General features: G+C 43.0%; 1 pseudogene; it reads right to left on the reverse strand.

Annotated features, from left to right (window-relative positions):
• Nucleotides 1-41957: 41957 nt before the first annotated feature.
• Nucleotides 41958-54606, reverse strand: LOC121529824 (annotated as a pseudogene).
• Between the last annotated feature and the right edge of the window lie 12827 nt (nucleotides 54607-67433).

Here is a 67433-nt window from a genome sequence, read left to right on the forward strand (position 1 = left end):
ATCAATCAATGAATGCAATGGGAATATAACTTACCTTCACTAATATTGAAAGGGTCCAAGTCTTTTGCAACTAAGGCTAGCTGCTTTCTAGCTAAAAAATCCGGAAACAACTTTTTTAGGCAACATGTCCAATTTGGGCTGTGACCGTCTTGTTGAGACATATACTTATGACAGCTGAGGGTGCCCAGCACATGCTTACAGCTCCAGCTGCATACAAAATCGGCATTATTGCCATTATAATTAACGCAATCGAACAGCTCTAAACATTCACTTTTTTAATTCACAGCGTCCTGAATGGTGTGTCGCGACATATTTTATATTTAAAATCGATCTATTTATCAATTTCACAAAAGGACGCCAATTTTGAATGAGTGGTGTGCAAGCAAGTAAAATATTGTATTATATAAGCAAATCGATAATAGTATCGATAATCAATTAAAATACGAAAATTGACGGTTCTAATTCGAGAATAAAAAAATATCGCGATCAAATCAAAAATGTGTTCAGGCCTATTTCGGGCTTTTACGGGCCCGCTCCGGACCTGTAAAAGCCAGCGGGCCACGAAAAAAAGCCCGGCTCACTTCTGGTCCTCGTAGAAATGGTGGACCGCTTAGCCACTGGGAACCAATGTTCAGGTCCACGGCCGAGCGCGGTCTCATTGCATCACCTGCCACGTTTTCGGCAGACGGAATCCTTTTCCATTGGGCCCGCGCGAAGGCCACATCTTATTTTCCGTTCGATATTGACGAGTCTCTTGAGTGCCATACTGTAGCTCTCTGACAGTTTCACTTCGTCGTCTTTTCATAGCAGCCCAGTCTCGTATGTTCGGCCAACTCGCTTTGTCGTCTCCTTCTGGATACGCAGGGCCCCTGCGACGCCGTCATCTGCGGCTGACGGCGCCGGCTTCACTCCGCCAGCTGCGACTGACTACCGACTTTACTCCGCAATTCTAGATCTCGAAGTTATCACTGACCATCTTCTGTAGAAGATTATCCTGTGGTACGGCTAGGAGGCACGATCTCTGAAGCAGTGAGCTCGTCATTCGACTCACCGGTCCATACACCACCCATCCAATTGCGGTGGCTGCTGCATATGGTCCTCCAGATCCGTAGCTTATGGTTCTGATGGGAATTCCTAGATGCGCATGATCATAGGCAGGCGCGCATTCGCCTTCCCTACCTTCACATTCTCTCGACGCAAGCTCTGCATCGGAAGGCCTAATTGACCACTCCGTACACATTCTTCAGCTTGAGGCGCTTCGGCTTGCCCGCTGCTCTAATCTGCAGGCTAACCATTCTCGTGCGCTCTTTGGCAGATTTTCAGCCAAACCACTGCACATTCAGTTGTCGACTCTCACCTTTCAGGTTCAGGCTGCGGATGATTTCGTCGTCGATGAGCAGGACAGACCATCCTTCATCCAGCGATGTGTAGGTGTCGACCTGCGAATTCTCTCCGTACAGCGTCACAGGAAGAATCCGCAATAGCAGGTGCGATAATTCCCGCGTCTATAACTGCGGCTTACGTAGGCAGGCTCTTCTTGCTGGAATCCACTGACTGTGACGTTCGTATTCATCGGCTGCTGTCTCTGTATGGTGCCGGTCTTGACTGCGACTGGCGGCCGTCTGGGATGTCCATCTGGTTCATGCAGTAGGTAAGGATGCCTCATTCTCGTTGCATCCGCGGCCCTTCTTGCAGACCCGTACCTTATGTGCATACTCCAAACATAAAAAACATAACCTCAACTTCCGGGCTGACTCGATCAGCGTCGTTGTAGATTCGTAATTGAATTCCTTGCAGTCCTTGATTTCATGCTGTTCCTCACATATAGGACAACATCTGGGTTGGTGTGCAAATTATTTAATTGGCAGAGCCAGCTGGCTTCGCGTCCGTGGCAGGGGTAGAGCCGGCTGTTTGGATATCCGTGGCGGGGGGTCGGCGGAATGTTGCTGCCGCTGGTGGCCCTCGTCGCAGTAGATCCCAAAGGGTGGTCGTATTGCTCCTATGTTGAGATAGGAAGATTACGGCGGAAGGATAACTGTCCTTCGATACCGCTGGTCTAGTGATTCAGTCAGTATAATAATTAATAAGAGATTTAACGGCTAAGTGCCGATGTTTCATGTATAGGAGCTGGTTCTCTTGATTTATTAAACATCAAAATATAACTAAACTTAAGAACTAACAAAAGCTCATACATGCCCGTATGCCTTTGGCCGACCTTTAACCAAGCACATTTCGCAGAAGTCATACGATCGCTATCAGTCAATGAGACAAGCCACGGCCCAGAACGGTACAATAAGCTGGCTCAGCTCTAGGGCCCCTTAGGGTGGAAAAAATTTAAGGTGGACCATACATGATAGGTATAAAAAGTGTAATGATAATAATAATAAAAATTATGAATAAAAAATGATTAATATTAATAAACGACTAATATTAACAACGGGAATAAGAATTGGCCTGCTCAGCCTAAACTGGGAGTAAGTTGTTAACTACTCCCCCCTTAAATTGGATGCCGTCCACGGTGACAGCCAATTCGTCGATGGACTTTTGTAACTGGGATGCCTCTCGTTTGCGCCTGCAGTGTAGTTGGAGCAGGGCCAAGCCGCCTAGTGTGGGGCTGACGGCGACTCCCGCGGCGAACCAAATCCTCTGGGAACCTCCAGCCAACACGTCATCTCAGATCTCCGCAATACCCGGGCTCTTATTCACAGAGTAGTTTAGGTTCAAATACACGGAGTCGTTGATCACCGCCTTCCTCTCGAAAGTGATAAGGTTGTTGTGGGACCGTCATCGATGGTAATCCTCGTTAGTTCTTCGTTAACGATTTTTACTTCGTCGTCCACAATTGTAAGGGGTTCCAGATTGCTGGGCCGCGTCCGGCATGTGGCCGCTTCGCCTGCATGTAATTGCCTGGCGCTAGTGTCGTGAGACGCCTTATGGCAAAATGTGGCCAAGTTGGTAGAAGCGCAATCGGAGACTGCTAGGATTTCGTCACGATGGTGTCATCTATTTGTAGCATAGTATGGTAGTGTGCGACGGGGAAGAGCAGGACCTTTTTACAAATAAACTTAACTCTAGGATACTGAACTATGACAAAAATGTTAATCTAAGACACATCAATAAGGCTAACTATGGGTACCTCCGTGAGCTGTTTGTCAAAAATAGCCTTTAGGTCATTATGGTTGAAAATAGTAGGAATCATTACTTTGTTTTTAGCGAGTGCAACAGTGAGCATACAATTTTTGATTTCGGATATTAGCACTCTATTTCTGGCGAGGAGTGTTACGAACAAATGCCCTGAGTCAACGAGCCCGTCCCTTCTCTCCTTGAGGGTCTAATTCACTGTGTCTGTGAGAAAATTAATGTGTTTCTGTGTTTCTGTGTTAATAACAACCTGTCTATTGTTAGCCTTGATGATGATTGGTTAACTCTACTAAGATCATCCGAGTCGGGTGTACCCGCCACGACCTTAAGGACTGAGCCCAAAAAATCGAGGCACCTAACCATTCTCTGGTGTATCTGAAGCTCATCCAAAGTGTTCTGGGCATGTTCGATGTCAACTTCTAGCAGCTTCCTCATGTAGGATTGTGGGAACAGTTCCAGCATTCTGACCATGGAGACGATTATGCTAGCAACCTCGGACAGATTTGTCGAGTGCATGACCAGGCCGTACTTTTCCTATAGTAAAACATTCCCGTCTAACACCGGGATGTATTTTGCATGCAAGAAGTCGGTGGTTCGCGCACTTGCGGTGGACAGCAGTATGATGGACATTATGGCAAGCCCGTAGGAATTATAGCAAATATTGAGTTTTAGTACAAGGGCGAATGTGGCAGATGAAATGCCTAACTGATTTTGTGCTTATGGACCACCCTCCCCCTAATGAGAACAGATGTTCCCAGATCTGCTTTTACACGCTCTTCTGAGTAAAGCGGTGTTAATTTGTTCCCTAAACTTTTGTTGTTGCGTAGGTGTACTCTTTTACCGACTTCGAAGACCCGGTTCTGCCTTGAAGGATTAATCCTGTCTAGGCTAGACTGTTGTGCCTTGTCAATTTTGGCTTTAATTGCCAGCTTCATCTCGTCGCTGCTGGCGTGGATGACCTCCACTGGCCTAAGCTTTGTGACGGAATGTAGTGACCTATTGTATTCTATCGTAGACCGCAATATTAGTTCCACAGTATTCTCGATTTTTTTTATTAATTTTGAGGCATCTGGCAATTTTCGCCAGGGTACTGTGAAATCTCTCGACTTGGCCATTAGCGCTACTGTGTAGCGGTGGCGCATTGACAACATCGATGCTGTACTGGTTTTTCAGCAGTGATGTGATTGTTTTGGAGTTAAAGGAGGCTTCGTTATCGCAATATATGATCTTGGTGTTAGGGTAGAAATTTACCAATTGGAGGATAGGAGCTCGTACATCTATTATTGCCCTAGAAACCAAGGACTGTCCGATAGCGAATTTGGAAAATTTATCAATGCACGTTAATAAGACTCTCTTATCGGTCGAAAAAATATCGATATGCAACATATGAAGGGATAGGCGTAGTTCCTAATTCCTGCTTTTTGGGATGGCGGTCGTACTTGGCTTTATTGCAGACCTTGCAATTTGCGACCACTTCGCTAGCTAATTTGGACATGTTCGGGAAGTAATAATCCCGGAGGATTTGTTTTACGTTCTCCTGGGTAGCCCTATGGCGCGACTGCACTCGGTGTTAGCGATTTCAAGCTGTTCATTAGCTTTGGCTATGTCACTGACGAAGGTTTTACAATGCCAAGTTTTGTCGCAGAAAATTCCTGTCTAAGGGCATGTTGGATACGAGTCAGGGTAGGGAAATCACAGTGAATCGCGTTCACAGCGTTGGCGTTGATGATTTCCTTAACAGATTCAACAAGCGAGTCCTTGGCCCGCTTCTCCCAAAATGATTTGGTTTCTAAAGCAGTTAAAAGGTTTGTCTATGGTTTCTATGGTGTATGTGGCCACATCGGCCTCGATAGCGCGTCAGCTGCCAGGTTTTGCTTGCCGGGTGTGTAAAACACTTTCCCATTGTTCTCATCAAGAAACGCTTTCCAGCGTTGGTATTTTTGTCGGATACCGCATATGTGAGAGGCTGGTGGTCTGTGAAGATCCGTACCTTCTTGTCACCGTATATGTAGTTTTTGAGTTTGCTTATTGCCCAGACTATCGCCAACAACTCTCTTTCGTTGGTGGCGTAGTTCAGTTCGCAGTTTTTTAGCGTGCGTGAAATCATTGTAATAGGTCTTTTATTCTGGGACAGTACCGCGCCTGTTCCACTCACTGAAGCGTCGGTGGTTAAGTGAAACGGTAGTTTAAAATCAGGGTATGTGAATATGACATCTTCCGATGCCAAAACGTTTCGAAGGTGATCGAATGCATTTCGCTGGGTTTCATCAAACCTGAAAGCTACTTTTTTCGACATATTCTTGCTGGCCGTCCCGTTTTCCACTTTAAGGATGGCAGTAAGAGGTCTAGCAATAGAGGAAACATTTTTACAAAGCTCCTGTAATAGCTCGCCAAGCCGAGGAAAGACCTGAGGCTAAACAGATTTCTTGGCTCTGGGAATTCGTTTATTGCCCTGACTTTTTCTGTGTCCGTTCTTGTTTCCTTGACAATAAATCCTAAAAATTCAACGCTCTCTTTAAAGAACTTTGTTTTTCCCGTGCCACCCACATGTTGGCATCGAGTAAGCGCTGAAGCACTGTGTCAATGTGCTTGACATGTTCATTTTCGGAAAAGATGATAACGTCGTCAACGTAGACGTAGCATATTCGCCGATGGCTCTTTGTAAAATACTCCCTGCGTTCTTTAGGCCGAAGGGTAGTCGGCAAAATTCGTATTTCCCACCAATAACTGAGAACGAGGTCTTCCCCCGGTCCTTTTCAGCCAGGTATATTTGATGGTACCCTGACCTTAAGTATAGGGTGGTGAAGAATTTAGCTTTCCCCAAGTTCGGTAGAATCATGGGTATGCTTGGCATGGGGTAGCGATTGGCGATTGTTAGCTCGTTTAACTTCCTGAAGTCGATTACTAATCTCTTCTTCTTGATGCCATTATCGTCAGTCCCTTTTATGACGTCAGTCCCTTTATTTACCACCCAGGTAGGACTGTTGTATGGGGATCTGGACGGCCTAATTATGCCATTCTGCAGCAGCTCCTTGATTTCTCGCCTCGTTAGGGGTCGAAAACACTTTTTCAGAACGATATTCTTGAATTTGGTTTTAGCCGAACTTGGCACCACTATATCATCGATTTTTGTGAAATTGACGTTCTGACTGTCAAAAAATTTGAGCTTTTCGGTGACGTTCGCGTAGCTTATTACGCTGTTGCCTAGGTCCAATGCTACTCCTGCTCGCGTTAGCGAATCGATGCCTATTATAGCTTCGAACGTGCTCAATGTATCCAAGAGAAAAATGGGACGTCTAGTCCAAAAACGCGCATTATGCACTTGTTTTTAAAGTCACTGGAGCCGTGAATAGAGCTCACAGTGAAAGGGGTCTCGACCGGCATTAGGTTTCTTAGCCCTTTTACGGGGTTCACGTAATTTTTTGCCACCCCCGTGTCGATGAGAATTTTTACTGTTCTGCCAGCTGTTCTGCCAACTGTTGCTCGACGAACGGCAGTCGGGAGCTCTTCCTAAAAATTGGAGCAGGTCGTTAAGCTCGGCGGTGTCGCTATCTTCCTCAATGGTGGCAACTTCAGCCTCAGCTGTGGCGGCATAATCTGTTAGTTCCTGTTGGGGCTGGGCTATATTATAGAGACGTTGGCGTCTTTGGCCCGATTCCCGCTGGGAAGAGTTCTGCCTTTTGTAATTGTTATTACTTTGTGGCTTTCCCCAGCTTGTTCCTTGTCTAAATTTATACGTTAAGGGGTCTATCTCCATGCGCTTCGGCCAGGGATTGTCCTCATGAGGCCTGCCTTGGTTCTGCTTAGGAATGAAGTGCCGATTTTCATCCTCCACTCTCTATTGCTTTCCCTGACCTTTATTGTTGCGCCTGTTGCCCTCATTGAAAGGGGCCTTGTCTTCTATAGCTTTCGCGTAAGATGCCGCGAACGCATTTCTTTCGATGCTGTTCTCGGCTTCTTGCGCTAACGCTAGTGCAGACGGAAGGTCTTTGGGTTGTGCTGGTAGCACGAGGGACTTGAGTGGTCTTTTAAGCCCTGCAATGAATGCATGAAGGGCGTCATCCCTAACCTCCTTATTTAGGACGGTTGCTGTGTCCGACGACCGTGAGTTTCCTCTCGACCTCGTCATAGTATGCTATGATGTCGGCATCTCCTTGCCGAACCATTCCCAAATTTTGCGTTAGCACTCTTAGGGACGTTTTGTCCGCATATGTCCAGTCCAGTCTGGCTAGAATTGCATCGAAATTCAGCACGCTGTGGACGTGAGGAGTGACCGAGCGGGATACTCAGGACCCGTGCAACGCCGTCATCTGCGGCTGACGGCGCCGGCTTCACTCCGCCAGCTGCAACTGACTACCGACTTCACTCCGAAGTTTTAGATCTCGAAGTTATCACTGACCATCTTCTGTAGAAGATTATCCTATGGTACGGCTAGGAGGCACGATCTCTGAAGCGGTGAGCTCGTCATTCCACTCACCGGTTCTTACACCACCCATCCAATTGCGGTGGCTGCTGCATAAGGTCCTCCAGATCCATAGCTTATGGTTCTGATGGGAATTCCTAAATGCGCATGATCCAGTCCAATTGGGATACTTGGCGTCGCGTCGTTGTACGGCTTTAGAGGCAGGCGCGCATTCGCCTTCCCTACCTTCACATTCTCTCGACGCAAGCTCTGCATCGGAAGGCTTAATTGACCACTCCGTACACATTCTTCGCTTTGGCTTGCCCGCTGCTCAAATCTGCAGGCTAACCATTCTCGTGCGCTCTTTGGCAGATTTTCAGCCAAACCACTGCACATTCAGTTGTCGACTCTCACCTTTCAGGTTCAGGCTGCGGATGATTTCGTCGTTGATGAGCGGGACAGACCATCCTTCATCCAGCGATGTGTAGGTGTCGACCTGCGAATTCTCTCCGTACAGCGTCACAGGAAGAATCCGCAATAGCAGGTGCGATAATTCCCGCGTCTATAACTGCGGCTTACGTAGGCAGGCTCTTCTTGCTGGAATCCACTGACTGTGACGTTCGTATTCATCGGCTGCTGTCTCTGTATGGTGCCGGTCTTGACTGCGACTGGCGGCCGTCTGGGATGTCCATCTGGTTCATGCAGTAGGTAAGGATGCCTCATTCTCGTTGCATCCGCGGCCCTTCTTGCAGACCCGTACCTTATGTGCATACTGCAAACATAAAAAACATAACCTCAACTTCCTGGCTGACTCGATCAGCGTCGTTGTAGATTCGTAATTGAATTCCTTGCAGTCCTTGATTTCATGCTGTTCCTCACATATAGGACAACATCTGGGTTGGTGTGCAAATTATTTAATTGGCAGAGCCAGCTGGCTTCGCGTCCGTGGCAGGGGTAGAGCCGGCTGTTTGGATATCCGTGGCGGGGGGTCGGCGGAAGGTTGCTGCCGCTGGTGGCCCTCGTCGCAGTAGATCCCAAAGGGTGGTCGTATTGCTCCTATGTGGAGATAGGAAGATTACGGCGGAAGGATAGCTGTCCTTCGATACCGCTGGTCTAGTGATTCAGTCAGTATAATAATTAATAAATGATTTTACGGCTAAGTGCCGATGTTTCATGTATAGGAGCTGGTTCTCTTGATTTATTAAACATCAAAATATAACTAAACTTAAGAACTAACAAAAGCTCATACATGCCCGTATGCCTTTGGCCGACCTTTAACCAAGCACATTTCGCAGAAGTCATACGATCGCTATCAGTCAATGAGACAAGCCACGGCCCAGAACGGCACAATAAGCTGGCTCAGCTCTAGGGCCCCTTAGGGTGGAAAAAATTTAAGGTGGACCATACATGAGAGGTATAAAAAGTGTAATGATAATAATAATAAAAATTATGACTAAAAACTGATTAATATTAATAAACGACTAATATTAACAAAGGGAATAAGAATTGGCCTGCTCAGCCTAAACTGGGAGTAAGTTGTTAACTACTCCCCCCTTAAATTGGACGCCGTCCACGATGACAGCCAATTCGTCGATGGACTTTTGTAACTGGGATGCGACTCGTTTGCGCCTGCAGTGTTGTTGGAGCAGGGCCAAGCCGCATAGTATTGGGCTGACGGCGAACCTCCAGCCGACACGTCATCTCAGATCTCCTGCATTAGACGCAGGTTATGCTCGTTCATCCGCTGTAGTAGTTGCGGACTTAGTACGTGATCGTGTCCCGTGATGTTAAATAAGGGGGAGGCCGCAATACCCGGGCTCTTATTCACAGAGTAGTTTAGGTTCAAATACACGGAGTCGTTGATCACCGCCTTCCTCTCGAAAGTGATAAGGTTGTTGTGGGACCGTCATCGATGGTAATCCTCGTTAGTTCTTCGTTAACGATTTTTACTTCGTCGTCCACAATTGTAAGGGGTTCCAGATTGCTGGGCCGCGTCCGGCATGTGGCCGCTTCGCCTGCATGTAATTGCCTGGCGCTAGTGTCGTGAGACGCCTTTTTGCAAAATGTGGCCAAGTTGGTAGAAGCGCAATCGGAGACTGCTAGGATTTCGTCACGATGGTGTCATCTATTTGTAGCATAGTATGGTAGTGTGCGACGGGGAAGAGCAGGATCTTTTTACAAATAAACTTAACTCTAGGATACTGAACTATGACAAAAATGTTAATCTAAGACACATCAATAAGGCTAACTATGGGTACCTCCGTGAGCTGTTTGTCAAAAATAGCCTTTAGGTCATTATGGTTGAAAATAGTTGAAATCATTACTTTGTTTTTAGCGAGTGCAACAGTGAGCATACAATTTTGGATTTCGGATATTAGGACTCTATTTCTGGCGAGGAGTGTTACGAACAAATGCCCTGAGTCAACGAGCCCGTCCCTTCTCTCCTTGAGGGTCTAATTCACTGTGTCTGTGAGAAAATTAATGTGTTTCTGTGTTTCTGTGTTAATGACAACCTGTCTATTGTTAGCCTTGATGATGATTGGTTAACTCTACTAAGATCATCCGAGTCGGGTGTACCCGCCACGACCTTAAAGGACTGAGCCCAAAAAATCGAGGCTCCTAACCATTCTATGGTGTATCTGAAGCTCATCCAAAGTGTTCTGGGCATGTTCGATGTCAACTTCTAGCAGCTTCCTCATGTAGGATTGTGGGAACAGTTCTAGGGTTGAAATTTACCAATTGGAGTATTGGAGCTCGTACGTCTATTATTGCCCTAGACTGCCCAAGGACTGTTTTAATGCACCAATATGCAACAATATGAAGGGATAGGCGTAGTTCCTTATTCCTGCTTTTTGGGATGGCGGTCGTACTTGGCTTTATTGCAGACCTTGCAATTTGCGACCACTTCGCTAGCTAATTTGGACATGTTCGGGAAGTAATAATCCCGGAGGATTTGTTCTACGTTCTCCTGGGTAGCCCTATGGCGCGACTGCGCTCGGTGTTGGCGATTTCAAGCTGTTCATTAGCGTTGGTTATGTCGCTGACGAAGGTTTTACAATGCCAAGTCTAAGGGCATGTTGGATACGAGCCACGGAAGGGGAAATCACAGTGAATCGCGTTCACAGCGTTGGCGTTGATGATTTCTTTAACAGATTCAACAAGCGAGTCTTAGTTATTAAAACTAATGATGTGGCGGGTTTTATTTCCGAAGATTATGAATCCCGCCGAAGCGGTTGTCCCGCTTCTTCCAAAATGATTTAGTTTCTAAAGCAGTTAAGAGGTTTGTCTGTGGTTTCTATGGTGTATGTGGCCACATCGGGCCAGGGGTTGCCTCGATAGCGCGTCAGCTGCCAGGTTTTGCTTCCCGGGTGTGTAAAACACTTTCCCATTGTTCTCATCAAGAAACGCTTTCCATCGCTTAATCTTAGCGTTGGTATTTTTGTCGGATACCGCATAGGTGAGAGGCTGGTGGTCTGCAAAGATCCATACCTCCTTGTCACCGTATATGTAGATTATGAGTTTGCTTATTGCCCAGACTATCGCCAACAACTCTCTTTCGTTGGTGGCGTAGCTCAGTTCGCAGTCTTTTAGCGTGCGTGAAATCATTGTAATAGGTCTTTTATTCTTGGACAGTACTGCGCCTGTTCCACTCACTGAAGCGTCGGTGGTTAAGTGAAACGGTAGTTTAAAACCAGGGTATGTCAATATGACATCTTCCGATGCCAAAATGTTTCGAAGGTGATCGAATACATTTCGCTGGGTTTCATCAAACCTGAAAGCTACTTTTTTCGACATATTCTTGCTGGCCGTCCCGTTTTCCCCTTTAAGGATGGCAGTAAGAGGTCTAGCAATAGAGGAAACATTTTTACAAAGCTCCTGTAATAGCTCGCCAAGCCGAGGAAAGACCTGAGGCTAAACAGATTTCTTGGCTCTGGGAATTCTTTTATTGCCCTGACTTTTTCTGTGTCCGTTCTTGTTTCCTTGACAATAAATCCTAAATCCTTTCAATTTTCGGAAAAGATGATAACGTCGTCAACGTAGACGTAGCATATTCGCCGATGGCTCTTTGTAAAATACTCCCTGCGTTCTTTAGGCCGAAGGGTAGTCGGCAAAATTCGTATTTCCCACCAATAACTGAGAACGAGGTCTTCTCCCGGTCCTTTTCAGCCAGGTATATTTGATGGTACCCTGACCTTATGTATAGGGTGGTGAAGAATTTAGCTTTCCCCAAGTTCGGTAGAATCATGGGTATGCTTGGCATGGGGTAGCGATTGGCGATTGTTAGCTCGTTCAACTTCCTGAAGTCGATTACTAATCTCTTCTTCTTGATGCCATTATCGTCAGTCCCTTTTATGTCAACCACCCAGGTAGGACTGTTGTATGGGGATCTGGACGGCCTAATTATGCCATTCTGCAGCAGCTCCTTGATTTCTCGCCTCGTTAGGGGTCGAAAACACTTTTTCAGAACGATTTTCTTGAATTTGGTTTTAGCCGAACTTGGCACTACTATATCATCGATTTTTGTGAAATTGACGTTCTGACTGTCAAAAAATTTGAGCTTTTCGGTGACGTTCGCGTAGCGTGTTGCCTAGGTCCAATGCTACTCCTGCTCGCGTTAGCGAATCGATGCCTATTATAGCATCGAACGTGCTCAATGTATCCAAGAGAAAAATGGGACGTCTAGTCCAAAAACGCGCATTATGCACTTGTTTTTAAAGTCACTGGAGCCGTGAATAGAGCTCACAGTGAAAGGGGTCTCGACCGGCATTACGTTTCTTAGCCCTTTTACGGGGTTCACGTAATTTTTTGCCACCCCCGTGTCGATGAGAATTTTTACTGTTGTGCCAGCCAACTGTTGCTCGACGAACGGCAGTCGGGAGCTCTTCCTAAAAATTGGAGCAGGTCGTTAAGCTCGGCGGTGTCGCTATCTTCCTCAATGGTGGCAACTTCAGCCTCAGCTGTGGCGGCATAATCTTTTAGTTCCTGTTGGGGCTGGGCTATATTATTGAGACGTTGGCGTCTTTGGCCCGATCCCCGCTGGGAAGAGTTCTGCCTTTTGTAATTGTTATTACTTTGTGGCTTTCCCCAGCTTGTTCCTTGTCTAAATTTATACGTTAAGGCGTCTATCTCCATGCGCTTCGGCCAGGGATTGTCCTCATGAGGCCTGCCTTGGTTCTGCTTAGGAATGAAGTGCCGATTTTCATCCTCCCCTCTCTATTGCTTTCCCTGACCTTTATTGTTGCGCCTGTTGCCCTCATTGAAAGGGGCCTTGTCTACTATAGCTTTCGCGTAAGATGCCGCGAACGCATTTCTTTCGATGCTGTTCTCGGCTTCCCGCGCTAACGCTAGTGCAGACGGAAGGTCTTTGGGTTGTGCTGGTAGCACGAGGGACTTGAGTGGTCTTTTAAGCCCTGCAATGAATGCATGAAGGGCGTCGTCCCTAACCGCCTTATTTAGGACGGTTGCTGTGTCCGTGTTGTGCGACATGACTATTTTGTTGGTGACGAGCGTGAGTTTCCTCTCGACCTCGTCATAGTATGCTATGATGTCGGCATCTCCTTGCCGAACCATTCCCAAATTTTGCGTTAGCACTCTTAGGGACGTTTTGTCCGCATATGTCCAGTCCAGTCTGGCTAGAATTGCATCGAAATTCAGCACGCTGTGGACGTGAGGAGTGACCGAGCGGGACCGCAAATCTTGTTTTTAATGATGACAACGGCCTCGTAGTGGGCTTCGCTGCGGTTAGAACACAGGTTAGCGCGCTGACAGTACAAGCGCCGCAAGTAGAGGTCTATACTGCTGCTGGTTCTACGTCTTCCGATTGTTCGGCTCTTGTGCCGAAAACTGACACTCGATCGTAGCAGGAACCTTAACTCGTCGCCTTTAAGATCCGCTATTCTTAGCATTATTCCCTGTTCTCGAATTTACTTTTAGCTCAATTGGCAGTTCTCTTGTGCGAACGTGTCAATAATAACCACCTCGTGAGCGAGACAAGTATACATATGTACCTCGCGAGGCTTGCATGTGCTTGTGAAATTCACCAACACACACAACTCGCTTCGTTGCCTCCTTCAGGATACTCAGGACCCGTGCAACGCCGTCATCTGCGGCTGACGGCGCCGGCTTCACTCCGCCAGCTGCGACTGACTACCGACTTCACTCCGAAATTTTAGATCTCGAAGTTATCACTGACCATCTTCTGTAGAAGATTATCCTATGGTACGGCTAGGAGGCACGATCTCTGAAGCGGTGAGCTCGTCATTCCACTCACCGGTTCATACACCACCCATCCAATTGCGGTGGCTGCTGCATATGGTCCTCCAGATCCATAGCTTATGGTTCTGATGGGAATTCCTAGATGCGCATGATCCAGTCCAATTGGGATACTTGGCGTCGCGTAGTTGTACGGCTTTATAGGCAGGCGCGCATTCGCCTTCCCTACCTTCACATTCTCTCGACGCAAGCTCTGCATCGGAAGGCTTAATTGACCACTCCGTACACATTCTTCGCTTTGGCTTGCCCGCTGCTCAAATCTGCAGGCTAACCATTCTCGTGCGCTCTTTGGCAGGTTTTCAGCCAAACCACTGCACATTCAGTTGTCGACTCTCACCTTTCAGGTTCAGGCTACGGATGATTTCGTCGTCGATGAGCGGGACAGACCATCCTTCATCCAGCGATGTGTAGGTGTCGACCTGCGAATTCTCTCCGTACAGCGTCACAGGAAGAATCCGCAATAGCAGGTGACCTCCAGTCGAATCAACACAACTCAGTTTCGATGCGATAATTCCCGCGTCTATAACTGCGGCTTACGGAGGCAGGCTCTTCTTGCTGGAATCCACTGACTGTGACGTTCGTATCCATCGGCTGCTATCTCTGTATGGTGCCGGTCTTGACTGCGACTGGCGGCCGTCAGGGATGTCCATCTAGTTCATGCAGTAGGTAGTGATGCCTCATTCTCGTTGCATCCGCGGCCCTTCTTGCAGACCCGTACCTTATGTGCATACTGCAAACATAAAAAACATAACCTCAACTTCCTGGCTGACTCGATCAGCGTCGTTGTAGATTCGTAATTGAATTCCTTGCAGTCCTTGATTTCATGCTGTTCCTCACATATAGGACAACATCTGGGTTGGTGTGCAAATTATTTAATTGGCAGAGCCAGCTGGCTTCGCGTCCGTGGCAGGGGTAGAGCCGGCTGTTTGGATATCCGTGGCGGGGGGTCGGCGGAAGGTTGCTGCCGCTGGTGGCTCTCGTCGCAGTAGATCCCAAAGGGTGGTCGTATTGCTCCTATGTGGAGATAGGAAGATTACGGCGGAAGGATAACTGTCCTTCGATACCGCTGGTCTAGTGATTCAGTCAGTATAATAATTAATAAGAGATTTAACGGCTAAGTGCCGGAGTTTCATGAATAGGAGCTGGTTCTCTTGATTTATTAGACATCAAAATATAACTAAACTTAAGAACTAACAAAAGCTCATACATGCCCGTATGCCTTTGGCCGACCTTTAACCAAGCACATTTCGCAGAAGTTATACGATCCCTATCAGTCAATGAGACAAGCCACGGCCCAGAACGGTACAATAAGCTGGCTCAGCTCTAGGGCCCCTTAGGGTGGAAAAAATTTAAGGTGGACCATACATGAGAGGTATAAAAAGTGTAATGATAATAATAATAAAAATTATGACTAAAAACTGATTAATATTAATAAACGACTAATATTAACAAAGGGAATAAGAATTGGCCTGCTCAGCCTAAACTGGGAGTAAGTTGTTAACTACTCCCCCCTTAAATTGGACGCCGTCCACGATGACAGCCAATTCGTCGATGGACTTTTGTAACTGGGACGCCTCTCGTTTGCGCCTGCAGTGTAGTTGGAGCAGGGCCAAGCCGCCTAGTGTGGGGCTGACGGCGACTCCCGCGGCGAACCAAATCCTCTGGGAACCTCCAGCCAACACGTCATCTCAGATCTCCTGCATTAGACGCAGGTTTTGCTCGTTTATCCGCTGTAGTAGTGGCGGACTTAGTGTGTGATCGTGTCCCGTGATGTTAAATAAGGGGGAGGCCGCAATACCCGGGCTCTTATTCACAGAGTAGTTTAGGTCCAAATACACGGAGTCGTTGATCACCGCCTTCCTCTCGAAAGTAATAAGGTTGTTGTGGGACCGTCATCGATGGTAATCCTCGTTAGTTCTTTGTTAACGATTTTTACTTCGTCGTCCACAATTTTAAGGGGTTCCAGATTGCTGGGCCGCGTCCGGCATGTGGCCGCTTCGCCTGCATGTAATTGCCTGGCGCTAGTGTCGTGAGACGCCTTTTTGCAAAATGTGGCCAAGTTGGTAGAAGCGCAATCGGAGACTGCTAGGATTTCGTCACGATGGTGTCATCTATTTGTAGCATAGTATGGTAGTGTGCGACGGGGAAGAGCAGGATCTTTTTACAAATAAACTTAACTCTAGGATACTGAACTATGACAAAAATGTTAATCTAAGACACATCAATAAGGCTAACTATGGGTACCTCCGTGAGCTGTTTGTCAAAAATAGCCTTTAGGTCATTATGGTTGAAAATAGTTGAAATCATTACTTTGTTTTTAGCGAGTGCAACAGTGAGCATACAATTTTGGATTTCGGATATTAGGACTCTATTTCTGGCGAGGAGTGTTACGAACAAATGCCCTGAGTCAACGAGCCCGTCCCTTCTCTCCTTGAGGGTCTAATTCACTGTGTCTGTGAGAAAATTAATGTGTTTCTGTGTTTCTGTGTTAATGACAACCTGTCTATTGTTAGCCTTGATGATGATTGGTTAACTCTACTAAGATCATCCGAGTCGGGTGTACCCGCCACGACCTTAAGGACTGAGCCCAAAAAATCGAGGCTCCTAACCATTCTATGGTGTATCTGAAGCTCATCCAAAGTGTTCTGGGCATGTTCGATGTCAACTTCTAGCAGCTTCCTCATGTAGGATTGTGGGAACAGTTCCAGCATTCTGACCATGGAGACGATTATGCTAGCAACCTCGGACAGATTTGTCGAGTGCCTGACCAGGCCGTACTTTTCCTATAGTAAAACATTCCCGTCTAACACCGGGATGTATTTTGCATGCGAGAAGTCGGTGGTTCGCGCACTTGCGGTGGACAGCAGTATGATGGACATTATGGCAAGCCCGTAGGAATTATAGCAAATATTGAGTTTTAGTACAAGGGCGAATGTGGCAGATGAAATGCCTAACTGATTTTGTGCTTATGGACCACCCTCCCCCTAATGAGAACAGATGTTCCCAGATCTGCTTTTACACGCTCTTCTGAATAAAACGGTGTTAATTTGTTCCCTAATCTTCTATTGTTGCGTAGGTGTACTCTTTCACCGACTTCGAAGACCCGGTTCTGCCTTGAAGGATTACTCCTGTCTAGGCTAGACTGTTGTGCCTTGTCAATTTTGGCTTTAATTGCCAGCTTCATCTAGTCGCTGCTGGCGTGGATGACCTCCACCGGCCTAAACTCTGTGACGGAATGTGACGGAAATTCTATCGTAGACCGCCATATTAGTTCCACAGTATTCTCGATTTTTTTTATTAATTTTGAGGCGTCTGGCAATTTCCGCCAGGGTACTGTGAAATCTCTCTACTTGGCCATTGGAGCTACTGTGTAGCGGTGGCGCATTGACAACATCGATGCTGTACTGGTTTTTCAGCAGTGATGTGATTGTTTTGGAGTTAAAGGAGGCTTCGTTATCGCAATATATGATCTTGGTGTTAGGGTAGAAATTTACCAATTGGAGGATAGGAGCTCGTACATCTATTATTGCCTTAGAAACCAAGGACTGTCCGATAGCGAATTTGGAAAATTTATCAATGCACGTTAATAAGACTCTCTTATCGGTCGAAAAAATGTCGATATGCAACATATGAAGGGATAGGCGTAGTTCCTAATTCCTGCTTTTTGGGATGGCGGTCGTACTTGGCTTTATTGCAGACCTTGCAATTTGCGACCACTTCGCTAGCTAATTTGGACATGTTCGGGAAGTAATAATCCCGGAGGATTTGTTTTACGTTCTCCTGGGTAGCCCTATGGCGCGACTGCACTCGGTGTTAGCGATTTCAAGCTGTTCATTAGCTTTGGCTATGTCACTGACGAAGGTTTTACAATGCCAAGTTTTGTCGCAGAAAATTCCTGTCTAAGGGCATGTTGGATACGAGTCAGGGGTAGGGAAATCACAGTGAATCGCGTTCACAGCGTTGGCGTTGATGATTTCCTTAACAGATTCAACAAGCGAGTCCTTGGCCCGCTTCTCCCAAAATGATGCAAGTGGTTTCTAAAGCAGTTAAAAGGTTTGTCTATGGTTTCTATGGTGTATGTGGCCACATCGGCCTCGATAGCGCGTCAGCTGCCAGGTTTTGCTTGCCGGGTGTGTAAAACACTTTCCCATTGTTCTCATCAAGAAACGCTTTCCAGCGTTGGTATTTTTGTCGGATACCGCATATGTGAGAGGCTGGTGGTCTGTGAAGATCCGTACCTTCTTGTCACCGTATATGTAGTTTTTGAGTTGGCTTATTGCCCAGACTATCGCCAACAACTCTCTTTCGTTGGTGGCGTAGTTCAGTTCGCAGTCTTTTAGCGTGCGTGAAATCATTGTAATAGGTCTTTTATTCTTGGACAGTACCGCGCCTGTTCCACTCACTGAAGCGTCGGTGGTTAAGTGAAACGGTAGTTTAAAATCAGGGTATGTGAATATGACATCTTCCGATGCCAAAAACGTTTCGAAGGTGATCGAATGCATTTCGCTGGGTTTCATCAAACCTGAAAGCTACTTTTTCGACATATTCTTGCTGGCCGTCCCGTTTTCCACTTTAAGGATGGCAGTAAGAGGTCTAGCAATAGAGGAAACATTTTTACAAAGCTCCTGTAATAGCTCGCCAAGCCGAGGAAAGACCTGAGGCTAAACAGATTTCTTGGCTCTGGGAATTCGTTTATTGCCCTGACTTTTTCTGTGTCCGTTCTTGTTTCCTTGACAATAAATCCTAAAAATTCAACGCTCTCTTTAAAGAACTTTGTTTTTCCCGTGCCACCCACATGTTGGCATCGAGTAAGCGCTGAAGCACTGTGTCAATGTGCTTGACATGTTGACATGTTCATTTTCGGAAAAGATGATAACGTCGTCAACGTAGACGATGGCTCTTTGTGAAATACTCCCTGCGTTCTTTAGGCCGAAGGGTAGTCGGCAAAATTCGTATTTCCCACCAATAACTGAGAACGAGGTCTTCTCCCGGTCCTTTTCAGCCAGGTATATTTGATGGTACCCTGACCTTAAGTATAGGGTGGTGAAGAATTTAGCTTTCCCAAGTTCGGTAGAATCATGGGTATGCTTGGCATGGGGTAGCGATTGGCGATTGTTAGCTCGTTCAACTTCCTGAAGTCGATTACTATTCTATTCTTCTTGATGCCATTATCGTCAGTCCCTTTTATGTCAACCACCCAGGTAGGACTGTTGTATGAGATCTGGACGGCCTAATAATGCCATTCTGCAGCAGCTCCTTGATTTCTCGCCTCGTTAGGGGTCGAAAACACTTTTTCAGAACGATTTTCTTGAATTTGGTTTTAGCCGAACTTGGCACCACTATATCATCGATTTTTGTGAAATTGACGTTCTGACTGTCAAAAAATTTGAGCTTTTCGGTGACGTTCGCGTAGTTTATTAGTTATTATCCTAGATGCGCATGATCCCAATTGGGATACTTGGCGTCGCGTCGTTGTACGGCTTTATAGGCAGGGCGCGCATTCGCCTTCCCTCTACCTTCACATTCCTCTCGACGCAAGCTCTGCATCGGAAGGCTTAATTGACCCTCCGTACACATTCTTCGCTTTGGCTTGCCCGCTGCTCAAATCTGCAGGCTAACCATTCTCGTGCGCTCTTTGGCAGGTTTTCAGCCAAACCACTGCACATTCAGTTGTCGACTCTCACCTTTCAGGTTCAGGCTACGGATGATTTCGTCGTCGATGAGCGGGACAGACCATCCTTCATCCAGCGATGTGTAGTGGTGTCGACCTGCTGAATTCTCTCCGTACAGCGTCACAGAAAGAATCCGCAACAGCAGGGTGACCTCCAGTCGAATCAACACAACTCAGTTTCTGATGCGATAATTCCGCGTCTATAACTGCGGCTTACGGAGGCAGGCTCTTCTTGCTGGAATCCACTGACTGTGACGTTCGTATCCATCGACTGCTGTCTCTGTATGGTGCCGGTCTTGACTGCGACTGGCGGCCGTCAGGGATGTCCATCTGGTTCATGCAGTAGGTAGTGATGCCTCATTCTCGTTGCATCCGGGGCCCTTCTTGCAGACCCGTACCTTATGTGCATACTGCAAACATAAAAAACATAACCTCAACTTCCTGGCTGACTCGATCAGCGTCGTTGTAGATTCGTAATTGAATTCCTTGCAGTCCTTGATTTCATGCTGTTCCTCACATATAGGGACAACATGGGTTGGTGTGCAAATTATTTAATTGGCAGAGCCAGCTGGCTTCGCGTCCGTGGCAGGGGTAGAGCCGGCTGTTTGATATCCGTGGCGGGGGGTCGGCGGAAGGTTGCTGCCGCTGGTGGCTCTCGTCGCAGTAGATCCCAAAGGGTGGTCATCTCAGATCTCCTGCATTAGACGCAGGTTTTGCTCGTTTATCCGCTGTAGTAGTGGCGGACTTGAGTGTGATCGTGTCCCGTGATGTTAAATAAGGGGGAGGCCGCAATACCCGAGCTCTTATTCACAGAGTAGTTTAGGTTCAAATACACGGAGTCGTTGATCACCGCCTTCCTCTCGAAAGTAATAAGGTTGTTACCTGTTGTAATCCTCGTTAGTTCTTCGTTAACGATTTTTACTTCGTCGTCCACAATTTTAAGGGGTTCCAGATTGCTGGGCCGCGTCCGGCATGTGGCCGCTTTGCCTGCACGAAATTGCCTGGCGCAAGTGTCGTGAGACGCCTTTTTGCAAAATGTGGCCAAGTTGGTAGAAGCGCAATCGGAGACTGCTAGGATTTCGTCACGATGGTGTCTTCTATTTGTAGCATAGTATGGTAGTGTGCAGCGGGGAAGAGCAGGATCTTTTACAAATAAACTTAACTCTAGGATACTGAACTATGACAGGCATAAAAACATTGGTTTGAAAAATGTTAATCATAGACACATCAATAAGGCTAACTATGGGTACCTCCGTGAGCTGTTCGTCAAAAATAGCCTTTAGGTCATTATGGTTGAAAATAGTAGGAATCATTACTTTGTTTTTAGCGAGTGCAACAGTGAGCATACAATTTTGGATTTCGGATATTAGGACTCTGTCTGGCGAGGAGTGTTACGAACAAATGCCCTGAGCCAACGAGCCCGTCCCTTCTCTCCTTGAGGGTGTAATTCACTGTGTCTGTGAGAAAATTAATGCGTTTCTGTGTTTCTGTGTTAATGACAACCTGTCTATTGTTAGCCGTGATGATGATTGGTTAACTCCACTAAGATCCGAGTCGGGTGTACCTGCCACGACCTTAAGGACTGAGCCCAAAAAAATCGAGGCACCTAACCATTCTCTGGTGTATCTGAAGCTCATCCAAAGTGTTCTGGGCATGTTCGATGTCAACTTCTAGCAGCTTCCTCATGTAGGATTGTGGGAACAGTTCCAGCATTCTGACCATGGAGACGATTATGCTAGCAACCTCGGACAGATTTGTCGAGTGCATGACCAGGCCGTACTTTTCCTATAGTAAAACATTCCCGTCTAACACCGGGATGTATTTTGCATGCAAGAAGTCGGTGGTTCGCGCACTTGCGGTGGACAGCAGTATGATGGACATTATGGCAAGCCCGTAGGAATTATAGCAAATATTGAGTTTTAGTACAAGGGCGAATGTGGCAGATGAAATGCCTAACTGATTTTGTGCTTATGGACCACCCTCCCCCTAATGAGAACAGATGTTCCCAGATCTGCTTTTACACGCTCTTCTGAGTAAAGCGGTGTTAATTTGTTCCCTAAACTTTTGTTGTTGCGTAGGTGTACTCTTTCACCGACTTCGAAGACCCGGTTCTGCCTTGAAGGATTACTCCTGTCTAGGCTAGACTGTTGTGCCTTGTCAATTTTGGCTTTAATTGCCAGCTTCATCTCGTCGCTGCTGGCGTGGATGACCTCCACCGGCCTAAACTCTGTGACGGAATGTGACGGAATGTGACGGAAATTCTATCGTAGACCGCCATATTAGTTCCACAGTATTCTCGATTTTTTTTATTAATTTTGAGGCGTCTGGCAATTTCCGCCAGGGTACTGTGAAATCTCTCTACTTGGCCATTGGAGCTACTGTGTAGCGGTGGCGCATTGACAACATCGATGCTGTACTGGCTTTTCAGCAGTGATGTGATTGTTTTGGAGTTAAAGGAGGCTTCGTTATCGCAATATATGGTCCTGGTGTTAGGGTAGAAATTTACCAATTGGAGGATAGGAGCTCGTACATCTATTATTGCCCTAGACTGCCCAAGGACTGTCCGATAGCGAATTTGGAAAATTTATCAATGCACGTTAATAAGACTCTCTTATCGGTCGAAAAAATGTCGATATGCAACATAGGAAGGGATAGGCGTAGTTCCTAATTCCTGCTTTTTGGGATGGCGGTCGTACTTGGCTTTATTGCAGACCTTGCAATTTGCGACCACTTCGCTAGCTAATTTGGACATGTTCGGGAAGTAATAATCCCGGAGGATTTGTTCTACGTTCTCCTGGGTAGCCCTATGGCGCGACTGCGCTTGGTGTTGGCGATTTCAAGCTGTTCATTAGCGTTGGTTATGTCGCTGACGAAGGTTTTACAATGCCAAGTTTTGTCGCAGAAAATTCCTGTCTAAGGGCATGTTGGATACGAGTCAGGGTAGGGAAATCACAGTGAATCGCGTTCACTGCGTTGGCGTTGATGATTTCCTTAACAGATTCAACAAGCGAGTCCTTGTTATTAAAACTAATGATATGGCGGGTTTTATTTCCGAAGATTATGAATCCCGCCGAAGCGGTTGTCCTGCTTCTTCCAAAATGATTTAGTTTCTAAAGCAGTTAAGAGGTTTGTCTGTGGTTTCTATGGTGTATGTGGCCACATCGGCCAGGGGGTTGCCTCGATAGCGCGTCAGCTGCCAGGTTTTGCTTCCCGGGTGTAAAACACTTTCCCATTGTTCTCATCAAGAAACGCTTTCCATCGCTTAATCTTAGCGTTGGTATTTTTGTCGGATACCGCATATGTGAGAGGCTGGTGGTCTGCAAAGATCCATACCTCCTTGTCACCGTATATGTAGTTTTTGAGTTTGCTTATTGCCCAGGCTATCGCCAACAACTCTCTTCGTTGGTGGCGTAGTTCAGTTCGCAGTCTTTTAGCGTGCGTGAAATCATTGTAATAGGTCTTTTATTCTGGGACAGTACCGCGCCTGTTCCACTCACTGAAGCGTCGGTGGTTAAGTCAAACTGTAGTTTAAAATCAGGGTATGTCAATATGACATTTTCCGATGCCAAAATGTTTTCGAAGGTGATCGAATGCATTTCGCTGGGTTTCATCAAACCTGAAAGCTACCTTTTTCGACATATTCTTGCTGGCCGTCCCGTTTTCCCTTTAAGGATGGCAGTAAGAGGTCTAGCAATAGAGGAAACATTTTTACAAAAGCTCCTGTAATAGCTCGCCAAGCCGAGGAAAGACCTGAGGGCTAAACAGATTTCTTGGCTCTGGGAATTCTTTTATTGCCCTGACTTTTCTGTGTCCGTTCTTGTTTCCTTTGACAATAAATCCTAAAAAATTCAACGCTCTCTTTAAAAGAACTTTGTTTTTCCCGTGCCACCCACATGTTGGCATCGAGTAAGCGCTGAAGCACTGTGTCAATGTGCTTGACATGTTGACATGTTCATTTTCGGAAAAAGATGATAACGTCGTCAACGTAGACGTAGCATATTCGCCGATGGCTCTTTGTGAAATACTCCCTGCGTTCTTTAGGCCGAAGGGTAGTCGGCAAAATTCGTATTTCCCACCAATAACTGAGAACGAGGTCTTCTCCCGGTCCTTTTCAACCAGGTATATTTGATGGTACCCTGACCTTAAGTATAGGGTGGTGAAGAATTTAGCTTTCCCCAAGTTCGGTAGAATCATGGGTATGCTTGGCATGGGGTAGCGATTGGCGATTGTTAGCTCGTTCAACTTCCTGAAGTCGATTACTATTCTCTTCTTCTTGATGCCATTATCGTCAGTCCCTTTTATGTCAACCACCCAGGTAGGACTGTTGTATGGGATCTGGACGGCCTAATAATGCCATTCTGCAGCAGCTCCTTGATTTCTCGCCTCGTTAGGGGTCGAAAACACTTTTTCAGAACGATTTTCTTGAATTTGGTTTTAGCCGAACTTGGCACCACTATATCATCGATTTTTGTGAAATTGACGTTCTGACTGTCAAAAAATTTGAGCTTTTCGGTGACGTTCGCGTAGTTTATTAGTTATTATCCTAGATGCGCATGATCCAGTCCAATTGGGATACTTGGCGTCGCGTCGTTGTACGGCTTTATAGGCAGGCGCGCATTCGCCTTCCCTACCTTCACATTCTCTCGACGCAAGCTCTGCATCGGAAGGCTTAATTGACCACTCCGTACACATTCTTCGATTTGGCTTGCCCGCTGCTCAAATCTGCAGGCTAACCATTCTCGTGCGCTCTTTGGCAGGTTTTCAGCCAAACCACTGCACATTCAGTTGTCGACTCTCACCTTTCAGGTTCAGGCTACGGATGATTTCGTCGTCGTCGATGATTTAGTTTCTAAAGCAGTTAAGAGGTTTGTCTGTGGTTTCTATGGTGTACGAGGTGTGTTCAAAAAGTAAGGTGACTCTTCAAATTTCGCGAATTTCAAATTTTTCGATTATCGATTTTTTTGTTTTGTTATATTGGTACACTCTTCCCTAACATCTGTACCAAGTTTCAATGGAACATCCTCTTTTGTTTGGTTGTGAGAGGCGTAAAGTTACAAGTTGTTTTGCGAGCTCGGCGATTTTTTGCTATCGAAAAATATGGATCAAAGGATTTGGATTTTTTGGCCAAAAACAACACCACAATAATGCCTCAGCCACCATATTCACCGGATTTGGCCCCATGTGACTTTTTCTTGTTCCCAAAACTGAAGATAATCGAAAAATTTGAAAAATTTGAAATTTGAAAAGTCACCTTACTTTTTGAACACACCTCGTATAACTTCTAAAAAGTTTCGATAATCGAAAAATTTGAAATTCGCGAAATTTGAAGAGTCACCTTACTTTTTGAACACACCTCGTATGTGGCCACATCGGCCAGGGGTTGCCTCGATAGCGCGTCAGCTGCCAGGTTTTGCTTCCCGGGTGTGTAAAACACTTTCCCATTGTTCTCATCAAGAAACGCTTTCCATCGCTTAATCTTAGCGTTGGTATTTTTGTCGGATACCGCATATGTGAGAGGCTGGTGGTCTGCAAAGATCCATACCTCCTTGTCACCGTATATGTAGTTTTTGAGTTTGCTTATTGCCCAGACTATCGCCAACAACTCTCTTTCGTTGGTGGCGTAGTTCAGTTCGCAGTCTTTTAGCGTGCGTGAAATCATTGTAATAGGTCTTTTATTCTGGGACAGTACCGCGCCTGTTCCACTCACTGAAGCGTCGGTGGTTAAGTCAAACTGTAGCTTAAAATCAGGGTATGTCAATATGACATCTTCCGATGCCAAAATGTTTCGAAGGTGATCGGATGCATTTCGCTGGGTTTCATCAAACCTGAAAGCTACTTTTTTCGACATATTCTTGCTGGCCGTCCCGTTTTCCCCTTTAAGGATGGCAGTAAGAGGTCTAGCAATAGAGGAAACATTTTTACAAAGCTCCTGTAATAGCTCGCCAAGCCGAGGAAAGACCTGAGGCTAAACAGATTTCTTGGCTCTGGGAATTCTTTTATTGCCCTGACTTTTTCTGTGTCCGTTCTTGTTTCCTTGACAATAAATCCTAAAAATTCAACGCTCTCTTTAAAGAACTTTGTTTTTCCCGTGCCACCCACATGTTGGCATCGAGTAAGCGCTGAAGCACTGTGTCAATGTGCTTGACATGTTGACATGTTCATTTTCGGAAAAGATGATAACGTCGTCAACGTAGACGTAGCATATTCGCCGATGGCTCTTTGTAAAATACTCCCTGCGTTCTTTAGGCCGAAGGGTAGTCGGCAAAATTCGTATTTCCCACCAATAACTGAGAACGAGATCTTCTCCCGGTCCTTTTCAGCCAGGTATATTTGATGGTACCCTGACCTTAAGTATAGGGTGGTGAAGAATTTAGCTTTCCCCAAGTTCGGTAGAATCATGGGTATGCTTGGCATGGGGTAGCGATTGGCGATTGTTAGCTCGTTCAACTTCCTGAAGTCGATTACTAATCTCTTCTTCTTGATGCCATTATCGTCAGTCCCTTTTATGTCAACCACCCAGGTAGGACTGTTGTATGGGATCTGGACGGCCTAATTATGCCATTCTGCAGCAGCTCCTTGATTTCTCGCCTCGTTAGGGGTCGAAAACACTTTTTCAGAACGATTTTCTTGAATTTGGTTTTAGCCGAACTTGGCACTACTATATCATCGATTTTTGTGAAATTGACGTTCTGACTGTCAAAAATTTGAGCTTTTCGGTGACGTTCGCGTAGTTTATTACGCTGTTGCCTAGGTCCAATGCTACTCCTGCTCGCGTTAGCGAATCGATGCCTATTATAGCATCGAACGTGCTCAATGTATCCAAGAGAAAAATGGGACGTCTAGTCCAAAAACGCGCATTATGCACTTGTTTTTAAAGTCACTGGAGCCGTGAATAGAGCTCACAGTGAAAGGGGTCTCGACCGGCATTACGTTTCTTAGCCCTTTTACGGGGTTCACGTAATTTTTTGCCACCCCCGTGTCGATGAGAATTTTTACTGTTCTGCCAGCCAACTGTTGCTCGACGAACGGCAGTCGGGAGCTCTTCCTAAAAATTGGAGCAGGTCGTTAAGCTCGGCGGTGTCGCTATCTTCCTCAATGGTGGCAACTTCAGCCTCAGCTGTGGCGGCATAATCTTTTAGTTCCTGTTGGGGCTGGGCTATATTATTGAGACGTTGGCGTCTTTGGCCCGATCCCCGCTGGGAAGAGTTCTGCCTTTTGTAATTGTTATTACTTTGTGGCTTTCCCCAGCTTGTTCTTTGTCTAAATTTATACGTTAAGGCGTCTATCTCCATGCGCTTCGGCCAGGGATTGTCCTCATGAGGCCTGCCTTGGTTCTGCTTAGGAATGAAGTGCCGATTTTCATCCTCCCCTCTCTATTGCTTTCCCTGACCTTTATTGTTGCGCCTGTTGCCCTCATTGAAAGGGGCCTTGTCTTCTATAGCTTTCGCGTAAGATGCCGCGAACGCACTTCTTTCGATGCTGTTCTCGGCTTCCCGCGCTAACGCTAGTGCAGACGGAAGGTCTTTGGGTTGTGCTGGTAGCACGAGGGACTTGAGTGGTCTTTTAAGCCCTGCAATGAATGCATGAAGGGCGTCATCCCTAACCTCCTTATTTAGGACGGTTGCTGTGTCCGTGTTGTGCGACATGACTATTTTGTTGGTGACGAGCGTGAGTTTCCTCTCGACCTCGTCATAGTATGCTATGATGTCGGCATCTCCTTGCCGAACCATTCCCAAATTTTGCGTTAGCACTCTTAGGGACGTTTTGTCCGCATATGTCCAGTACAGTCTGGCTAGAATTGCATCGAAATTCAGCACGCTGTTGTGGGACGTGAGGAGTGACCGAGCGGGACCGCAAATCTTGTTTTTAATGATGACAACGGCCTCGTAGTGGGCTTCGCTGCTGTCGTATTTTTTGAATACTTTGTATGCATCTGATGCAGCCTGCCTCCACGAAACGTACTCATCGTGGCTTCCATTGAACGTCGGCAGAGATTTTACTATGTCTACTTTGACATCGCATCTTATTTCAGGGTTCGGCACTGCTTTCGCCGCTCAGGAAAAACGTTTGAAAAGCCTATTCGCCACATAATTAGAAGCGGTTAGAACACAGGTTAGCGCGCTGACAGTACAAGCGCCGCAAGTAGAGGTCTATACTGCTGCTGGTTCTTGGTCTTCCGATTGTTCGGCTCTTGTGCCGAAAACTGACACTCGATCGTAGCAGGAACCTTAACTCGTTCTTAACCTGTTCTCGAATTTACTTTTAGCTCAATTGGCAGTTCTCTTGTGCGAACGTGTCAATAATAACCACCTCGTGAGCGAGACAACTATACATATGTACCTCGCGAGGCTTGCATGTGCTTGTGAAATTCACCAACACACACAACTCATGTGTATGTGCTCTGGCTCTGTGCTCGGCCAACTCGCTTCGTTGTCTCCTTCAGGATACTCAGGGCCCATGCAACGCCGTCATCTGCGGCTGACGGCGCCGGCTTCACTCCGCCAGCTGCGACTGACTACCGACTTCACTCCGAAATTTTAGACCTCGAAGTTATCACTGACCATCTTCTGTAGAAGATTATCCTATGGTACGGCTAGGAGGCACGATCTCTGAAGCGGTGAGCTCGTCATTCCACTCACCGGTTCATACACCACCCATCCAATTGCGGTGGCTGCTGCATATGGTCCTCCAGATCCATAGCTTATGGTTCTGATGGGAATTCCTAGATGCGCATGATCCAGTCCAATTGGGATACTTGGCGTCGCGTAGTTGTACGGCTTTATAGGCAGGCGCGCATTCGCCTTCCCTACCTTCACATTCTCTCGACGCAAGCTCTGCATCGGAAGGCTTAATTGACCACTCCGTACACATTCTTCGCTTTGGCTTGCCCACTGCTCAAATCTGCAGGCTAACCATTCTCGTGCGCTCTTTGGCAGGTTTTCAGCCAAACCACTGCACATTCAGTTGTCGACTCTCACCTTTCAGGTTCAGGCTACGGATGATTTCGTCGTCGATGAGCGGGACAGACCATCCTTCATCCAGCGATGTGTAGGTGTCGACCTGCGAATTCTCTCCGTACAGCGTCACAGGAAGAATCCGCAATAGCAGGTGACCTCCAGTCGAATCAACACAACTCAGTTTCGATGCGATAATTCCCGCGTCTATAACTGCGGCTTACGGAGGCAGGCTCTTCTTGCTGGAATCCACTGACTGTGACGTTCGTATCCATCGGCTGCTATCTCTGTATGGTGCCGGTCTTGACTGCGACTGGCGGCCGTCAGGGATGTCCATCTAGTTCATGCAGTAGGTAGTGATGCCTCATTCTCGTTGCATCCGCGGCCCTTCTTGCAGACCCGTACCTTATGTGCATACTGCAAACATAAAAAACATAACCTCAACTTCCTGGCTGACTCGATCAGCGTCGTTGTAGATTCGTAATTGAATTCCTTGCAGTCCTTGATTTCATGCTGTTCCTCACATATAGGACAACATCTGGGTTGGTGTGCAAATTATTTAATTGGCAGAGCCAGCTGGCTTCGCGTCCGTGGCAGGGGTAGAGCCGGCTGTTTGGATATCCGTGGCGGGGGGTCGGCGGAAGGTTGCTGCCGCTGGTGGCTCTCGTCGCAGTAGATCCCAAAGGGTGGTCGTATTGCTCCTATGTGGAGATAGGAAGATTACGGCGGAAGGATAACTGTCCTTCGATACCGCTGGTCTAGTGATTCAGTCAGTATAATAATTAATAAGAGATTTAACGGCTAAGTGCCGGAGTTTCATGAATAGGAGCTGGTTCTCTTGATTTATTAGACATCAAAATATAACTAAACTTAAGAACTAACAAACGCTCATACATGCCCGTATGCCTTTGGCCGACCTTTAACCAAGCACATTTCGCAGAAGTTATACGATCGCTATCAGTCAATGAGACAAGCCACGGCCCAGAACGGTACAATAAGCTGGCTCAGCTCTAGGGCCCCTTAGGGTGGAACAAATTTAAGGTGGACCATACATGAGAGGTATAAAAAGTGTAATGATAATAATAATAAAAATTATGACTAAAAACTGATTAATATTAATAAACGACTAATATTAACAAAGGGAATAAGAATTGGCCTGCTCAGCCTAAACTGGGAGTAAGTTGTTAACTACTCCCCCCTTAAATTGGACGCCGTCCACGATGACAGCCAATTCGTCGATGGACTTTTGTAACTGGGATGCCTCTCGTTTGCGCCTGCAGTGTAGTTGGAGCAGGGCCAAGCCGCCTAGTGTGGGGCTGACGGCGACTCCCGCGGCGAACCAAATCCTCTGGGAACCTCCAGCCAACACGTCATCTCAGATCTCCTGCATTAGACGCAGGTTTTGCTCGTTTATCCGCTGTAGTAGTGGCGGACTTAGTGTGTGATCGTGTCCCGTGATGTTAAATAAGGGGGAGGCCGCAATACCCGGGCTCTTATTCACAGAGTAGTTTAGGTTCAAATACACGGAGTCGTTGATCACCGCCTTCCTCTCGAAAGTGATAAGGTTGTTGTGGGACCGTCATCGATGGTAATCCTCGTTAGTTCTTTGTAAACGATTTTTACTTCGTCGTCCACAATTTTAAGGGGTTCCAGATTGCTGGGCCGCGTCCGGCATGTGGCCGCTTCGCCTGAACGTAATTGCCTGGCGCAAGTGTCATGAGACGCCTTTTTGCAAAATGTGGCCAAGTTGGTAGAAGCGCAATCGGAGACTGCTAGGATTTCGTCACGATGGTGTCTTCTATTTGTAGCATAGTATGGTAGTGTGCAGCGGGGAAGAGCAGGATCTTTTTACAAATAAACTTAACTCTAGGATACTGAACTATGACAGACGCCTTTTTGCAAAATGTGGCCAAGTTGGTAGAAGCGCAATCGGAGACTGCTAGGATTTCGTCACGATGGTGTCTTCTATTTGTAGCATAGTATGGTAGTGTGCAGCGGGGAAGAGCAGGATCTTTTTACAAATAAACTTAACTCTAGGATACTGAACTATGACAGGCATAAAAACATTGGTTTGAAAAATGTTAATCATAGACACATCAATAAGGCTAACTATGGGGACCTTCGTGAGCTGTTCGTCAAAAATAGCCTTTAGGTCATTATGGTTGTAAATAGTAGGAATCATTACTTTGTTTTTAGCGAGTGCAACAGTGAGCATACAATTTTGGATTTCGGATATTAGCACTCTATTTCTGGCGAGGAGTGTTACGAACAAATGCCCTGAGCCAACGAGCCCGTCCCTTCTCTCCTTGAGGGTCTAATTCACTGTGTCTGTGAGAAAATTAATGTGTTTCTGTGTTTCTGTGTTAATGACAACCTGTCTATTGTTAGCCTTGATGATGATTGGTTAACTCTACTAAGATCATCCGAGTCGGGTGTACCCGCCACGACCTTAAGGACTGAGCCCAAAAAATCGAGGCTCCTAACCATTCTATGGTGTATCTGAAGCTCATCCAAAGTGTTCTGGGCATGTTCGATGTCAACTTCTAGCAGCTTCCTCATGTAGGATTGTGGGAACAGTTCCAGCATTCTGACCATGGAGACGATTATGCTAGCAACCTCGGACAGATTTGTCGAGTGCCTGACCAGGCCGTACTTTTCCTATAGTAAAACATTCCCGTCTAACACCGGGATGTATTTTGCATGCGAGAAGTCGGTGGTTCGCGCACTTGCGGTGGACAGCAGTATGATGGACATTATGGCAAGCCCGTAGGAATTATAGCAAATATTGAGTTTTAGTACAAGGGCGAATGTGGCAGATGAAATGCCTAACTGATTTTGTGCTTATGGACCACCCTCCCCCTAATGAGAACAGATGTTCCCAGATCTGCTTTTACACGCTCTTCTGAGTAAAGCGGTGTTAATTTGTTCCGTAATCTTTTGTTGTTGCGTAGGTGTACTCTTTCACCGACTTCGAAGACCCGGTTCTGCCTTGAAGGATTACTCCTGTCTAGGCTAGACTATTGTGCCTTGTCAATTTTGGCTTTAATTGCCAGCTTCATCTCGTCGCTGCTGGCGTGGATGACCTCCACCGGCCTAAACTCTGTGACGGAATGTGACGGAAATTCTATCGTAGACCGCCATATTAGTTCCACAGTATTCTCGATTTTTTTTATTAATTTTGAGGCGTCTGGCAATTTCCGCCAGGGTACTGTGAAATCTCTCTACTTGGCCATTGGAGCTACTGTGTAGCGGTGGCGCATTGACAACATCGATGCTGTACTGGTTTTTCAGCAGTGATGTGATTGTTTTGGAGTTAAAGGAGGCTTCGTTATCGCAATATATGGTCCTGGTGTTAGGGTAGAAATTTACCAATTGGAGGATAGGAGCTCGTACATCTATTATTGCCCTAGACTGCCCAAGGACTGTCCGATAGCGAATTTGGAAAATTTATCAATGCACGTTAATAAGACTCTCTTATCGGTCGAAAAAATGTCGATATGCAACATAGGAAGGGATAGGGGTAGTTCCTAATTCCTGCTTTTTGGGATGGCGGTCGTACTTGGCTTTATTGCAGACCTTGCAATTTGCGACCACTTCGCTAGCTAATTTGGACATGTTCGGGAAGTAATAATCACGGAGGATTTGTTCTACGTTCTCCTGGGTAGCCCTATGGCGCGACTGCGCTCGGTGTTGGCGATTTCAAGCTGTTCATTAGCGTTGGTTATGTCGCTGACGAAGGTTTTACAATGCCAAGTTTTGTCGCAGAAAATTCCTGTCTAAGGGCATGTTGGATACGAGCCACGGTAGGGAAATCACAGTGAATCGCGTTCACAGCGTTGGCGTTGATGATTTCCTTAACAGATACAACAAGCGAGTCCTAGTTATTAAAACTAATGATATGGCGGGTTTTATTTCCGAAGATTATGAATCCCGCCGAAGCGGTTGTCCTGCTTCTTCCAAAATGATTTAGTTTCTAAAGCAGTTAAGAGGTTTGTCTGTGGTTTCTATGGTGTATGTGGCCACATCGGCCAGGGGTTGCCTCGATAGCGCGTCAGCTGCCAGGTTTTGCTTCCCGGGTGTGTAAAACACTTTCCCATTGTTCTCATCAAGAAACGCTTTCCATCGCTTAATCTTAGCGTTGGTATTTTTGTCGGATACCGCATATGTGAGAGGCTGGTGGTCTGCAAAGATCCATACCTCCTTGTCACCGTATATGTAGTTTTTGAGTTTGCTTATTGCCCAGACTATCGCCAACAACTCTCTTTCGTTGGTGGCGTAGTTCAGTTCGCAGTCTTTTAGCGTGCGTGAAATCATTGTAATAGGTCTTTTATTCTGGGACAGTACCGCGCCTGTTCCACTCACTGAAGCGTCGGTGGTTAAGTCAAACGGTAGTTTAAAATCAGGGTATGTCAATATGACATCTTCCGATGCCAAAATGTTTCGAAGGTGATCGAATGCATTTCGCTGGGTTTCATCAAACCTGAAAGCTACTTTTTTCGACATATTCTTGCTGGCCGTCCCGTTTTCCCCTTTAAGGATGGCAGTAAGAGGTCTAGCAATAGAGGAAACATTTTTACAAAGCTCCTGTAATAGCTCGCCAAGCCGAGGAAAGACCTGAGGCTAAACAGATTTCTTGGCTCTGGGAATTCTTTTATTGCCCTGACTTTTTCTGTGTCCGTTCTTGTTTCCTTGACAATAAATCCTAAAAATTCAACGCTCTCTTTAAAGAACTTTGTTTTTCCCGTGCCACCCACATGTTGGCATCGAGTAAGCGCTGAAGCACTGTGTCAATGTGCTTGACATGTTGACATGTTCATTTTCGGAAAAGATGATAACGTCGTCAACGTAGACGTAGCATATTCGCCGATGGCTCTTTGTAAAATACTCCCTGCGTTCTTTAGGCCGAAGGGTAGTCGGCAAAATTCGTATTTCCCACCAATAACTGAGAACGAGATCTTCTCCCGGTCCTTTTCAGCCAGGTATATTTGATGGTACCCTGACCTTAAGTATAGGGTGGTGACGAATTTAGCTTTCCCCAAGTTCGGTAGAATCATGGGTATGCTTGGCATGGGGTAGCGATTGGCGATTGTTAGCTCGTTCAACTTCCTGAAGTCGATTACTAATCTCTTCTTCTTGATGCCATTATCGTCAGTCCCTTTTATGTCAACCACCCAGGTAGGACTGTTGTATGTGGATCTGGACGGCCTAATTATGCCATTCTGCAGTACCTCCTTGATTTCTCGCCTCGTTAGGGGTCGAAAACACTTTTTCAGAACGATATTCTTGAATTTGGTTTTAGCCGAACTTGGCACCACTATATCATCGATTTTTGTGAAATTGACGTTCTGACTGTCAAAAAATTTGAGCTTTTCGGTGACGTTCGCGTAGTTTATTACGCTGTTGCCTAGGTCCAATGCTACTCCTGCTCGCGTTAGCGAATCGATGCCTATTATAGCATCGAACGTGCTCAATGTATCCAAGAGAAAAATGGGACGTCTAGTCCAAAAACGCGCATTATGCACTTGTTTTTAAAGTCACTGGAGCCGTGAATAGAGCTCACAGTGAAAGGGGTCTCGACCGGCATTACGTTTCTTAGCTCTTTTACGGGGTTCACGTAATTTTTTGCCACCCCGTGTCGATGAGAATTTTTACTGTTCTGCCAGCCAACTGTTGCTCGACGAACGGCAGTCGGGAGCTCTTCCTAAAAATTGGAGCAGGTCGTTAAGCTCGGCGGTGTCGCTATCTTCCTCAATGGTGGCAACTTCAGCCTCAGCTGTGGCGGCATAATCTGTTAGTTCCTGTTGGGGCTGGGCTATATTATTGAGACGTTGGCGTCTTTGGCCCGATTCCCGCTGGGAAGAGTTCTGCTTTTTGTAATTGTTATTACTTTGTGGCTTTCCCCAGCTTGTTCCTTGTCTAAATTTATACGTTAAGGGGTCTATCTCCATGCGCTTCGGCCAGGGATTGTCCTCATGAGGCCTGCCTTGGTTCTGCTTAGGAATGTAGTGCCGATTTTCGTCCTCCCCGCTCTATTGCTTTCCCTGACCTTTATTGTTGCGCCTTATGCCCTCATTGAAAGGGGCCTTGTCTTCTATAGCTTTCGCGTAAGATGCCGCGAAAGCACTTCTTTCGATGCTGTTCTCGGCTTCCCGCGCTAACGCTAGTGCAGACTGAAGGTCTTTGGGTTGTGGTGGTAGCACGAGGGACTTGAGTGGTCTTTTAAGCCCTGCAATGAATGCATGAAGGGCGTCATCCCTAACCTCCTTATTTAGGACGGTTGCTGTGTCCGTGTTGTGCGACATGACTATTTTGTTGGTGACGAGCGTGAGTTTCCTCTCGACCTCGTCATAGTATGCTATGATGTCGGCATCTCCTTGCCGAACCATTCCCAAATTTTGCGTTAGCACTCTTAGGGACGTTTTGTCCGCATATATCCAGTCCAGTCTGGCTAGAATTGCATCGAAATTCAGCACGCTGTGGACGTGAGGAGTGACCGAGCGGGACCGCAAATCTTGTTTTTAATGATGACAACGGCCTCGTAGTGGGCTTCGCTGCTGTCGTATTTTTTGAATACTTTGTATGCATCTGATGCAGCCTGCCTCCACGAAACGTACTCATCGTGGCTTCCATTGAACGTCGCATCTTATTTCAGGGTTCGGCACTGCTTTCGCCGCTCAGGAAGAACGTTTGAAAAGCTTATTCGCCACAGGATTAGAAGCGATTAGAACACAGGTTAGCGCGCTGACAGTGCAAGCGCCGCAAGTAGAGATCTATACTGCTGCTGGTTCTACGTCTTCCGATTGTTCAAAATCTATAAGCCTTTGAACCAGTTCGGCTCTTTTGCCGAAAACTGACACTCGATCGTAGCAGGAACCTTAACTCGTCGCCTTTAAGATCCGCTATTCTTAGCATTATTCACTGTTCTCGAGTTTACTTTTAGCTAAATTGGCAGTTCTTTTGTGCGAACGTGTCAATAATAACCACCTCGTGAGCGAGACAACTATACATATGTACCTCGCGAGGCTTGCATGTGCTTGTGAAATTCACCAACACACACAACTCATGTGTATGTGCTCTGGCTTCCTCTGCTTTGCTTCCACGGTCCCACTAAGATTCCCGATCCTTCTGCTTGGTTCCAAGAGTTCATATAGATTCCCGATCCTTTTGCCTTGAATCCGTCTGCCACGTAGAAATGGAACACATCCGTTTTTTGCAATTTCCTTGGTCACATAGACCTTTGGGAACACATCCCATGGCAAACATTCCACGCCGATGATTCTTGCTGCTTTTCCTGGAATTCTAGCACAACTTTTCCGATCCACGCATATCCAACCTCAACTATCCCACTTCTGAACCGTAAAGGCCGCGTGCCCCGATTCCAACGGGATCCCTGGCGACATCTGCTTGTCCTTCACTTGCGCTTGAATTCACCAGCTCCTATTGTAAATGTGCAATCCTTTCCATTAGGGCCTACACTTCTACAGTCGTGGAGTCCGTAATCTGCCCCGATGGATCGGGCTACAGGTTACTTGCCGCTTTCCTGGCGGCTGTTCCACTTTCCTTTGGAGTATGAGGCCGCTGCCGATCACAAGCCACCCTTTCAGAGCTGGCCTGGTTGCCAGTTTCTGTGGCTGAGGTGGTCGCAGTGGCGGGAACACCCGCGACATCCAGTCTGGGGCACCGCCGGGGCGATTGCTTTGTGGGCATCATCTCGCAGAGTGCGAATAATGTAATGACGCCGCTCGGCCAATCACGGGGAAATGCCTTCAGAACACAAGTTGAAGTCGCCGTTAGATTAGCGATAACAAGAAAAACAAGAGTGTGTGTTGGAAATAGTGGTTAGTGTGTTATTCTGAAATATGTACATCAGTTAACTTAACCTGAAATACAATTCATTAGCTTACATAGCGCAATTTCTCTTCCCTCTCTCTGTGATGGCGCAAATCAGTGGCAAATCGGCCAATATTAAGCTCGTCATCGCCCGATTTAGTGTGACCGAATAAAATAACCCTTGAAATCCTCACACAAATAATACTGACTTCAAGCGGCACTAAATTCAAAATATCGATAGCCCTAATCCGTTCCGCGACACTTGCTATGACGTTACTGCCCATATTAAGCTCAAAATGTCATACAAAGTCAAACGAAGAAATACATTTTAATACCATGGACACCACAGCTTTCCGCGGCTTGTGGGCGATAGAGTTTTCGAGGCTGCATTAATATATAACTTCAAGCTGCGGGATATATATGTCTAATCCGAACTCCCTATATCTTAGAACTTCGGAGATTTAAGTGTTTTTGGTTCTCCGCTTTTTGTTGGTATTAGAGTGGGAGTTGCCCGATAGTACAAAAATAATACGCTTAATCCATGCTTAATCTCAACCTTCTATCACTTACAGTTACCGAGATATCAGCATTTCTACAAGAAGTAAAAATCGTCTTTCGATCTTGATGGGCGTAAAACTTTAAAACTTTATTGGCCATCAGATCGGATCGTGACCAAGACTTTGATGTGGTGGTCATCGATGAATCAGAGGATTCCTTGGATCGAAACCTAAGGGAAGTATTCGATGACTTCGACAAAAACATTTCACCGGAGCTGGAATCATTAATCTCGGAAAATTTCCACTTTAAGTCGACTTTATGAATGTTTTAGAAAGAGTATTGTGTGTTTTATTGCTTAAAGATTTGAATTGAAGATCTAAATCGTGGTTTTCCCCACCCCGAAACCCATTATCCGCCGTTCCCTGTCATTAGGATTTCCCCTCACCACCCGCAGGTCCTTTTAATCAGTATGGATTCTGGCACAGAAATCATCAACCCATAGAATATAGTTTTTAAAATGAGTGCACGTGTTCAAAGAAGTAAAAAAATGAACACTTATACACTTGCAATTTAGATTTTATTTCACATTTGGCGGGGCAGTTAAATGAGTGATGAATTCGTTAGCAAAAAAAATAGTTTTTTTCTTAAAATAAAAAAAAACTGTTTTAAATGATTTATGTAACCACATTTAAAAGTCAAGTTGGTCTGCATGGTTGGACTTTGACTTAAGGGCAAATAAGTAACTAATTATAAGGAGTCATGACAATCATGACATGTGGGTATTCCAGGCCAACTTCTAAAATATATCTTACAATAAATACATTACAATATATATTTTAATTTCTTCTGCAGTCATAAATAAAAAACCCTGAAAGTGATAAATGTTAAATTATAGCCCATCCCTATGAATTAATTACATCAATGTAACTTAAGAAGTTATTTAGTTCACTGGGACCTTAAGTATTTCATATTTACTAAGAAAATTTATATATACAAAAATTTATATACATGTAACCATTTCTGAAGACATATTTCTAGGTAAAGCTTTTAGGAATCCCTAATAGTCTGTAATCTTCAGACCTACAATTTTCTTCGCTAAGAGAATTATAAAAACTATCAATGCTTCGAAACTGGGTATCATTAAACTTATCAAAACTGTTAAGTAGTCAATCCGAAAGATACCCTCGTACGCATTTGTCCGCAATTTTTTCCAGAAATTTTGTAGAAAGAATTTTAAAATCTCAATCTTGTATGTATCTTGATCAATTTTCCAAACTAAAATTCAGAAGCCGAACTGAATCTATATCTAATAATTGTAATTTGTGTGTGCTCGGAAAACTTTGTCCTTACTTCATATATATATATGTCATATTTTCCAGAAAATTGGTCGAAGTGGTTCTGCAAGTCGCCATCGTTGATTGCCTTTAGTATTAGTATTAGTAAATGCTCAAGTTTAAACACCCTGGTTTAGAGGCTCTTTATTCTGTCATACCACGTTCTATGATTTCATGTAAATTTGGTTGACAAAACTGATAATAATCTTTTAGGTCAATTACATCATTGGTCGATTATTTTACAGGAAAATGAGAATATTTATAATATAATAAAAAATTATAAATATTAAATTCAATATTCTTATAAATAGATGTTCTGTTTGCATGTCCACTTGATAGGAGTAATGGTTCCGCACAGTAAATATGTGAGTGGAAAATAATGGTAAAGAAACCGAAAAACGTAATAGCTATACGGTAAATTGGATCCGTTATAAATCAAAAGTAAATATATTCTTTAACAGTATCAATAGCGAAGTCCATTAAGACATGTCCATGGAGCCACGCCCACAAAACGCGGAAAACTGTGGCGTATATAGTAGTGAAAACGGATGTCTTCATTTGACTTTTGTGATATGATACATATAGAAATAGTTTTAATGAACATATAATGTCCATTTCCACCATCTTTCAAAAAACAGCATGCTTACATTACATTAACTCGTTAAAAAATATTTTTATTATGTTTATTTTTAATATTTTTTTATTTTTTTTTTTTTTTTTTATTTAAGTTAAAAAATAATTAAGATGATGTCTGCTGAGACAATTGACCTTATAAAAACGCAGGTAGATATAACAGAAGACAGTAGACACTTAGAAAAGCTTGCAAGCCTATGTTTAAATTATATTAAACAGTTCGAAGATTTAAAGTCCGAATGTGTAAAAAATAATTCGTCACTGTTAAGAATTGGAGTAGTCGATCACGACTATTTTAAAAAGAAGCATTTTGAAGCCATGATGTCGTCATCTGAAAAAATTAAAACTAAAATTGAAGAAGCCCTGCAAAAGGCAGACAAAATTGAAATCGATCATAAAGTTAGTAGTAGCAGGTTAGAAAAAGCGATAGAGCGGTACCCACATTTTTTGGAGATTCCAAAGATTGGGATCAGAGAAGCAGTTTAAAATGTTTATTGAGACTATAAACGAGTCAATTCACATGATAAAATTAAAGGGACAAATTTCTGACGAGGTTGACAAAGAGGTTCTTTTATATATGAAAGCCATTTAAAAAAAACAAAAATGAAATTCAACTGTTGTCCGAAAATAAAATTTTTAGAGTAAAGATTAAGTTCTAGAAAGAATACATTCAGTAACAGTTCAAAAGAATTGTTTACTAACAGCTGTTCCATTTGCAAAGGTGTGGGGCACCCAATATTGTATTGTAAAAAATGTAAAGCTTTAAATCCATCAGAAAGAATGGAAAAAGTTAAAAAGCTTCCTTATGTTTTAAATGTTTAAAACACTCATTTAACAAAAGAAATGCCAGAGCGGAATTTCATGCTCAATTTGCAATAAAAATCATCACAGCATGCTTTATATTAATTTCCAAAAACCGGAGAAAAAGTAAATACACAAAAGCAGCTTGAAAGTATACTTACTTCAATACGCAAGTCAATGCGCTGACTTTTGTAGAAGAGAGGATCGGCCAGCTCGAGATTTTCCGGTTTTTTCCATTTAGATGATAATCGGTGATTGACTGGGTAACGGGAGCTACGAGCGACGCGCTATACTTTTCATTACCTGACCAGAGAGCCCGAATTAAGATAGGCCCAGCATGGTACGAATACGACAGCGCGGTTTTTGCGCGGTATTATTTGGCGACAAAGCTGCTGACAGTGGTTTGGCGGAGCTACAGAAACTAAAGTTTCGGTATGTGTGGCATTTCAGGACAATGCTGCGGAAAGGGTGCAATGGGATGCGATTGCATATTCAGAAGAGTGTCATGTTGCTAGTGGCAGTTCCTTCAGCTCCCAGATCTGCATTGCCGTAAGCTGTGTCCCTTCCATAGGCAATTTAAACAGAGATGCATCCGTTTAGCTTTATCGTAGCGCTGAGTTAAAGTCAATCCTAGAAATTGTGACCGTTTCGTCAAATAATGCTGCTTGAACTCACATAAGGCACGTAATGGTAATGCCGAAGACGAAGCAGGAAGAGTGTGCGATGTCTTTTAAGTCAATCCTAGAAATTGTGAGCATTTCGTCAAATAATGCTCCTTGAAGTCTTATAGGGTACGTAATAGTAATGCCGAAGACGAAACAGTAAAGGTCGGCGATGACTTTTACTACCTACATTTCCCACCTGTTTTGCTATCTACATTTTCCACCTGTTTGCTAAGTGTCCAAGTTATCCATCATGCTGCATCGAAGATCGAAAAATGTGGAATATTTGTCCCATGCTGGCAGTTCCTTGGCAGGCACACCCTTCTCCCACCTCTCCTGGTTCTGTTCCAGCTTCGAAGAGATGAGATGGATTAAAACACCGTTACACTGTGCCTTGTCGCTCAATTGCCGCAAACTACTGGTGGATCTCTTCTCTACACCTGGTAGCTTGAATAATGACCGAACGAGTGCCTGGAAATGTAACAGTTTATTATCAAAGCGTAAAATCAATAAAATAATTCATAGGCCCTGTACATTTGACAAATCCTCGTTTGTTTCGGCAGTCTGGTAGGTCTTGAATTCAGTTGAATTTCTCGCTGTGTAAAAAGCGGCAGATTCCTACTTTTGTTTCGCAATATGCTGTGGTAAATCTTATGCGTGCGTCGGATATCATCTGTGCAATTTCTAGCCGTTCGAGGTTAAGTTCAGAGCAGAAGTAGTCGGAATTCATTCTCTCGACTATCTCGAAGAAAAGAAGAAGCGGGTAGAATGGAACCGAAAACCGAAAATACCTCCGTTCAACAAGAGAAATTGTGTAACGCTCGACTTTGTGCAAAAGTTTGCGAACTGTTAAGCAACCGATGCTGACTATGGCTTACAGGTATATGCAAATACCGTACAAACGATGTGAATTGAATTTATGTTGTTGGCCCTTAAAAGCGAATTGTGTAAAATGCGCTTAGAACTTAATTACTTTTGTTTATTAACTTTTGCGTTGACGAACCGTCGGGGTCAACAAATGTTTTGATGAGGGCATTAATTTATGCTACCCTTTTCATAAATAATATATAAATAAATTAAAAGCGGTGCCGTGAACGGTGAAAAAGAAAAGGCCGAAAGAGTTGTTTTCTATTTTTTATTTGCGCTACGCTGCGACTGCGCTTCTACAGCGACAAAGATCGAATGAGCCGAGCGATCAGCGACTCGGGTGAGCTTATATCTGCTTGTCACCAGATAAATAGATAATTAAGCATACACTTGTTCTTGTCAGTGACCAAATTGTAATTAATGATTTTAGTATCAGCTAGATGACTTTTCCCGACAAGAGTTTTAATAAAAATTAATTTTAAATTTGGTGTTCCATTGGAAAGGTCTTGAAAAATGCTTTATCTTGACGTGTAAAATGGCTCTCCTGCTGCAAGGTGGGGAAAGGCGGTTGCCAGGTCCGAGCTTCCTTCGCTGTTGTAGATAGTGATGAAAAATCCTGTTTCCCTACTTTTGGATTTAAGGCTTAGACATTAATAGTTAGTATTTCTTGAAATTCGGTCATTAGTTCCCATTATAAAAAACTTTTTTATTTTGGCAACAACATCAACGGAGGTTGGTGATCGCCGCTAGCCAATGGAATCGTGCCCAGCATCCTAGGCATAGGTAATTTCGAGTATTTTGCTTTCACGAAACAAGCGTGGAATATATTTGCAGTTATTTTATTGTTTTTTTATCTTTCGGTTAAGGGAGAATAGAAAAAATATGCCCGTAATTGTGTTAACAGTTTAATGACAAAAAACTTATTTTCATATCTGACTACAACTTTTTTGATTCCGTTTTTGGAACTAAATATAATGCAGTCAGAGAAGGACGACAAAGTAGATTTTCAGAACGGAAAGCAAAGTGCTTCAGTAGAAAAATCAAGCCACATAATAAAAGTAAATAAACCGCAAATACATCGATTAAATAGTATTGCCACCACCTGCGTTCAGAGAAATATATTAATATTATTAAATTTAGGAGACCTATATAAGCTCACGTCATATTCCGGGAGGGAGTCTGTAGATGATAAGCCCCTTTGTGACGCATCACATACTCAGTCCAGTAAATAGCTGTTTCCAAAGCTGTTGATCGGTGGTCGAGTAAGAGTTTCTGGCGATACCGCGCCGCATTTCTGTATCTGGGATCGTGTATTACTTTCATAATAGTTTTGTACAGTTCATCAGCGGACAGCTTCTGAAGATCCAATTTTTCTGCATAACCATCGACCACGGCCTTAGCTGAGTTAACATCGTGATCGCAGAATACCGGCATTGTGACAACGGGCACTCCATGATATACCGTTTCAAACATGCTTAACAATCCTCCATGGGTTACAAACGCCCTTATCTTGGGATGCCCCAAAATGTCCTGTTGTGGTAGCCATCGTAAAAGTTTTACATTAGAAGTAAGGTCTTTTATGTCTGCAGAACTGCCTTCATACTTCCACAATACGTGATATGGAAGGCGGGCAAAAGTCTTTACAAGCATGTGACGCAGTCTCGCTGGCATGTTTACAGCTTTAACCGAAGAACCCATAGAAACATAAATGAATCCCGTAACTCCAGAAGCACTTATAAAGTCATCAATGTTACTAGGAAGTTTTTTTGCTGGCTTACAATGAATGCAAGCCACTTCTGCCACATTGGGATTAAAGGGTCTAGGATACGAAAGGACTGGGTGACCGTTCTGCAAAATGAAGCTCACATTGCGTGACATCTCGTAAGGATGCGGTATATGGGCACCTAAATGCTTTCGTAATACACGATGTGTGCGACGCATTACATACTATTATTAAAAGGAAAAGGGTTTTAATAGAGGGAAAGTAAAAGTTCACGTACCACTCACCATATGCATCAGTGTTTGTCCGATTTGCATGGCCGTGTTGATTATTCGTTCATAAAGAGTCATTGTGTCCGTAAATCGAGAATAAAAGTTCGGAGTTATAGCATAGCTGACGGGGTTTCCTGCAGTGGAGATGCTGCCTGTGTAAAAGCCCACCGTGTTTATATACATGAACGGGATCTTGAAATGGTACATCATTCCCAAAAAGCACTCTGGGAAAGCACCGTCCAACATGGCCAAATCAAAGTTTCTGTTTGACAGTTCCATGATCTCAGAATCACCAAGCATAGCGTCGCATGACTGTTAACATAAAACAAATCATATATTGGTTAAGTCATCGAATAAGTGTTTTTTTTAAGTTCCCATTGTTAAGGAAGCTATACATTTTCAATTTAGTCATACAATACATTACATTATATTATAGCAAGCTATTAAATTTTATATCATTGTAGAGCCATAAGTAATGCTCTGAAGGACCCAATACTGCCTTGTTAAATATTTATACATTACCTCATATTGTTTATTGCAATGGTGTCATTTAAATATACATATATATATATATATATATATAATATAACTTAATGTTATCTATACGGTATACAGGTAAGTTTTACTGCTAGAACCAATCGTATTAGTTTTGAGTATACATAAGAGCCCAGGATGCACGTCATATAGTTATAAGAAGGATAAGAAACACAAGGATGGCAAATAAACTATCGATTAAAGACGCCTGAGAGTTCATTGAAAGTATATATCGTTGTGTGGGAAATACTGGTCAGGAAAACGGCAAGTGTAATAAATATGCAAGTTAATAATTTCTAAGGACATTGAGATTGGTGATAACGCTTAGGAAGTCGCTGCTCGGTAGTGCGTCGCAGTGGCTGTCGCCAATTTGTTTTCCTGGAATGCGCTGGTCGCAGTTACGAGAATTGTTCATGGAACGCTACGAAGGCAACGAGACACCGGCGGTAGTGTTGCTTAATATGCTCAAGGGACGTCCCAATGCAAATGAATGCCTCTCGGTGTATTCCAGTCGATTAATTACATTATTACCCATGAGGAGATCGCCAACAACTCAAGGCGCACACGTTCAGCAGAAATTTAGAACTTTCTGGAAAGAAGGGCCCCGAAAAAAATAGATTTAAAATGCAGACGCCGAGTAGATGTCATAATTGCGGAAAACTTGGACATAAAGCAAAAGAATGTCGCAAAAGAAGAACAGAAGAGCGAGACGACACTAGACTAGGCCATAGGAACAACATATCGATGATAGTGAGAGAGAGATCAACGGTGACTTGTTTCAAGTGTGGCGGCATTGGACATACCGCATCAGTGTGTACGAGGGGAACAGCAACAGCAAGCCGAAGTAGCAACGAAAGAAGAGTGGACATGTGCGCATTACTTCAGCCTAAAGGGACTGCAATTCAATTTGGTGAGAAATTTCCATTTTTCTTCGATTCGGGATCTGACTGCTCTCTGGTAAAAAAGACAGTCGGCGTGAAGCTAGCCGGAAAAAAATTAAATAACTTAGTAGTTTTGAGAGGCATAGGCGACAACATTGTCAAAAGCAACATCCAAATTCTGTTCATGTTGACTGATTATCTAGAAATCCCGTCACTGTAGCAGCGTAAGAAAGTTCAAGTAACGTAGAGGAAGTACGAGTTAAATTGGCAAGTATAACTCACAACTGGTTTATATCCGAACAAAAGCGTGATCAGGACGTAGCGCAAATCATGACAGATTTAAACAGTGATAAAATGCAGAAAGAAATAGCTAATTCTTATGAAGTCAGGAATAGTTTGCTGCATCGAAAAATTCAAGGAAATGGGCAATGACCTATCGTCCGGGCTCGCTCCGGCCAAAATGCTGACACAGCGTCTGGCCGGATGCCCGTGCATAGCCGTTAACTTTACTGAAGTGGAATGCTCAGATGCGCCACCTTAAGTCAGAAAAACATTTTTGAAAATGCTCTGCGACAGGAAAAAAACCTTCGCGGACCGACGAAACGGGAAAACGTAAAATGCGTCTCTTATTGGACTTTTGCGAATTGACCGAGAGGACAATACCTGATCGCTATCCCATGCCAAATATATCTATGACACTAGGGAATTTAGGCAAAGCCAAAAACATCACAACGCTCGTTTTGAAGTCTAGCTACCACCAAATCACACTGGCAGAACCTGACCGTGAAAAACTTCCTTTTCCGTTAATGTAGGAAAGTGCGAGTTTCGCAGAATGCCATTTGGACTAAAAAATGCTGCCAGCAGTTTCCAAAGAACTATAGACGATGTAGAGCAGATCGGCAAATTTTGTAATGTCTATGTTGATGATGTTATCGTCTTAGAGCACGAAAACTACCACATTCAGCACGTAGATTGGCTTCTCTAGAGCCTTTACGATGCTAATATGAGGATATCAACACAAAAATCTCAATTCTTCAAAAAAGAGTTAGTTTTTTGGGTTTTATAGTCACCGACAACGGGGCTACCAGAAAAAATCAACGCCACTTAGGAATTCCCTGAACCCAAAAACGTTTTCGAGGTTAGATCATTGCTGGGCATGGCCAGCTATTAAAGATGCTTTATTAAAGATTTTGCGTCAACAACTAGCCCATTTCGGACATCCTGAAAGGGGAATATGGTAGTGTCAGCAGACAGAGGTCCAAAATTATCCAGGTGCAGTTCAGCGAGCCGCAACGGCTAGTTTTTCATAAGATGCGTAACATTCTGGCTTCCGAGAATGTCATCCTCAGGTACCCCGACCATAAAAAAGCATTTGATCTAACGGCAGATGCCTCAGCTTACGCCATTGGCGCGGTGCTATCCCAAGAGGGACAGCCCATTACTATGATATCGAGAACCTTAAAGGACAGAGAAGTTAACACTGCCACCAATGGGAGGGAGCTGTTAGCAATAGTTTGTGCGCTGGCCAAATTACGTCACTAATAAAATATCAATATCTTTACTGACCATCAACCATTGACCTTCGCAGTATCGGAGTCCAATCCGAATACGAAAATCAAAAGGTGTACAGCCTGCATCGACGAGTCCGGCGCCCTCTCAAGACAGCAACATAACGTTTTGGGAGAGAAGGAAGCTTTTTGAAGCGTGGCCATGATTCACAGTGAGCTGTCGCTTACCCACACTATTAAGACCACGGGCAACCCTTTAAATTGTTTTCAGAACCAGATTACTCTGGAGGAAGCACGCTTTCCATCAAAACGCCGCTTCATACTCTTCGGAATCAAGAAACGACACAACATTGACATTCAAGAACCGGGTTACGGACATCTTTGCAGCCGCTGAGAGGCGAGAAATCCTCACTGTTAAGCACAGCAAGGCTCACAGATCGGCCCAAGATAATGTGAAGCAGATACTCTCCGAATATAACTTCCCGAAAACGGACAAACTAGCTAGAGAAATCGTCGCTAACTGCAAAACATGTGCTAAGGCTAAATATGACAGGCATCCCAAAAAGCATGTGCTTGGGGAAACGCTAGTCCCGTCCCATGTTGGGGAAATGTTCTACATAGACATCTTCTCAACGGACAAGAAATATTTCTTACATGCATTGACCAATTCTCAAAATTTGCGATGGTCCAGCCAATCACCTCTAGAACTATAGAGGACATTAAACCGGCACTACTACAACTCATGAATGTTTCCCGAAAGCCAAACTCATATATTGCGATATCGAACCGTCGTTGAATTCGCACACTATTATGACCATGCTGGAAGCCCATTTCGGCCTTAGCATCTCGAATGCACCGCCCCTCCACAGTGTCTTAAACGGACAAGCACTCTATTAGAGCTTGCTACATGCCTTAAAATTTATAAAGGCCTCAGTGACACCGTCGATCTAATCTTGCTGGCCACAGCCAGATATAATAAATCTATCCATTCCGTCATTAATAAGAGGCCAGCCGACGTAATTCTAACACAGTCGGATAAACCACAGTATGAGGTTCAGAATAGGATAAAACTCACCCAAGATAAGCTTAGAAACATGGAAAATGCTTCCCGACAGAACAGGGTGGCGAAAAAGACCTGGTAAAATCCAACAGGCGGCTAGGAAACAAACACTTATCATTGTCTGAAGAGAAAATGGTAGAAGCGGACATGGGGACCACAGTCCTCATTAAGGGGAAGGGATTTTTAATTTTAGTCATGCTTAATTTTTCACTCTTTGGTGGTGGGATACCCCATTAGTTCAAACAATTACAATATATTCAAATTACAGGTTTATATCCATTCCCCTGCTAGTTCCTTCTTACCGCAACATCGGCGCATGTCACGGACTACTCTAAAGCTAAGTACATTCCCAATGTCGATGGTAGAATTTTAGTATGGGAGGAATTCGCTTACGTTTTACGAATTACGCGCTATAATAGAAACTGAAGCGATAACCAACATGTTCCCCCAATCACATATGCGAAAGCTTTTGAGCGTTGACACCGCTCATCAACGCGACCTGCTCGAATCTCTGAGCATTAACCTTAGAGTAGCCAGATGCTTAGACTTCTTAGGAACAGCATTAAAGATAGGGGCGGGAACATCAGACGCAGAAGATTTTGAATAAATTAAATTCAACGAATTCCAACTATATAATGCAAACAATAGACAAATAAATATCAACAACGAAGTACAAGACCAAATCAATAGAATTTCCACCACTGTCAACCAAATTCTGAGGTCGGCTAAAGAGTCCCAGGTCGACACGGGACATATATTCGAGATGTTGTTAACTCGAAATATAATGATGACAATAGAGTTGCAAAAATCTTATGCTTGCAGTAGCTCTTGCCAAAGTCAATGTCCGTTAGCTTTAGCATATTAAAACATACAGACCTAGAGAATCTGTGGTTGGAAGAGCCCACCGAGACTGCAATTTAAGATGTTTTGTCAGTAGCGTCCGTAAAAATCTTACAATCCACAAACGTTTTTACATTTCATTATTAAATTTCCTAAAAATCAAATCAGCCTGTAAGAGGATTACAGAGTATTAGAATTGCTCCACAACACCAGGGGTTACCTTTGCCAGCTGGCGCTAAGAAGATCGTGAGTTTAGACCCAACTGAGGCACTAAGAACGAACATGTTGTATGCTGATATATCTCGACCAAAGGGGATATGCAAGTAAGCAGTGGCACTACTCTACAGAGTGATGCCATCCTTCCGATCCTAAGCTCAACCAAAAGTTCTCTGCGATAGATAATGCAATCCGTGACATCAATACCAAATTAAATACTCTATTTAAGTTGCTGCAGAATAATGCAGAATCCAAGAAGGCTTTCAGAGCTGGTACAGGTTTTCATTGCACGATTGTCGAAATGATTTAACCAACATTAATTATTGGATTGTGGAACGCTAGTGGTTTAATTCGAATATCCAAAAAGCTTCAAACTTTCTTCAGCGTCCATACCATTGACATAATGATTTTCACAGAAACAAACATGGCCACACTGCATACCACACCTGAGACAAAAACCACAGCGCTTGCAACTCCTTCCCAGAGAAGCTAATATAAACGCTTTTAAAGCCTTCCTAGAACAACTGAGGGGGGGTTAATTTGCAAATCCAGGAACCTTCAAATCAGAAACCAAGTTGATGAGATAGCTGCACCCAGAAAGGGTGCAGACCCCTAAACATCTCCAGCTACCTCCCAGAATTTGGGCACTTCTCAATCTAAAGCTTAGAGGAAGAAGACAGTATGCAAGAACAGATCGGATAGATTTATAATCGGCTGGCAAACTGCTTAAGCAAGGCACTCGCATGAAGAAAACGAGAATCTATAGACAGATTTTTGTGAAAAATCTGGACACAGACGCTAGTTCTAACTAATCGCAGTGGAGTATAACAAAACAGTATAAGGCTCTGCCCATAAGGCCCTTCAGGCTGCTAGTGCCGTACTAGCCCCCTAAAAAAGCTGAAGTGTTAGGAAACAACGTCGACAAGTTGAAGAGTTTCTGATTCTCCGTTTCAAATTAGCCTGCCTGTTAGCCCTGTCACTTTACTCACAGCTGTTTAACCCCTGTCACAATGACAGAGGTGAAATACCTTATAGGTAAATTATCACCGAAGAAAACACCAGGTAAAGAACTTCTGGACAACTATTTCCGGATCAAGCCTTGCAGTTTCTGGTGTCGATATTCAACAGCGTACTAACTGTTGGATACTTGGAAATCGGCGAATATATTTATAATCCCAAAACCTGGTAAATCGCCCGACTGACGTAGATTCATTCAGGTCTATGGGCATTCTGTCATCTCTGAGAAAATCATGGCAAGGCTGATTCTGTACAGGATACTTACTTACGATAATGTTTCACAAATGAGCCATGAACCAGAACATTTGCGTACACGCAGACAAATGTTCCAATGTGACGTTCACCAATCTTCGTAGCAGCTGCCGTGGGAGTCAGCCTTCCCGGAAGTCCAATCGAGCACTTTCTGCATATAAGTACCTCGGTGTCACTTTGGACAAGAAACTCACATTTGGCAGTGTGGCACATTACTTGTGTTCAACACTCCCACTGAACCAAAGTATCTCGATGATGGCTTGGCTTCTCACACCACGCAACAAGCTGGCACTTAGCTGTAAGGTGAAAATATACAAGTCAATATTGGCTCCAAGTCTTTTCTACGGACTTCATGTTTATGGGATTGCGGCAAACCAACCTCAATAAAATCCGGGTTCTGCAATTGAAAACAGTAGATACGCGGTTTATTCGTAACATTGACACATCGAACGTGATCTCAAATTACCAAAATTAGAAACAAGCTACAGAAACTGGCTCAGAAATACATGGATAGACCTAATGGGCAACCCAATAGACAATAGCCAGAGAACTTGGCACCGCTGAAATAAACAGCGCTAAACCAAGCAAGCGAATCAAAAGAAGACTTAAGACCACCACCCTCAAGACCTGCTTGGACCAAGATATTGACAGAGCAAAATACACTCACACATATCAAAAAAACAAAAACAAGGATTATGGCGCTATGAGTGCGAGTGCTAGTAGAGCTAGAAAGTTCAACCTCAGTATGTATATCTCTTTTAGATGCTAACGCATCTCGTATGGCCACACCCACATACGCCCACCTAGCTTCCAAAAGAATCGGTTTTCGCATTTCTTTTTAGAAAAACTGAGATCTTTGGTAACAATAAGTTATAAGCCTGAATAAGTTTACGGTAGCATGGTTGAAGGATGTTCCCGGTCCGAAATGGTTTTCCGATCAAACCACGCCCACTCTAATCGCCCACAAACAGTGGAAAACCGTCCGTATAATATTGTTATGAATGCCTTCTTTTTAACCTTAAATAACTTATTTTCTGTTATTGTCTATCCTTTTACCAAGATGTTTTAAGTCTTATCATTATTTTGCTGCTTGCGAAGAAATTTAAGCTATAAGGCCTCATACAGGGACGTCGCTATCAGTTACCCAACATACTTCTTTCTGACAATAGGTGGCGGCTTCTGAATTTTCCCAGCAAACAAATGAATATTTTAAAATTGTGTAAAACAGTAACTGGGTATCTTATAGTCGCGGCACTCGACTCATAGCGTTTCCTCTTGTTTTCTATATTATTTTTACGTTTATACTAACGACCTTAAAAGGTTCCAGAAAGTTCTTATTTATTTGCTTTTCTTTTTTTTTTCCCAGTCTTACTTTTGGCAATACTTCTTTTCCAATCTTTAGATCGAAGTTATTAACATCTTTGTATGCTGATTCCCACCTAAACTCCCCTTTCATCATAATCTTGTTTTATATAGGATCCATTTGATCTATTTTGTGAAATATCTATATAAATCTTTGAGCTCGTCTCTCCGAAACACTGTATTCGTATGGACAGCCAATTATGCCTGACTGATGGTGTAGTGTTAAAACAGGTGAAACATTTCCCAATTACTTTGTCACCTGAAATATATGAACGAGATTTCCTTTACTAATAATGTAATCAAGAGTACCCCGAATTTAGACAGTTCCTAAACTTTCAAATAGAGGCACAGGAATGGGAAAAGATTATATAAAAATCTGTGGGTTTAGCGCCTGTGGAACTTATAAAAACAAAAAAATTGAATTCCTGTAGCATGCACATGTTATCGTCTCGAATACACACCGTACCAATGCCAACATTGTGCTACCGTGCCTTCTGCGTAAACACAAATTTGGCCGACAGAAATACGATCGGTCCAACTCGCCACAGCCCGTTACGTGGGACGTGCAATTGTCGACACTTTAAGTAGCTTGACAACGCACAGGCAACATGTGCATATGGATCTCTCGCGCTCTCGCAAGCCCTAATGTGTGAGCATAAAATATAAAATATTATGTCATAGCTGCCGCTGCCCCCTGCTGATGTTTTTGTAGGGCGCAGCGCGAGCTCTTGGCTTTGGACATATTTGTATCGAACATCTGGCAATAAAAATATAGTCGAACGGGAAATACGACAATTCAAGGTCACTCGAATAATTGCTTCTTGGCGACCTTGACAGTCCTGCTGTCGTCGTCCTTCTCGGTTGCGTCTCCTCCTAACCTACTGTCTGAATCGGCTTGTCATCGTTTGTCGTATGGTTGTACCATCCATTGCTAGTCCCTACGCCGACTGTGAGAATCCTGTAGCGTTTCATTTTTCACGCTCACAATCGGTGGCGCAGTAAACGGGACTGTCTACCCACTTTCTTCTTCAACTCGTCTTTATTCCAGTGCCACGTAGAGTAAAAGGGGTATACCAGATTTCGTTGAAAAGGTATGCAACAGGTAAAAAGCAAAAGTGTAAAGTATATATATTATTCGATCAGGATCAATAGCGAAGTCAATTTGAGCCATCCGTCTGTCCGTCCGTCTGTCCAGAAGCGCCGAGATCTTGTGAACTATGGGAAGATACAAAGTTATATTAACCATGAAGATTCTTGAGGTCCCTACGCAGGGCAAGGACCCTAAAATCAGCTAGAAATCGCAGGAACTGATTATTGCTAGAAAGTTGAAATTCAGTATGTATAATCTTTAGATGCCAGTCTCTTATAGTGGTACTATTATTGGGCCCACCCATACGCCCACCAAGCTCAAAAGACGGTTTTTGCATTTTCTTGAAAAACTGATATCTCGATAACTACAAAGATAGAAAGATCGGATTAAGCATATAGGTTTTTATGATGCTCCAAACTTGACTTGAGGTTTCATCCGCCACGCCTACTCTTACGTCTAAACCTTGAAAAACTGGCCAGTCTATAATATTATTATGAATGCCTTCGTTCGACCTTAAATAACTTATTTCTGTTAATATCTATCGGTTTACCAAAGATTTTTTAATTCCGAACATTATTTTCACGCTATTTCATGAAGAAATTTGAGTTATAGGGGCCTCATGCTGTGTGACGTCACTATCAATTACTCAACGCCTTTACTCTGACAATGGGTGGCGCCTTCTGAATTTCCACAAGCCAAATTAATATTTTAAAATTTTGTAAAACCGTAACGATTATCTTATAGTCGCGACTACTCGAATATAAGCGTTTCCTCTTGTTTTTTTTTTTTAATTGGCGCGATGGGCAGGGCTGTATACATTCTTCTATATTTTGTGTATCGTATTCTTGATAGATTCTTCTCAGTATGTGCTTTGTAGGAAGTTAAAAATTTACACATTCGAGGAATATAACTTGATTATATGTTTTTATTTTTATTTTGTTTTGTTATTTTTGTATTTATCCAGAATGGTGAAGTAAGTCCTGTGACACTGTCTTTTTAGTATAAAAGAGTATGAATCAAGGTAAAAAGAAGGAAGCTTTTTCCGATCCTATAAAGAACTATAAATTCTTGGTCAGGATCAATGGCAGAGGCTTGATCGAGCTTCCCGCCATTAAAATCCGTCTGTCCAGCACTGAGATCTCCGGAACTATAAGAGATAGAAAGTTGATTAAGCGAAGATTCTTGGTCATACACAGCGCAGCAATCCACACACGGGACATCTAACGCCCACAAATCACGAAAAATGGCATATCTAAAAATCTCAGAAAATATTAGAGGAGTGCTTCGCCAATTGGTTTGAGCGCCTCAAAGTGGATAAATATTCTGAATACTTTGAAAAACAATAAGTTCATTTTTGATGATAAATATTCGCTTTTCATTATTAAGCTTGATATAATAATATATGTCACCTTACATGCTGAGCTGAGTGACGGCACCGCCTGACTTCCAGAACTGACGTGGGAGCGTGCTAAGTGCCGGGGCGTCCGTACAATCACTGCAAGCTTGGAGGAGCAGGTTGCTCAGTCCGCCCATGATTTATCTGCCTTAGGAGTATTGTTTTTGATTTTTTTGATTCCTTCTGAATGCAGTCTCTCTTCCTGCTACGATTGTAAGGGCAAATTCATTTTGTCATCTTGTATCCTTTATCCTTATGCCTAATGCGAAAGCATTTCGAGTTTTTAAAATTCAATCGGTCGGAGGTCTCCACTTGTTTTAGCCATTTCTATTCGTGGATGTCGGATATGCTTCTTTCTACCTGAGCAACGATTCTAATAACCCTTTAGGCTCTACGAGTGACGGATGATGAAATGGTTGGTAAGACAAAGAAAGGATCTTAGCCTGTTCACCAATGTCAAATTTTTCTAACTATTTCAATTATTGGCAAAACCATAAAGTGTTTTTTTAACAGATGTGGTGCATATACGGTAACATTACAGACCCCATTAGTATATTTTAAGATCTAAATTTCTTTTAGTAACTTGAACAAATTTCAGATTTGAAAATGTTTTATAAGACGATAGGTATTCCTCAACAACGTATAATAAAAAGAATATGTGTGATGGTGTTAAACCGATTTTAACTTGGTCCGCCAAATTTAGCTCGTCATTACCAGATTTAGAGTAACCCGAATTACGATCTTCGAAATCCTCACACAAATAAAAACTGATTTCTAGCGGCTAAATTTGCTTTAACTAACTATCTACAGACCTAATCCGTTCCCTATGACATCTCCACACCCGTAAGAAGCTCTCGAGATGAAAATCTCTTACATCAAATTTGTTTTTTGTCTCTTTTTTGATTAAAGACAAATAATAAATATTCTTAATGTTCTCTAGTTTTGGTAAAAGCATAAAGAAGTATGTGAAATCTTATTTAATCAAAAATAGCAAATATTTTTTTTGGGAAATTTTTAAAGTAAAGTAAATAGTGAATATAACTTTAAAATTACTTCGAAAGCATATCGCAGACCAGCATCCCAGGGGCTTAATGGGCATTTCTCCAGCCATTCGTTATTGAACCCAAGAGATCCCACTTGTATAGTTGTGAATATATTCAACAAGTCCGGATGGTGTTACTCTCAGCAGACCTTTATTGTAAAATCGGCTGAAACCACTTAGAAAGGTTATATTGTGTCCCCTGAAATCATTGGAATAAGTTATTCAAAGATATAATTTTCCGGATTCACGGTAACTCTTAATTATTAAATCGATGATTATAAATTTTTACTTTGAAGAACCCAATAACTTGTTTTCTTATCAAACCTAACTACAAACCTGGGATTATGCATGCAGATTCTTGAGATGCCTATGCAAAGTAAGTTTATTTCAGCATACCGCACATCCCTCTCTAACCTTCCCCCCCCAAATTAAGAAAACCCAAAATTGCTGAAATATCAGCATACATATTCTAGAGATTCCACCCGCAGCTCGAATTTTTTTCCAGTAGGTCACGGCCACTGCCACAAACCGCGGAAAACTGGCTACTTCTTTTCGAATGGGCTTCTAGTCAATATCTATCGATTTACCCAAAATTTTAAACTCGGAACATTGCTTCAATTGTTAAGAAATGTAGGTCATAAGGCCCTCACAAAAGGGACGAACAGCAGTTATTGTATGAATTTCCTGAGGAAATGAGGCAGGGATCGCTACTTTCTGTGTATTAAGTTGAATAAAACAGTATTGGTTAGTTAGTTAGTGCTTAAAATAATGTTGTTTATTTTTATAAACTAAACTGTATAATTGATCAAATTTATTAATAAAAGATTTTAAATGTCACCTAAAGAAATCTTATATTTTTTTAAAAAATTCCTTTCAAAAAATAACATATAATTAGAGAAAAAACCCCCCCCCTTTTTTTCCCACCAAAGGTTTTGTTACCCGGTACAATAATTTTTTTTTTTTCGTTGCTTTTTGTCTTCTTCCAAATCAAAAATTTATAATTTTTTTTTGTTGTTTGTTTGTTTTTGAGTTTTTTTTGTTTTTTTTATTTTTTTATTGTTTTTTACCTGTTTTTTAGTTTTTTTTGTTTCTTAATATATTTATTCAGAGTAATTGTAGGCACCATATGGTAGTTAGAAGAAATGATTTGTTTTATTTTTCCATCCAAAAATATTTAAAATTTGAAACAACGTTTACCATCGAAACTGTGTTAAAGAGTTAGAGCTTAATTCCATTACACAGCTACTCCTCGCATTGCATACGTATTTTTGGGGCATTTAAGAAAAAACCCTTTAAATCCCGTTAGAAATCTAAATGTTTTAAAAATAGTTTTAGGCGAAAAGTATCAAAAAAGTCTTCGGCTATGAGTAGCATTAAGTCGATATAGTTATTTAAAATACCTATGTTGATCTATTGCGTGATATTAATAAACATATTTAAATTTTTGTTTGGTTAGAAGGCATCAAGGTAAGTCCGCGCGGGACAGCTTCAGACATTAATGAATCGGAATCAGAATTGGTGTATATGGGAGAAATTTTTTTTGTTTTAAGAAGATATGGGAATTGCCATTAAAATTTTCATATGTCGTATGTTTGACACTTAAACACTAAATGGAGATCCCAGATGCCATCGTTTAAAAATGTGAAAACTTTTGAATTGAGACAGAGAAAATCCAGAGTAAATATATTGTCGTCATAAGCGAATGTGTGGAATGAAACCACTGAAGAAAACGGGAGATTAGGCACTAAAGATAGTTTGTCAGGTTTTTTTTATCTTAATTTAACCATTTGGTTACATTTAATCACAATGTATCAGAAGATATCACTAAAAGTGGCATTTTGTAATTTTTACTGAATAAAAACTTTCCTTTTTCGTAATTTCGCCCTATGGAAACTAGAAATGATTTCACTTTTTTATTGATCAAGTGATCTACGGCTTTCAGTTAACAGTTATCTGGAACGACAGTTAGTTACCGTCTTATTCAATTTTTACACTCAATTAACAGCGTTCCGTATATATTTATATTATTTTAGGCTTTGATTATGAATTTCGAAGTTTTTCAATAAAAGAACACATCTTATGGACGCGGTGTTTTCATTTCTTCTTTTCCAAGTAGCATATGTTATGCTTAATAAAACTATACAATAATCTCTTTGGAGTTAAGGAATTTACCACCGAAAATTTGACATACCGAATTTGACATTACCGAATGATATCCGAAAGTGGTGTCTCGAGTTTCAAATTTATGACTGTGGAGAATGTGCGTTCTAAAATTTTCATTATTATTTTTGGCACGTTTGCAATTATAAGTTTTATATATACCTCTGCCTGCTTGGTTGATGTGTCTATGGCAGAAAAAAGTAAAAAATTTAATCCGATATCCACCTCAAACAGTTGAAAACTAATAGCCAAATTCTTCAAGAAAAATAAAAATGATGACACAATAGGTGATCCTTATTCTTGAGACGTCAAAAAGTGTAGTAACTTATTACAATCGTCCAACTCTTTCAACCAAACTTTACTAAACCAATAAATGGTGAAATCATGTTCTGATTTAAAATTTTTGTAAGTCGATATTCAATATTAGTTTATATTGACAACGCTAAGCTTGTGATTTACAGGAATTATTCATTTAAAATCCTCGGAGATATGCCTGAATAATCTCAGCTGTGTATCTATAGCTCCTGAAATCTCAGCGTTCATATGGACAGACGGACAGACGAACATTGCTTAATCGAATTCGCTACTGAACTGATTAAGAATATATTATATAAACTTTATAGGGTCGGAAAGGCTTCCTTCTACCTTAGACATACTTTTCAAGGAATCTAATATAACCTTTTTATTCTAAGAGCCGGTATGTGGCCTCTGCTATCTTCACTGGGACCTTGAGTCAGCGTCGACGTGCATTGCCCTTACACACGCCATCTATCACTGCTCCACTGCCTTCGATGGTGTGCCGCTGTTCAGGAGATGCCTGGGGTGTAGAGCCTTACCGGCGCTGGGGTCGCCGCTTAGCGCTTCGATGGGCCTCGAGCTTAGAACCGCCTCCACGCTGGCCAGGAGACCTAATGAGAGCTCGAAGACCAGCTTGGAAATTTGTAACGTGACACATAAATCACACACCAAGCTAATTTATTTTCCTGAAAAGGGGATTTTGCTTCTGAATATTCGTTGACATAGGTCTCTGCTTTCGAATTTTGCCATATCTTTCACCGAATTCGTGAGAATATATGGCATTGCTGCCAGAGTCCTTTCGCTATTATGTTTATATAATAATATTTATTAGGGTTTGTTATAAAAGAAAGATAAGAAAAACCCGTTATTTCTTAAAAATCGTATTTTGTTATAATAATTAAAACAAAGAGTGGGTTATTCCAAACGTTTGTACCGTAGGGGATTTGTGAAATAGCTTGAAAGAATTCGTTATTCATGCGGAAAATAAAGCTTGGGAAAATAGCGGGAAAAGTGCAGAAACTTTCGGAAGGAAAATGCGGGCAAGAACGTACCACAATTTTTTAGGAAACGGGTTAAAATTCAGGACAGGAAAAGTGATTAATTTATTATAACAAAAATAAATCTCTTTTGCTGCCTTTAATATGAACCCTAAATTGGTGCTCACTATGAAAAAGGTTAGGGGATTTTTTCGCACTATTTAATGCAACTGAGAGTATATGTTTAAACGATCAAAGACGATTTCCTTTTTATTAAAATATTTATTTGGCTGTATATAAATACATGTATATAAATATTTATATGAGAATTAATTTTTAGTGCATGCCATTTTTTATATTACAATTTTTGGTTACAGTGCTCACTATCTTCCGGTTTCTTTTACACGAATGCAAAATTTTAAATAGGGGACAAAAAACTTAATTTACAGGACTCCGATTAGATTACTTCAACATTGAACCATAAAAATTAAAAATATAGAAAAAATTTTATATAATTTTATATTGAAACGCAAAAACTGGAAAATAAACAGTATAAACAATTTTAACACTTGGCGATCGAAATTGCATTCGAAAGGAAGTTTTTTTGTAACTCATTTTTTCATATTATTATATGATCATATTTCATATAATTTTTGCGACGGGCTACTAAGTGAAAAGCTTTAATCAGGTTGCGCCTCCCTTTACGCCAAATCTTGTGAGTTAAAGGGGTTTATTTTTTTATTCCGGCGACGACGAAAGCGAAAAGGCACGGTAATGCTTGCGATAGAGACTTCGTTTAGTTACTGACTTTTTATTCCCTACTATTGTATCCGTTACACGTAGAGTAAAAGGGTATATTTGATTCGTTTAAAAGTATGTAACAGGTAGTATTCTACTGTTTCCGACCCTGTAAAGTAAATATATTCATGATCAGTATCAATAGCGAAGTAACTGGTGAACAGTAAGAGATACAGATTAGAGATAAAGCAGGTAGATTCTTAAGTTCCTAACGCAGCGCAAATTTATTTCAGCAACCAGCCACGGCCAATATAACGCCCATAAATCAGGGAAAATTGAAACCGCAGAAATATCAGGAACTATTAGAGCAAGAAAGTTGGGATTAGTATGTATAATCTAAAGATGCCAGCGCATCTTATGGTTGTACTATTATACGGCCACGCCGTATGTAAAACAGTAACGGGTATCAGTCGTGGCACTCGACTATAGCGTTTCTTCTTGTTTTGTTTTGGTTCCAGGGATAAATACTTACGAACAACATATATAACAACAACTTGTAGGACGGACAACGAATGACGGTGATATGGAGAACTATAACATAATGATTAACGAAGGGCCCAATCAAAACAGGAGGTTATTTTGGTAAAACTGCTAAGGATTCATATACGCTAACGTCGTGAAAACTGTATCGTGACGCTAAGTGCTACAGTCTAGCAACAACAGTATTAATCAGATGTAATGAGAAGATCATCAAAAAATTGGAAAAACATATTAACACCAATGGAATGCATCGAAAGTCTTTTGCCCAGCTAAAGAAAGCTATAAAAGAACCAAGAACGGCCAAGCACGGCTTAAATCTTTAAAGGTGAGAGTAGTTAATATAAAAAATAAGAAGATAGCAACTCACAAAACAAACAACAATAAACGAGACCCAGGCATAAAGAAGGGCAGGATGATCGCAAGTTTCCGTGGGGAGAAAGGAAAAGACGGATGGCAGCGGCAAAGTGAGACGGGGTTCTTTCTGCACGGTGGCCGATTTGGAACGGTCAAACGTGGGAAATTTGGAATATCGGTAGAGTTAGAGGAAGTCACGGGTTACGGGCTAGCGGGAACACGTAAGAAACGATAGCGGGTTGCCCGGTGACCAAAGTGAAAAAGATGAAAGGAGCAACCAAGGGAGTCCCGGACCAGGATCAGCGACAAGGAAAGACATCTGGCAACGGACTCAAGCCAAGTGTGAGTGTGAGAAATCTGAGATCGGTCAGAAAGCTGTACATGCCGAAAGGAAACAGTCAAGAAGGCAGAAATAAAGAAGAAATATGTAATGACCAGACGGACACGTGTGAACATCACCTTGTCGCTAACAGGGCGGACAACTTCCCCTGACGCAATCGCCCATAATTTCCTTGTAGACTCTCTTGAAGTGACATCCCCCTCGGCCCCGCAGAATCGCATGTTAGCACTGACAGGAGGTAATGATGCATCCTTAAACATGGAAATTATCACCTATCCTGCTGAATTGGGCCATTTGTCCTCTCTCCAGACATTGGAAACATATCCTAAGCTTTTCAATCTCGATTCACTAAGTTGCAGTAGCGTGGTTAAGTCCCTCGCGATCCTTCATCACTTGTTAGTCTTTAAATTATGGACAAGCTGAAACGGTCTGTATAAAGTTCTTCCATATGATAATTGTAATAATTAATTTACTGCATAGTGCATACACTCGTCGGACAGATGAAATTGTACTACTACTTGTAGTACTCCAGACTCCAGACAATTACTTCAAATTAATATTTTAAAATTGTGTAAAACAGTCGCGGCACTCGACTATAGCGTTTCCTCTTGTTTTTTCTGTAACTGGTTCCTTGATGTAAATTGCGGAACATTTTGGGGCGCATTTTCTCTCCTAAACCTGCAACATGTACGCCATTTTCCAAGCCTCAACGCTATTTTCTTGGGACTTTGCATCCCGCTTATATATGCGTTGTGTCTTATTTATCGGTCAGTGCTTCATTATCCGCTAAGTGTCGTTACATATAAATGAGAGAGCCACCAGCCGAATACCACACATACACACTCTCGCACTGATATCGCTGCCAGTACTTTCGACTTCTCTTTGCATTTTCGTTTCGGTCGTTGGACAAGTGCAAGCATTGTTGTTGTTTTTCACAGCGTTTTCGGTATTTTGGCTGAGCTTGTGCGTGCGGCGTATTAGTGCCGAAGAAATAAACAAATAATATATTAATTTAATTTTTTTTTTCGAAAATTCTTCGACAAGTCCCCTGCTTGCCTACGTTCGGAATTTACCACTCGTTTATTTTTTATTTTATTAATTTTCCGAACTAAAATTAATTTTATATCACACTTCGATTCCTTAAAAATTTTAATAAACAATAACATGGTGAGCAAAGATATCGAAGCGAGAACGGAACTGGAAGAATCTGCCGTAATGGCAAATTTATTACTGATTTCGCTAATAAGCAAAGGCAGGCGTATGAGCGCCGATGATACTGCTCCGCCGGTGAAACGCACTTTCCAATGCCGATTGCCGAGCGTTGCTCTTCAAAACTTCAGGGGAAAGCACTCCGAATTAAAAAATTTTATAAGCCTTTTCGAAACATTTGTCTGGCTGGCGACTCTTTAGGCACAGTCAGGGCGTTCAAAAGTCACTGCGGTTAATTACTCCAAATCCCTGGATAGCCTGAAGCGGGTGTACGATAATGACTTAAACTTTTCAATCTTCCGAAAATGTCCCAGCCATCAGCTACAGCAATGAGAAACCTGATCGACTCAGTCAGAGCTTTTTATGATTCTATGCTGTCTATTGTGAATGACAAACGGATAACGAACGTTATCCTCATCCATTTAAAATAAGCAGTGACTATATTTCGCTTTCCCTTTGGAGCGAATGAGAGACGGCTTTGGATAGGCGATACCAGCACATGGTCGACGAAGAGACTTCCAAGCCCAAAAATGGTCAGCCTAGCAATACGTTCCCGAAGAAGAGTGGAAATAAAAGTGTTTCGTTGGTCACTGCCAGGGACGACCCTGCCTTATGTATGTTTTGCACCTCGGCAGAGCATCAAATAGGAAATTGCACTTCTTTCTCTTCCCTAAACGTTCAGGTAAATTTTGTGACCAATGAGCTCGCTCAGAGACTACAAATTAAAAGAGAGGACGTGGGTATGAGCTTGCGGAGCATTGGTGAAACTAGTGCAACAAGCAACAAAAAAAATAAACACAATAGTAAAGTCGCGAATAGGAGGCAGTTTATTGTCGTCCAATTTTTATGTTTTAAAAATATTTCTAGTTATCATCCGGATCAAGCAGTGAGCACTAGCGGGTGGAGGGGTACCTGAAAATATTCAATTGGCAGATCCATTCTTCTTCAAGCCCCAAAAAATTGACATGCTTATCGGGGCAGATTAATTCTTTGAAATTCTGTCAGTTGGCCAGATAAAGCAGGGGCCTGAAGCTCCCATTTCAAAAAAAAAGTGTTCTCGGCTGGATATTTTCAGGGAGATATGCCTCGGAAATCAAAATAAAGGCAGAAAATTCGGTACGTCTCAGCTGTCAGGAAGAAGCGTTGGAGTCAATCGACACCACCCTGCAGAAATGTTGGCCTGTGGAGGACTTGCCGCCTAAGGCTAATGTCCATAATCCTGAGCAGCAACTTAAAGGTTAAATCTGACCCAATAACTCTTGGTTCGTCATATGAACTTGCGAAAAGTAGATTTTTGTCGCTTGAAAGGAGATTATCAAAAGCTGCTTCGTTAAAGAAAATGTATCTGGATATCATGGAACAATATGTATCAATGGGCCACATGCCCTCTACTAATGATAAAACCGCACATCCACGAAGGTTGCGTTGAATGACATCTTAATGGAAGGCCCCACTATTCAAGAAGAGCTATACGCACAAGTTTGCCCTTGCAGCGGACATTAAAAAGATGTACCGCCAAGTGATGGTCGCTGAAGATGATCTGGATCTTCGTGCGACAAAACGAAACATACTCTTGGTGACAGCGCGGCTTTTCGATCTTTTGTCCTTCGGTCACAACGGCCAAAATGCTTTTACAGGAGCAGTGGCTTCGAAAATTAGATTGTGACGAGTCGCTACCAATGCAGTTTCTATCGTCGTGAGAAGCCCTCAAGGCAAGTTTGCTTCAACTGCCCATAGTTATGGAACCGCGATTTGTTCACACAGATCCGCAGGTCCAGATTGAGATACAAGGTTTCGCTGATTGCAATTGGGCTGTAACTCACACTTCGAACCAGCTTCAGAAGTGGTTTCTATGGAGTTACGCAAGTCGGCGTTAACTCTGATCGCTACAACAGAGCCTAATTGCTTACTTCAGAAAATAGAGTCTTTTCGTCGCAGCTGAAGATTCTGAGAGTTTTCGTGTGGCTTTTCGAATCATTCGAAAGTGTGAGAAAGTTTCAACGCCTTTCGAAAAAAGTATTACGCCAAGAGAACATAATTTTGCGTTCGAAAAGATTAATAAGTTATTCAATCTCAAGACCAGTATCGCCGCATATTCAGAAATGGATTACATTTGTGCAGGAAAATAGGTTAGATTGGTGCTCCTCGACGTTACTCCGAGTTGGTGGTCGGTTATTGAATGCTCTTATCCCGTACGAAGTCAAATTCCCGTTGTTGTTATCGAAAGGCTCGAAATTACGAATTGTCACGCTAGATCTCGAGCACTTGTAAGTCTTTTGGGCGAAAAAGTATGGTTAGTCAATGCTCAAGATGTATGTTACCGAACTGTTCGTTAGTGCACGCGCTGCTTCCGGTGCAAGCCGCAACTCTTGACGCAAATAATGGGGATTTTGTTATCAGACAGACTTCGAGCTCTCCGATGCTTTTTTATTGGCTTTTCAAAGGTTCGTGAGTCGCCGCGGGATCCCGGAGAAGGTGTGGTGCGACAATGCGACCAACTTCGTTGGCGAAGACCGCCACCTGAAAGAGTTCCGGGCCCGTCTGGGGGAGCAGGAGGACCGTCTGCAGGCATTCACATCAAAAAAAGAATGCAAGCTAGCGTTCATACCGCCCAGAGCACCTCACTTCGGCGATCTATGGATAGCAGGTGTGAAGTCTGCAAAGCACCTGTTCATTCGGACGGTCGGCAACGGCCTCTTGACCGCAGAGGAGCTCGGGACTCTCATCGCCAGCAAATCAGGGACCCCAGCGACGGCGGAGCCCTAACCCCCGGGTATCTTCTGATCGGCGACCCGTTGTAGCTCCACCGACATCATCGTTCCCAGACCTGATCAGCCCAACCTGGTTGCGGCGATAGCGCAATGTCGTGAGTCTCAAGCACAGGTTTTGGCAGCGACGGTCGCCGGAGTACGTCTCGAGCCTGAAGAGGCGGTCAAAATGGAACCAGGAGATCCCAAACGTCGACATGGACGCGCTCGTCGTCGGGAGAGAGGACAACATGCCGCGCCAGCAGTGGAGGATCGGGCGCGTGGTGGCGGTGCACGTCGGCGCTGACGTACGGAACGTACCGGCACGACATCCATAGATTGGCACTTCTACCTTTGCAATCCTGAAGGACGTCGTCCCTTCAGAGGGGGCGGTGTTCGTGCAATGTCCGGTCTTTCGATGTAAAAGAGGAGAGCGGGACCCAATAAAGCTTTTCGCTCAGGCGAATTCGGCCGCCGCTCTCATCTCTCCCTCTCTCGCGTTTTGTCTTCATCTCTGCCCATAGCATAAGATAATTTAAGTCGAAAAAATTAGTTCACATTGAAACTTCCTCTCGTCAGCACTCACCGCCATTTCGTAGTAATAAATTTGATTCCCAAGCTACAAGTAACACCGTGCATTTCACGAGTTTCGTTCGATTAATCATATTAATTATTCGGGCAGTACAACCCATAACTCATACCACTAAATAGGTATTAAAAAATTATGAACTACCAGATCGGAATTTCAATAGAATGGGAAAAATAGACATGCTGGTAGGCGCAAACACATTTATTTGTTTATGCATCAAATTAATATGGGCATTAAAATTAAAGTAAACTTGTAGAAAAACTTGTGGCCAGTTGTCAGCCAGGGAAAGTCAGTAAAACGATTTCTTACTTTGGTAAAAAAATAAAGGACTGACGTTTGGAAATAACAACTGTCATTTTGTAGTAGTGTAAAAATTGGTTATCAATACCTTAAGTTATGATTTCTAAGTGGAAGATTGTCACAATGGATCAATGGGAATTTCTAATATCATGCTAAATGAAACCTTAAAAATCCATCTTCCAACTGTCAATCAAAGAGTATAAAACGTGCAGCACTTTCAAATCATGAGAATGCTGTGTTCGAGTGCTGCGATTCTTAAATACCCGTTATTTCTTTTCAAAATCGTCGTTCAAGCTGTGTACAAGTTAAGTTAGTAAAAAATCTTTTTCGTAGCTACATTGCAAAGAATATATGAAATCATACTTTCAGGGTGCTTCAAAAGACATTTATAAGATCGTCACAGGTGACGAATCATAAATCTATGCTTATGAGCTCGAAACAAAACAGCAATCTACCGTGTGGGTCTTTGATGATGAGCCAAATCCAACGAAAGTTGGTCAAGTGGCGACTGTTCCGCTTGAGCAACGTGGGCCGGTCACTTCTGAGTGGCACACCATAATTTGCTGGCCTCAAGTCTTCGAAAAAATTCGAAAACCGAAAAAGAAAATTCTGCATCATGACAACATCAGCTCACACACATCAGCTCAAACCAGTGCCTTTTTGACAGGCCAAAACGTGCAATTCACAACTTCAAAATGCAATATTCTCAGATTCTTGCCCAATTTATAAGCAACTACAGAATTCAATATTCTCAGTCAACATTCTTAATTTAATTGCACACTCGTAAAGTAAACGGGTATACTAGATTTGTTGAAAAATATGTAACAGATAGAAGGAAGCGTTTTCGACTCTACAAGGAATATATATTTTTGATCAGGATCAATAGCAAAGTCGATTGAGCCATGCCCGTCTGTCCGTCCGTCCGTATTTATACGTATTTAGAAGATGCAACTTTCCCCTAGTTTTCATCCGGCCACGCGCGCTCTAACGCCCACAAGCCGCGGAAAACTGTTGCGTCTATATATTATAATGTATGTTTTTGTATGACCTTATATAACTTCTTTCTGTCAATCTCAATCGATACCAAAGATTTTTTAAATCGAAGCATTATTTCGCTATTTATGAAGAAATTTGAGTTATAAGGCCTCACATGGGAAGTGACGTCTCTATCACTTACGCAACATGCTTTCTCCGACAATATGTGGTGCTTGGGGAATTTCCATTAGCAAAATGAATATTTTAAAATTGTGTAAAAAAGTAAAAGGAACTCTTAAATACGTATTCTTAAGCAAAACTTTGTAGCTATTTTAGGTTCCGAGATTCTTGCATTTTTAGTTTTCCGGGTTTTGTGGGCGTTAGGGTAGGCGTGGACGGAAAACACTTCCTTCTAACTGTTACATACTTTTCAACGAATCTAGTATACCCTTTTACTCTACGAGTAACAAGTATAAAAACAATAAAAAGATTTGTAATAAACAATTAATATAAACAAAAAATATTTAAAAATTAATAACGATAAAAAGGTGTATAAAAGCCAAAAAGCAAGTAAACCTAAAATCTTCAAAGAATTTAGTGCTCATCAAAATAATATTAAAAAACGTAATAAAAACACAATAGAGCGAAAAAATAAAAGCTCTAAAGAATTAAGGGCTAAGCAAAATAACTTAAAAAATGAAAAAAAATCTTACCATGAATCCATCACCATCATTACAATGTTAAGTTTAGGAGAATTAATAAAACAAATTGTTAATTACGAGTTGAATCCATTAAAGGATGAGATCTTAATTCTAAAATCACAGTTATCCCACAATACTAAAAAGGGTGAAGATTATCAGATAGAGGTATTAAACTAATCGTTAAATATAATTTGAAATCATTAGAAGATACTTAACGCTGGTTCTAGCACAGATTTATGAGCTTTTAACCTATCACATTAGTGATTAAAACATGGTTTCCCCCACTCCGAAACCCATTATCTAGCTGTGATTAGGATTTTCCCCTATCCACCCCGCAGGACCTTTTAGTCAGTATGGATTCTGGCTCAGAAATCATAAACCCATAGAATATAGTTTTTAAAATGAGTGCAGGTGTTCAAAGAAGTAAAAAAGAACACAGATTTATGTAACCACATTTAAAAGTCAAGTTGGTCTGCATGGTTGGACTTTGATTTAAGGGCAAATAAGTAACTAATTATGTGAGTCATGACAATCATGACATGTGGGTATTCCAGGCCAACTTCTAAAATATATCCTACATCACCATATGAATTAATTACATCAATGTAACTTAAGAAGTTGTATAGTTTACTGGGACCTTAGTTATTTAAGTATTTCATAATTACTAAGAAAATGTATATATTTATCTGCATCATAAATTTCAATTTCACAAAAATCGATGATATAGTGGTGCCATGTTCGGCTAAAACCGAATTCAAGAAAATCGTTCTGAAAAAGTGTTTTCGACCCCTAACGAGGCCCCCCGCCTCGGGAACCGCCCCGCCCCCTTACAAAGAAATCAAGGAGCTGCTGCAGAATGGCATAATTAGGCCGCCCAGATCCCCATACAACAGCCCTACCTGGGTGGTTGACATAAAAGGGACTGACGGTAATGGAATCAAGAAGAAGAGATTAGTAATCGACTTCAGGAAGTTGAACGAGCTAACAATCGCCAACCGCTACCCCATGCCAAGCATACCCATGATTCTACCGAACTTGGGGAAAGCTAAATTCGTCACCACCCTATACTTAAGGTCAGGGTACCATCAAATATACCTGGCTGAAAAGGACCGGGAGAAGACCTCGTTCTCAGTTAATGGAATGGGAAATACGAATTTTGCCGACTACCCTACGCAGGGAGTATTTTACAAAGAGCCATCGGCGAATATGCTACGTCTACGTTGACAACGTTATCATCTTTTCCGATTTTT

Source organism: Drosophila eugracilis, unplaced genomic scaffold (genome assembly GCF_018153835.1).
Source record: "Drosophila eugracilis isolate 14026-0451.02 unplaced genomic scaffold, ASM1815383v1 contig_1914, whole genome shotgun sequence".
Taxonomy (NCBI): Eukaryota; Metazoa; Arthropoda; class Insecta; order Diptera; family Drosophilidae; genus Drosophila; species Drosophila eugracilis.